Genomic DNA, 72,089 nt, shown 5'->3' with positions numbered 1-72,089 from the left:
AAGTCTGCCAGACTGCCTGGTGTCCCTTGGAGCTGTGAAAGGTTGAGGCGCTCCGGCGCAACAACGTAGGGCGGTCTGCATCGCATGCCACGCACCATTACTACACTGAGGTGCACGGAGGGGATTACCAATGGTGGGCCGTGCCTCTCTGCATCACAAGCCAGAGGATGTTGCGCTGGCTGGACTCTGTGGAGGGTGAGGCCCCTGAGCTGTGTGTAACTTGTGTGGCGGGAGCACTGCAACTTCACGCATAAGGGGGCCCTGTTGCATCACCTGCATCAGGAGGTTCCCCAGCCGACTTGACGGCGACTGCTGTACCCAGGCATGTGAAATCCCAACTGGCTGAGGCTCCTTCTGGCTGAGTCACAGATTTGGAGAGAGTGCAGCAGTTTGCGCCAAGGTATCAATGTCCAGGTGAGGAGAAGGTGGGACGCGTAGCGGAGGAGGCCCGAGGGTTGTGAAATCCCAACTGGCTGAGGCTCCTTCTGGCTGAGTCACAGATTTGGAGAGAGTGCAGCAGATTGCGCCGAGGTATCAATGTCCAAGTGAGGAGAAGGTGGGACGCGTAGCAGAGGAGGCCCGAGGGTCGAGTCGGGCCCAGGTCTAGCGCCTGTGGGTGATTCACCCCTAGTGGCGGCTCCTCCGCTATGGCTTTTAAACAGTGCAAGAGGAAACATAACATTAGGATAACTTTCTGATATTCTCATGTTATATTTCCTTTGGGGGTGGGAGGGTGGGTGGTGTTGATCGACTCAAGGTGCAGGGCAGGGGCGGAGTGGTATGCCCACTCAAGTGCGAAATGACTGTTTGGTCGGGCCTCTCAGGCCGCTCAAAGCATTCATGCGCACTTCCCTGTTCGCAGTGCAGGCTGCATTACAGTCTGCTTGGAGAACATGCCCACCCCTTCAGCCTCTGGCTGAATGCCTTGTCACGGCACTCAAGATCAATCACAATGCCATATTGCAGCCTTGTCATTGGTTAGGGAAGGGAGCCTGGCTGCCTGCTTCCTGTTCCTGGAAGCAGACTCAGGAGAGCAGTAGCACAGAAGATGCATGATCCGACTTCGAGGAAAGATGTTTTAAAAAAAAATATTTACATTCCCCAACCCCCCACGTCCCCACCTCCTCCAGTGTCCTTTCCCACATTTCCCGCCTCCCAGCTGTCAGTCCCCCCACAGCACTACTTAATGGTGGCCGCTGTGCGGCCATGCACAGCGGGTATACCACTGGTGCGCCAAAGGCAAGCCAGTCTGCATCTGTCCGACCCTAGACTGCGCTCAGTACCAAGGACCCTTCCTCTCGGACACTTCACCCCTATAACGTCTGCACCCTCCTCGCCATGAACCCTGAACATCACACCGCCTTCCATCTAGCATCACTGTAGTATTCCCTTGCACCCTGCGCCTGCCGAAATTGCAAACACACCTTCTGCCACATCAGCACACCAGCACCTCCTGCCACCCAGCCGACCAACTGCGCAGTTGACCGCCTCAACTGAATCCTCCTCAACGTGCGGTATCTCCACAAACACGCAACAGAAACCTGGGCCCTCCTCGATCCCACCTCTTCACACATTGCCTTGTTCATGGAAACCTGGAACAACCTCTGCTCCAGACTGGCCAACGCCATCACCATCCACAACAGCTACAAATTCACCCACACGGACCACCCCGAGCGCCCAGGAGGAGGCATTGCCATTGTCTAAAAAAGCACACTCTGACTGACCACGCACTCTAATAATCCGACGGCTACCATGGAACACCTCCACTTCCAGATCCGTCCCAACCCCAACCCCACCTTCCATGGTACCCTTGTCTACAGGCCCTCCGGCCCATGAACCCCCATTCACTGATGCCATTGTAAACCTCAATGCACCCCAGGCTCTCCCATCCAGTGCCTACATCCTACTCGCAGACCTCAACTTCCAACTAGACAACCCCAGTGACCAGAACACCACCACCCTCCTAGCGAACCTTGCCAACAATGGACTCAAGCGGCTAGTCACCACACCAATGTACATAGCCGGGGACATGCTCGACCCCATCTGCTCTGCCAGTGGGAACTTCAACTACAGCCACACCACCGAACTCTCCTGGACCGGCCATCATAGTATACATCACGGCTTCACCTCGCCAACCGTACACCACAGCCATCATCGCCCCCCAAATTGCAGCTTGACCAAGGCCATCAAAGAACTTCTCTGCAACTCCCTCAGCACCACCACTCCGCTAACGCTTTGAGAAGCGCGCAAACTTCACCGACGGAGCTCCAACTGCGCTGACACCCTGGCAGCTCCTCTGTGTCAGTTGACCGAGCATCTGGGGATCGCTGGCCGCCGGGGAAGGTGACCACAGACACCCTTAACACCAAACCAGACTCTATACAAAGTGCCGCATCTAGGCATATGCGTGACCTTGTGAAACACTATGCCACATTATACCTGCATCAGGTACGATGTAAGCAGGGTGGGCGTTCCCACGCAAAAAAGCCTGGTAGGAGTGGCGCAGTGAAATCTATTAGACAATTTTAGGACTCCACTGCGTCTAAATCTTACGCCTACCTCAGGGCGGGCGTAAGGTTGACGCTGTGCCATAAAGTTAGGCCTGCCCCACGCATTGTTGGAGTTGTGTCATGCTTGCGCCAAAATTGCAGCAATGCATGACTTTAGTGCTGAGAGATACTTCAGGAATACTGACATATCTCTAACTCCTTGTGACATGGAGCGCCGTAGAGCAAACACGGCGCATCCATGGGGTCGCAAGGAGGGTGCAGGGAAAATGTGTGCCAATGCTGTTTTGCTGCAGCAATGCAACACTTTTCATGAATGAGGCCCAGGACTGCGCCCTATCTTATTGTGGGGCACATTCCTGAGCTTTTGTTTTTGCGCAGGGCAGCGCAGCAATAATCTTTGCTGGACTGTCCAGTACCAAAACCTCTGAAATGAGACCCCAAGTGTTTGCACCAATTTTAAGACCAGCTATTTTCTGGTCTTAAAAACTGCCTCTAATTGAACTTAGAGCCAGTTTTGGGGGTTTTGCACCATACAAGGAATTCCTTGTAAATATCGTGAAGTGGGGTTAGCGGCAGGTTTTTCAGGGGAACGCCTACCTTGCTTCTCATTTTTGTTAACTCTCGCTAACAGAAGTGGCGATCTTTAAAATCTACGTTTTCACTGGAAAAGTGCCGCTAACTCCAGTTAGCGGCGACTTGTAAATAAGGCGATAAAAAAAAGCCGCTGTAACATCAATAAATGTATGCTACGGCAGCGTTAAGTCCTTGTAAATATGCCCAAACTCTCTCCATGAAATGGAGACAAACAAGGCTGCCCTACTGAGGCAAACAGCCAAACCACAGAAGAGAGAGAGCTGGCTGAAACTTATACTTGGGTTCTGCAAGAAATGTAATAGCTGGATTAAGTTCAATGGTGATGGGGTTCAGCCCAACATGTAATTTATTTAAGTGGCTCATTAAAGCACTTACAACCACTTACAGTCAGTTTGACTGTCCATTGACAATTAGGCATAATTCTTAAATAATTTTGAGAAGGCTCAACTTTTTTAAGGGCCACTTGAAATAGCACATTTTATAAAGAGGAAACGGACCTCATTAAATGCTTTAGAATAAGGAGAAAGAGGCACACGCACAATAGCAGCTCTGAAATGCGATGGGGAATAGCTTAGTAAAGATTTTTTAACCTTCTCTAGCCTACTCTGTAAATACTCTGTGATACTGTGTCATAGATTCTTAGGGCAAAACCCGCAGCAACATGGAAGTATCCCAAAGAATGCTGGTGCCACCAAACAAAGAGATGTGGAGGAGTCAACAAAGCCTAGCAAAGATCAGAGGCTTCAGGTCAAGATAGTGTTGAGGACACATAATCACAATCCCCGCTTACCAAAAGAAGAGTTTTAGACATGCATATCAGATCTATGTGAGGAGATCACTGAAACTTTCAGCTCACAGATGCAAAGCCAAAATGGAAAATTGTCTGTCACAGTGGCAGACGTAACTGAAGATATCCTGATGATGGGGGACAGAGTGGCCACAAACAAAAAAAAAATTACCACCCTGAGCCAGGAAACGGAAATGTCCCAATCAATGTGGTCCGAATTGGAAGAAGATTTAAAAGAAATGAAGGGTAATATGTTGATTTAGAAGTTAGATGGCATAGGGACAATATCAGGGTATGCAACGTGAAAGAAGCTGAAGAAGATTTGGATATTGGAGGGCTCTGTGTGGACGTTTTCAGGGCTATAATCAAAAAGTCCAGGACTACACAATTCCGATTGTGCTAACCCAGTTAGTCTGAACCCCAAGAGAACCCCAATGGCCCTACCTAGGGATATCCTGGTAAAATGTGGGTCCTCCCATCAGAAGGACACAATCATCAGGGAAGCAAGGAAAGCAGCAGAATTTGCCTTTAAGGGCAGCTGTATAACTCTTTACCAAGACCTCTCTCAAAGCACTTTAAACATAGGAGAGCCTTGATGAATGGAGCTTTGAAAGAGGCAAATGTGATATAGGTGGACATATCTGTTTGCACTCTGGCTTCAAATAAACTCAACATCCTTCACCATAGTCACTATAAAGGAATGGCAAGAGGTGGTAGAGATGTTGGAAGAAATACAAGAAGCTATAGGTCAAGAAACAAGCAAGATGGAAGCCAAAGGAAAGCAGAGAGAAAATGGGTCCATCGAGGAAACCACGGGAAAATGCTGATAATAGAAAGCAACTGGACTTGTGAGGCTAGATTGAGGATCGCTTGAGGAGGAGTACTCAATTTCTTCTTTTGACAGATTTCCTATTATTCATTTTATGAATGTAACCAGTAACAAGAGAAATAGAGGTCAAAGCTCTAGAGTGGAGACCGGGGGTGAGAGTGGTTGTCCATAGAATGCTTTTTTTGACCTGCCAGGGATGTATCTGATCCCTTTCAATAAGAAAGTGACTAAATTTAGACACCAGACGGTATTTATGGGATGACTGAAGAATGTTTGCTCATGGAGGCTTGATAAACTTCTAACCAAAGGAAACCTTAAACTTATGAATCCACAATTATATATTGTTAGAGCTAATAATAATGATGCTTTCTCTTATACCAACAATGTTGAAACTAATACCTTAAAATGTTAAGGGGTTGAATTCCCCTATTAAGAGACCTAAGACTTTGGAAGCAGTAACATTGGAGTACCCGGATCCACTTTGTATGCAAGAAACCTATCTTATTTAAAATATATAATCTTTACGAAGTATATTCTATACCCATTGTGTAATATTCTGCAACAGCTGACTCAAATAGAATAAGGATTATGATAGCATTGCATACAGACTTTCCTTTTACTGTTAGCAAGGTAACAAGTTGGGGCAGAAGTATTTATATATAATATGATATACCAACTAATGGGTAATGAAGGCAGTGATTTGGCTAGGTTATTTTAATTTAGTCTCCGAAGAAACTTTGGGTAGGCACGCTCAACACAGGTACTTATAAGGGGCAATGTCTAAAAAAGTGACACTCGAACTGTTGGAGCAAGGCCTTTTGCTTGAGGGCGTACTACCTGAAGAACTGGAAAAATACATATTTTTCACTTTACATAGATCCTATCCAAGGATAGACTTGGCATTGGGGTCACAGTCCCTATTACAAACCACCATCAAAATAGACTCTGAAACGATAGCACTGTCAGATCCATGGATGCTGACATAGAAGATAGTCCTAATAACAGGGAAACCTGGAAATTTGACGAATCCCTACTGAAGGATATAATTATGACCCACATTTTAAAAGAAGCAATTGGGGAATATTTTGAGACCCGTGAAAATAAAAAGTATCACCTAGCATCCTCTGGGATGCATTTAGAGCTGTTCTCAGGGACCAATGCTATGCGGCACGAACAGAACAAAGGTGCAAATGGAACCTGATGTAAGGAAAACTTTAATCCAACTTAAAAGGCCAGCTTAACTTATTAGCTACAGAAAAACCAGGAAAAGTGCAATTGTGCTTAAAACAAAAGTTCTATAAAAAAGTGAATAAAGCAGATATGCTCCTAGCGAGTTGGCTAAAGGTTCATCCACTAAAACAGAATGCCAAGCACTCAAGGGAGACCTATTGCATGGGGACTTAGTCAAAAGCAGGAACGTTAGGTAATTTTATGATGTTCTTATATTTTTGTTGTTCACATTTTGACTTTACATACAAACACTCCATCTGGGAAAAGGGTTGGCTCAGCTAGGTTAGAGGTGTTCTTATTCTTGCTCAGGCAGCCCAGACTAAAGGGGCAAATAGGGAGGCAATGTAGACCCCCCACCTCCCTGGAAGAGGTCACAGAGGTGATAAAAAAAAATCTACGCCAGAAAAAACAAAAACAGGAGCCGATGGCTCAACAAACATTTTTCATATGCAATTTCAAGTGGAGTCGGTTGCAAGATTAGTTACAACCTATGATTCCTTCCTTCAAACTAAAACCATCTCTCTTCAATAGTAGAGGCCAATATCCCACTAATTCATAAATCTATCCAGCTTCTGGATCTAAGCTACTCTGAAGATTTTCCCCAAACTGTTTGGTAAATAGACTTTCTTCTCATATGCTGTTTTTGATCTGGATCAACCAGAATTCCTACTCTAAGTACAAACATTTGATAATGTAAGATGAACCCTCCACCTGACTGAGAAAGCAAACAGAAGAAAAATACTTATGGCTATACTTTCATTGGTTGTGGAAAACACATCCACCAGAATGAACTGGACTTTTGTCAGTTGAATGCTTGACACAATATGTCTAGGCCAATTATGAAAAGCCCTGAAAATTCCCTCTGCTAGAGGTGTAATTAAAAGAGTGAGATGGGAAAGTTTTGAGCTTACCACGGGAAAGAGAGATGGCTGTTTTCTCTCTTCACTTTTGTTCGTCCTGATGGGTGGAACCCCTAGGTGCTAAGATAAGACGAAAGAACAAGATAAAATGATGCCCTTTTGGGGGAGAATAACCTAATTTTGCTAATGACATTCAGCTGGCAGTGATGGACACGGAAACCTCAATTTGAGCACCTTTGACGGTAATACATATATATAGAAAGGTCTCTGGATTTAGAGTGAATTTGGAGAACTCAGAACTACTAGGGGTAGGTTTAGAACGAGCAGTGAAAAACGAATCAACAAGACCTTGCATTTCATATTGGAGAAATACAAGATTGAATATCTGGCCACCTTCATTACACCTACACTGACACAATTATACAGTGTGAACTTTCCATGTCTTTTTTCAGCTATAAAAAAGACCTATGTACTAATCTAGCAAACCTTATTTATATCATTGTGAGGTAGGGATGTCTTTCTGAAAATGGAGGTGTTGCCTCGACTATTCTACCTGTTTCAGGTGCTGCTAGAGATAATCCCATTGAAAGCCGAACTCCAAACTGTGATGAATTCCATTGATAAGGCAGGTAGGAAGCCGAGAATAGCCAATCCTGTTCTAATGGATGGAACAAAACAGATGGTTTGGTTGTCCCAGATATAAATCAATATCATGTTCCACAGCTCCATGTAATCTTTAAATGGTCCCTCTAAGAAATGGAGAAACATTCAATTCCTATGGAAGCTGCTGTCATGGGGTGGCCACCATGGGAGGCAGCTTGACTCCCCAAGAGAGCTAAACCCGCAGCAGGATTCATATCAGATGTGCTTACCTCACATCTGTGGTCTGGGGCAAAGTACTGAAAGAATAGAAGATCAAGACATGCTCATCTCCCTTTACGCCTCTTTTCTTAAACCCAAATGCCATTCTGGGTTGCAAGTGAAAACTATTTCATAATTGGAGGCAGGTGGGGGGGGCGAAAGTGCAGGATGTTGAGAAAGCTAGTTCATAGTGGTGAGATAAAAACCCTTCAAGATGTGTAAAAAAGAATTTCACCTAGACAAATTAGAAATAAAATACTATTTATGATACTACAATACTGGGCACTGGGCCCTGGAATCTAGTGGAAATGAGAGACCGAAATTCTTTTAGAAAAGGTTCTCAGTACCTACTATACAATGAAAGGCCTCATTTCCAGTATTACACAGAAACCTCGAACTCTGGGCCAGATGTGGTCTGGCCATATATGAAGAGTGGAACTATATCCTAGGGAATGGAATTCAAGTGAGAAGGTGGCAGAAAATTTGGGATGACATTTTGAAACTGTGTCGTAGTGTGTGTCTACAACAGAGAAACAATGTACAGGCACACGTTTCATTGTATTTGACCCCAAATAAAACAAATCTGATGCATAAAGAACTAGATGGAAAATGTTGGGGAGTGTGTGGTTGGGATGGGAATTAGATGCACTTCTGGTGGTCCCGTCCTGCAATACAAATCTTTTGGAAGGAAGTGTTGAGTCATATAAAGGAGGTGATGGGCTTTCACTTGTCTTGAGGCTCAAAAGTAATGATCCTGGGTCTGCAACCGTTTGATATGCAGGTGATATAAAAAAATGACTGGGTCATGACAATAAATATTACACTGATGGCAAAGCAGCATAAAGCCCTAAAAAGGAAGAGTAAAGCGCCACCTAATATTCAGGACTGGGTGGGGGAGCTTCAAGATAATGGAGGAATATCCAAGAAATTGCATAAGCCAATGGTGCATTACTTATGTGACGAACTCACAGAGAGCTACTTTAAAAAAGGGATATTATACTAGTATTCGTAATGTGAGTTTGTAGATCTCGGTTGGTACAATTTTGAACCTTTGTGGCGTGGCAAGATTAATGAATTCATGCTGGGTTTCCCATGCACATTGAGGATTGTCCACTAGAGTGGTAGAACCTGTGCACGGTGAGGAATTTCTGTCATACAAATAGTTGTACCTATTAATGTTATGTAAAATATACTCAATGGTCGGAGCCATTGCTCTCCCGCCGCGCAGCTCCACCGTTGAGGCTCTGCCCTTAGCGCCAGCTTGAGCCCTCCAGGTAGGTGTTCGAGGTCCTCCTCCACCTGCAGGCTCCTGCCTGCGCCTCATCCTTGGTGGTCTAGTGGAAGAGCACCCTGCTATTCCGCCCGGCTCTGTGCCTTTTTGTCTCTTTGTCTGTTCTGTGCCTTTTTGTCTCTTTGCCTGTTCTGTGCCTCTTGTCTATTTGCCTGTTCTGTGTCTTTTGTCTCTTGCCTCTTATTTTCCTTTATTTCGATATGCCTCCTTCATATTCCTTTTCTTTCTATTGCCTCTTTTCCATTTCTGTCCCTTTTTCCTCTCTTTCCCTCCCCGCTTCTCACGCTCCCTGCCGTAGCTGCCCTCGTGGCCCCTTATCCCAGTGTGTCGTTCCCGCTCCCGCCTCCCAGCTGACTACCCTCCCCCGACCCCTACTTAATGGCGGCAGCTTCCTGGCAAGGAGAGCAAGACCTCTGACCCCTGGTCGGAGTCACTGCTCTTAACGCCAGCTTCAGCCCTCCAGGTAGGGGGTTCAAGTCCCTCTTCCACCCGCAGGCTCCTGTCTGCACCTCATCCCTGGTGGTCTAGTGGAAGAGCACTATTCTGCTATTCCGCTTGGTACTGTACTTTATTGTCTCTTTGCCTGTTCTGTGTCTGTTTGTCTCTATGCCTGTTCGGGGCCTTTTGTTTCTTTGCCTGTTGTGTGTCTTTTGTCTCTTGCCACTTTTTTCATTTCTTTTGCTATGCCTCTTTCATATTTCTCTTCTTTATATTGCCTCTTTTCCATTTCTGTCCCTTTTGCCTCTCTTTCCCTCTCCGCTGCCACTTTCCACGCTACCCGCCGCTGCTGCTCCCGCAGCCCCCCCAGCGTGTCATTCCCGCCTCGCAGCTGACCTCCCTCCCCCTGTCCCCTGGGTTGCTGCTGGTGCACCAAAGGTAAGCCCATCTGCGCCTGCCCGTGACCCGATTGCGACTAGTGCCAGGGACCCTGCCCCCTGACCTCCTCCCGCTACGACCCCGGCACTCTCCACGCACTCAACCCCGGATGCAACAACTGCCAGCTCTCGACGCTGAGCAACACCCAAGGCAGATCTCCTGCCGACACTGCCGATGAACCTTCAACCACCTTCGGACCCCAGCAGTAGCCTCCAGTCCACCGGATGCCAGGGCACACAAACCACTGGACTCTATCCTCCTCAACGTACGCTCCCTACATAGACACGCCGTAGAAATCTGGGACTTCCTCAACACCCACACGCCCAACGTCACCTTCCTCATAGAGACCTGGACCAGCGCCAGCTGGGCACCGAAATCGCAACCGCCATCCCCGAAGGATACAAGATCTGGAGGAAAGACCGCTCCAACCGCCCAGGAGGAGGCCTCACCATTGTACACAAAAGCTCCCTCTGACTGACAATCCCAACTTAGACGACACCCTGCCCTCCATTGAACACATCCACTTTCCAGATCCAGCCCAACCCCAGAATGACGCTCCGTAGAACACTCGCCTATATAAACCGCCTGGACCCCGCACCGCCTTCACCATCGTCATCGCTGACCACATCGCACCCCACACTCTCGCCTCTACTGACCATATACTACTCAGAGACCTGAACTTCCACCTGGAGAACCACAGCGACCCCAACACCACTGTCATCCTAGAGAGTCGCACCAACATAGGGCTGAAGCAACTTGTCTCCACCCCCACTCACACAGCAGGACAAACACTCGACCCCATCTTCGCCAGAGGAAACAACTTTTGCTTCAGCCACACCATGGAACTGCTCTTGACCGACCATCACTGCATCCATTTCTCCTTTACGAAACCCACCGCACGCAAGCCCACGAACCACCTCCCATGCAGAATCTGGAACAAAGTCTCTGAAAAACTCCTCACCTCCACCCTCACCTGCGCTCCACCGCTACCAAGACAGAAGCCAACACAGCGGCAAACAACCTCCACCAATGGATTACCAACTGTGCCAACACTCTCATACTCTCCAGAACACCACAAGACGACACAACAAGAAAGCCAACTCTGTCACCACAGAACTCCAAGAATTCAAGTGCTCCTGCTGATAACTGGAGAAGACGTGGAGAAACAGTGGAACCCCGGAAAAACGCGCCGCCTACAAAACAGCCATCACAGCTCACCACCAACTCATCAAATTAACAACTTCATCCAAGACAGAATCCTCACCAACGCCCACAACTCCAAGGTACTCTTTGCCATCATACAGGAATTCACCAAACCCAACAGTAAAACAACTGACGTCCCTCCCTCCCAAGACATCTGCAACAAACTCAGCTCCTTTATCCATCTCAAAATCAAGACGTTCTACGACAACTTCAATGACCAAGACCACGGCACAGCCTCAACTCCCACCCTCAACGATGCCAACCTGCAGACCCTTCTCACCTGGACCCTCTAACCACAGAAAACACCTTAAAGACAATGAAGAACTTCCACTCCAGAGCACCTTCTGACCCCTTCCTGCCGCACATCTTCCACAGGGCCACCACTGTCATCGCACCCGAGCTACGTCGAACTATCAACTGCTCCCTTGACACAGCCACATTCCCCGACAACTGGAAGTGTGCCGAATTCAACTCCCTCCTAAAGAAGCTCTCCACAGACCCGCCACTAAAGTCATCGAAAGGCCGTCAACACCCAGCTAGCACGCTTCATAGAAACCCACAGCATCCTAGACACATCTCAGTCCGGATTCCGCAGCAACCACAGCACCGAAACCGCCCTCCCTGCTGCCACCGACGGCATATGTGCCCTCCTCGACAAACGCCACACAGCATCCTCCTGGACCTATCGGCAGCCTTTGACACCATCTCCCACCGCACACTAGTCACCAGACTCCACGACACAGGCATCCAAGGAAAGGCCTTAGACTAGATACGTTCTTTCCTCTCAGGCAGAACACAGAGAATAAGACTACAGCCCTTCCTCTCAGAACCGACAGAGATCAGATGCGGAGTACCCCAAGGATCCTCCCTCAGCCCCACACTCTTCAACATCTCCATGGCCCCCCTCACAACCATTGTCAGAAACCACTGTCTCATCATTGTTTCCTATGCAGATGACATTTAGCTCATCTTCTCCCTCACCAAGGAGCCTGACATCACCAGCCACAACTTCCAAGAAGGGATGAAAGCCGTCACGACCTGGATGAGCAACAGCTACGTGAAGCTCAACTCTGAGAAAACAGAAGTACTCATCCTCTGCTCCACCCCCCCTCATGGGACGAAACCTGGTGGCCCCCGCCCTCAGACACCCACCCACCCCAACGGACCATGCACGCAACCTCAGCATCATACTCGACTCTTCACTCCCCTCTGACGGAGCGCGACACTGTCCCAATTCTGAAGAGACCTCAAGACCTGGCTCTTCGAGTTATCCTAACAGAGCTAACAGAATTATCCTAACAGAGCTGGCCCTCGCAGGTGAGTAGTGACCTCTACAAAACCCCTGATTGAGTGATTGAATACTTGTAGAATATAAAACAAAAAGAAAGCCTCTAACCAACCTCAGGGGTGGAAGACAAATCCAAGAAGTAGAAACTAAAAGGATGGTGCTTGAATTAGCTTTGAATGAACATGTTATGTTAAATTATTTTATAAAGCATGCGTATACCCATAGGTGTCTTGGCGCTGGCTGAACTTAAGCATGTCGAATTGGGACCATCTTAGTTGCTAAAGAGCCGCAGCACAGCACTTAACAGAAGTAGCAGTGAAGCAATGTGAAAAGTGGCCTCCTTTAGACGCTGTCTGCAGGGCTCAACAAGAGCCCAGCAGAGCAGACCCAGGGGGCCGTGTCTGACGTGGGAACCCCAGAACATCTGCTCCTCGGGGGTCCCGTTGCCAGTTGGAAGAGCTTCTGTTTACAAGCCTGCAATGGTTGTAACAGCTCAGCATCTCAGGAGAGGCTGAGAACCGCGGCGGAGGCGGCACCTGCCCACGTTCCTCCACATCTGGGGAAGGAATTCTTCCGTGCTTGGCTCCGGTTTCGGAAACTGTTAACTGTCCGCAGCGAATCCGGTCAAAAGAATGGCAAGTATGGCCATCATGTTGCGCAACGCGAGACTTCCTCTGCTCGTTCCAGCCCTGGGAGCAGATGTTCTACTCTAAACAAGGGGTGGGCGGAGGGGATTGCGTCATTAAAGAAGGGCTGGGAGAAGGGGGGGGGGGGGGCTTGATTGATTCCAACATATTGTAAATTTCACAGAAGGCAAGGGCAGATACAGGGAGGGTTGCTGCCAAGTACTGCGTGAGCCGGCATCCACCACTTCCAACCTCTCTTTCTTCCTTCCTCGATCGCATTCTCTCTTCATTCTCTCTCTTTTCCTTTTCTCTCACTCTCTCTCTCTCGCTATCTCTCTCCCTCCGATATTCTCTTACTTCTGCCTGCCTATCTTAATTCTGTCTCTTTCTCATTTCTCTCTTTCAATCGTCTCTCTCTTCCGCTCCCACTTCATCTTTTTCTATTTTTCTCCCACTTGTTCTATTCTTTCTCTCTGCCTTTCTTTTCCGTCTGTCTTGTGCTCCTTTTTGACTCTTTCTTACTCTCTTGCTCTGTCTCGCCTCCTCTGCCTCTTCCCTTTTCTCTCTCTTTCTGTCTTCTTTCTCCTCTCTCACTTCCCCTCTCTCCGGCTGTCTCCCTTTCTGTCACCCAATCTCCCTCCCTGTAATGTGTTCTCTCTTTCTCGTTTCTTGTCTTCCTTCTTTCTCTTCCTTCTCTCTTCCTATTTCTCTCTCTCTTTCTTTCCTTTTTTCTACTTCTTCCTCTTATCTCTTCTTTGTACTCACTTCTGTCTTTCAACCTTTTCTCAATATCTTTCTTTTCCACCTCTCTCCCGTGCTTCTATTTCTATCTTCCGGGAAACCTAAAAAGACTGATCTCATATCACCATTTCTAAATCTCTGAACTAATTTCAGAATTCGATAAAGAAAGCTTAAGGGTTTGAAAAACATCATAAGGCTCGCCCAGAAACAGCAGAGTAGTCTTTTTAGGTTTCAGCCTGTTGTCAAAAGACCTATTGTGTACAGTACCAATACCTATAATGGGCTTTGTATCAGATTGCTGTTCACCATTGGTTGACTTTCCTGTCAAACTCATTTGCTTGCTCCTTATTTGCAGACTTTCCTTCATCTTCTTGTGTTGTCCCTCCCCTGGAGCATAGCTTCTTAATCATCATTTTCATTTGGTGACTTGTATCTTTCCATGGCTCACATTAGGGAGCCACTCTGTTTCTTTTTGCACGGGACTGCATGTGTTTTATTGTTCTCACTCTCATGTACTGCTTGCTTCTCACATTCCCGCCCCTACGTTCTCTATTTTATGCCCCAACCCTGCTCAGCTGTTTGTAGCAAAAAACAACGTCTCAACTGGAAGTCATTTAAAACATAGCAAATTCAGAGTTAGTGATATAAATCATGATCACTATGCCACCACCTTTATCTGCGGGTTTGATAACTATGTGTGGGTTAATGCTAAGGTTATCAAGGGGCTGCCTCTCACAGATAGGTATATTGTATGGGACAAATTCTGATTTGGACAGTATCTCCTTCCCTTCACGCAAGACAAGCCGCTCAAAAGCTAGAATTTCCGGTGGCATGGTTGAGGCAGGGGGGAGAAAGGTGGAGGCCGGGTGAAATTGTCTTTCGTGAGTTTGTTGGAGTCAACTCTATCCCAGAAAAAGTGTTTGAGGCGAATGCGCCTGAAGAACAAGAGTAAGTCTTCTGGTAGTTTGAAGAAATTGCTGCGATCTGCTGGGACAAAGGAGAGGCCCTTACTGAGGATAGAAATTTCTTCTGGGGACAAGGTATGTTTAGATAAATTAAAGATGAGGATGGGGGAAACAGGGGAAGGGTAAGGTTGTTGTACAGTGGTATGTTCTGGTGCAGCAGTTAGCCTGGTTATAGTGGAAGAGCAAGACTGTTGTCCAGTGGTATGTTCTGGTGTGACGGTTGACTCGGTTATAGTGATGTCACTTTCTGTGACATCACTATAACCAGAGTAGGTATCCTGGAAGGCTCCACTGAATCCGTTGTAGACATAGGTTCTGTCCGGGTTGGAACTTGGGGTTCTGGATACAGTGTCAAGGGATGTGCTTCAGTATTGTCTTCAGTACAGGAATGTGGCATCATTGTGGGCCCCATTGATAGAATTTTCGGCGTGTTTGTCTTTCGCCTGCGTACTGGTATTGGTAGTTTGTTCTCGTTTGTCCTCGGCCGCGTCCGCGGTGTCCTCCTAAAAAAAACGATGGTAGTAGAGGTGGAGGGTGGGGTTGAGGTCTGCTCTGTGGGCGTTCACTGCTGGTACCTTCACCAGGGTCCGAATCTTCAATGGAAGTGTTGGAAGAGTCCGAGAAAGTGATGGTTGACTGTTTCTGTATCTACTCCAGTTCCTATTTCTTGGGGGTTGGTAAGGTGTGTTGAAGAATGTATCCAGGAGATAGGGATAGGTATTATCCTTGTTATAGTTCTTTATATCCTTTTGTATTTTGTTTATCTTTTCAATCAGGCTGAAATGCCGTTGACCCCCCTAGCAAAGAACTTTGGCATTGCTGTGGTCAATTTATTAATTGTTAAAAAACTACACTGTATATAAGGTTTGGTCTCTTTGACCACATTGTTACCTTATCATTTTTGCCGTTCACACTGTTCTTCACCCTTGTGTCACTGACGCCGTTCACCACCACTAGCACGCCCAGTGCTCACTTGAGTGTTATGGTCACTTGTACCTTGACTTGTACTGTAGTGCTGTAATAACTACTTACAACTACAATTCTTCTCCAAATTCCCCTGTGGTCTCCCTTTCTTCTTCCCCCTCCCTACGTGATTTATATCACTAACTCTGAATTTGCTATGTTTTAAATGACTGCCAGTTGAGAAGTTGTTTTTTGCTACAAACTATTGCCCGGTCTCTCCTGGGAAAACGGGCTTACTCCTGTTTATTGTGTCTCTGCTCAGCTGTTTGGCACGAGGAACAAGTATTAGCAAACCCAACAGGGTGGGAAATACCTATAAAAGCCAATGCTTGTTTATGTTGTATGTGTATGGAGGTGTGGGGGCCCTCTGCACTCCAATTATGTCTATATTCTCCTACCTTAAATAGCCAGGGGGTCAATTTTCAGTTCTGGCATTATGGCCCATTACATAAGTGCTACATCACTGTCGGTTATTGACTTCTTCTGCTCTGAATCATCAGCCATTGTCAATCATTTCTTGGCTCTGTACACACAAGTTTATCAGTCTGACCTTTTTCTATTGGCTGTTTGGTGTGTCCTTCCACCTCTTCGGGAATGCATGGGGGACTCTCTTCTGTAAAGCATGAGGGACTATTTTGCAGTCAGCAAGCAATCCAGTAACACTTGGGAGTAAGTGCTGGAAAAAGCATTTTAAAAATGAATACTACAGGCAAAAAGGTTGCTTTATTTTCTGTAGAAGTCATTATGCAGATGCTATGCCTGCACTAGCTCCCCTGCACACAAACACACATTGACAAAGCCAATAACATGCCATTCCAATGTCAAACATATTGGCTTTGCTATTGCCTTTTGTATCAGAAATGAGCATTGCTGCTACTTTCAAGCCTGCTTGTAGAGGTGGAAATGCTTGTGACAAGTGGAAGTAAGTATTATAATTTAAAGGTCCTGAGTTGAGACCGATTACTTTAGGTTGCTTAATGTATATAGTTGCTATTGCCATTGACATTCCCATTGTGCATCATTGGCTTTCTAGCTTATGTGACCATGATAACAGAATTTTCTAATTAAGAAAACTGGAGAGCTCTAGCTTAGTCTACAATCACCAGATTCTTATCAAGGAGGTTTCATTTCATGAGCAGGCTAGGAGTAAGGGTGCTCTTTTAATGAGGTATGAGGAGTAGGCAGTCTGTTTTGTCTGTTTAGTTCTAGGAAGTGGTTGGAGAGCTAAGACTTTGTTTCAGTTTTTCCTTGTCTTCTTCACAGTTTATTTGTCATCAGCGTATTAATGCACATTTAGGTAAAATTCTGTTTTTTTTCATTTAGAGGATTTACATAAAGGTTAAAGAGCGTACAGACCGGAATTGAACCTTATGGGACCACGTATGGTGAAGCTCATGGAGAGGATGAATGGTTCCTAACTGTACATGTATTAGGCCTAAACCTGTTCAGGACAATGCGTCCAATCCCATCCTTTTTTGTAGGGTATTAGAAGGGTGTTGTGGTCTAGTATATCATAGGCTGCTGTGAGGACAACCAGGACTAGGATGAGAGGCTACTTCTTTGCCCACGATCTCAAGAGTAGAATCATTCGCCATTACTGTCGCTGTTTCAATGCCGTAACGTTATATGAAATGAGAGTGGTGAGTCCAGGAGATAGTTTGTGATTAGTTGTGTGTTGATAATGTTTTCTATGAAGGGGAGTACAGTCACTGGTCTGAAGTTATTTAGCGGTGTGATGTTCACTGAGGATTTCTTCAACTTCAAGTACCCTCTTTACAAACAGTGGGAAAACATTCCTGTTTCAGGGGAACAGGTATTGCCCTGCAGCCATTGTGTTTCTATATGCATTGCTATGGATTTGATTTGAAAGGACGATACATGACTTACTCCATGAGCTTGACCTATTCTATGTTTTCCCTTAAGCTAAATAAACCATTATTTTTTTTATATTTCCCTCTATATAATAAAGAGTTTGTTTGTTTATCTTCCTATAAGGCCAGAAAGGGATCTGTAACCATGGCATGAAGGAAAGGTGAAAAAAAGTCAGTGATTTAGCATTTAAACCAGAGCAGCAATAGTAAAACAGAAAAAATTCTGAATAAAATGTAGGTCTCTGAATACCAATTTGTGTATATATTTTGGACATGCAATGAATTGCTGGCCTCTCTCTTTCCGCTCATAATGCTGTGGAGTGCGTGGATACACCGTAGTGAATAGTGACCGACGGTCAGCGAGAATATGCAGGTTTTGTTTCCATTCAAAGATCCCTGACCAGCAATAGTATATGAGTCATTGACATTCTCGGTAATGAGGAAACTCCCTTCACCAAAGGTTGCTAGACTAACGGCACTGCCCTGAAGAGACATTCCGCTTCAATCCATAAGGGTCAAAACGTTCACATATTCTTGCTGGACTTTTCCATCAACATATGTCAAACCACGATTCAAATAATGTGTATTGATCCAGTATGGTGTATATCATAATGGCATCCCGAGACTTTTGTAAATATGCAGATACTAATCACTCCCAAAGCACTTTTTTCACACTGTGCCATCTATACTATACCATATAATATATTATACTATGCTGTTCGAAAAATATATTTGTTGGAATTTGAACGGTGCATTAATTGTTATACTTTTCACCTAAAAGTGACTAAGTGCCCTTGGTGGATAGATCAGGGGATACATTTGACCCACAGAACCATTGGCTATGTTTATACTCTCTTGGCAAAACAAAATGTTTTTTCACTATTATGTTTTCAACATTCAGCGGACATATCTGAAGAAAGACTCTGGGTGCTGCTCAACTGTTGATACACTCCTGCAACCAGGTAGGAAGTGCAAAAGGTACTTTCAGCTCACTCAAGGCAGTTTGACGAGGCATCTTGGAGTCTAAAATCTTGAGTACAGCATGTCAGCAGAGTGAATGCACTGTCCTAGGCACTACATACACACAGATCTCAGGTAACACCCTACACAAAATGAATCTCACCAAGTGACCCCCTTACAAGCTGTAGAGATAGATTTGTCACTTTGAGGACAATAATACAATTTTTTGTAACAAACAAAATCTTGAATAAGAGTCTTTTTTAGATGAATGTGAAATAAATAAAGTTGAGCATCCATTTTTTTCCCTAGCAAGACCACATCGTACCATGCCTACAAATGCCTTCACAACAGCGGACCCAAATACCTCAACAACAGAATAAACTTCCACGTACCCAAATGAAACCTCCGATCTGCCAACCTCGCACTAGCCGAAACTCCGCGCATCCACAGAGCCAGAGCAGGCGGAAGATCGTTCTCCCACATTGCGGCCAAAACCTGGAACAAGCTACCAACAGACATCATGAGACGCACCCCCTCCCTGAACATCTTCAGAAGGACACTCAAGACCTGGCTCTTCAGCTGAATCGGATCTGTGTATCCCCCCCCATCAGAGCCTTGAGACCCTCACGGGTGAGTGGCTCGCTTACAATTCCCTGATTGATTGACCATTAATAAGTGCAGTAAATGAAGGAAGAAAATGGTTGGTAATGACTTGAATATACTGCGACTTGCTTTGTCTCATGAAAAAATGTAATAAAAGCATTTTTGAATATAGGCCTGTAACAATCTGGTTACATAGAGGTGAGTTACTTTTACATGTTCAGTTCAAGCAAAGCAGTTACATAGTCTCTGCAGTTACACTATCTAATTTTTCTGCATTTTTATAGCACATTTCTGCCATTTGGTGTTTAGTGATGGTTGCTATTGATTTGAAGGGACAATGGCTGTGTGTTCATATAGTGTTTTAGTTTGTGTCAGATCTTTGCAGTGTGTACATTTGTTTCTATGGAAGTGAGCCATAGGACTTAGATCTATATCTTGTACCAAAAGGGTCAACATGTGTCACTGTTTTGCCTGTTGTTGTTAGGAGGTATGCTATTGCCAACTCTCTGGCTTCACTGTGTTTGGTGTGTGAATGTTCTGGGTTGTCTGAATAATATGTTCTTTTCACTCTGTGAGGGATTGTTTTGTGAGGAGTGTGATGGTGTATCCTCACCATATTGCATGAACTATATCATATGACAAAAATATCACAACCATTACATGATCAAGGTAAGTAGATGTGGAGTTAAAAATAGTAAACTTGGTAACCACTGTGGCCTCATGTATTTATCCCTATGGGTGCAACTACTATGGGTGCAACTACTATGGGTGCCACGCTTGCCCTCAAGTATGCAAATCTTCTAATAAGGTACTTAGAAAGAAAGTGGACTTTGGATGACAACACAGTAGACTATTTGTCCCAAATCATTTTTTGGGAATGCTATCTTGATGATATTCTTGTCATCTGGTTAAGCAATTATAAACTTCTGGAGTATAAATCTAGACTTAACAGCACTTGCTACAACATAAAACTAACCAGCCGTTATCAGGTCTTACCATATTGCCTAGCTAGACATTGATCTTTATGTCATATATGGTACATTTGAATCCAAAAGATTAATAAAAGAGCCAGCAGCCAATGCCATCCTCAGTGTCTCAAGTGGGTGTCCTTAACCCAAATCCAAAGCACCCATAAAAGGGAGTTACTGTTATCCAAGGGACACTGTACTGAGGAACATATCTACTGATCGAAAGCAACAGAAATAATACAAAGACTCAAACTCAGAGTGTCATAATGTTAGGGAATTTCCTATTTGGCAAAAGGTCGTGTATGTTCTTACCAGGTGCGAGGCATTGTACTCACCTTCCATATTTATTGTCTTGCCTTGCGGCCAAATTGGCGTTTCATGGGCTCAGCCGAATTTCATTGCTACATGTCTGCTTGGCTCTTTTCTTTTTAAATCTTCCCATTGCACTCTGGAAGGTTCTTTCTTATGATGAAGTGCTGTTGGGAAGAAAGCTAAGTTGATCTTTCTAATATTATAGGAAGTTGATCCAGGTCCTGTTTGTAGTTTCAGTGTTCTAAGCCAGGTTTTTTTTTTTGGCACCATTTTTAGTGTATATTATTTGTTATACCCTTTCCAAACTATATCATGGAAGCTTTTTACTTCTTGTGTCTCATTTCATGTTCCTGGTTCATTAATGCAAAACAATCTATATAGGGAGACTGGAATTCCTATCTGGTGCATTGCTTTCCATTTGTTGGTTGCTCCTGAAGGTGGCGGGCCATACATACGAATCAAGACACATTCTTGTTGGAAGGGTGTTCTCCGGGCGGCTTCGGAATACGTTCCTGACCACCCTTTGACCCACCTTTCCTAAGTTAGGCCGAGCGTTGGTGAAGAGGCCCTTCCTAGAAGGGTCTCGTTCCTAGGATCGTACCCGCTGAGCTCACACTATTCGACAGAGGGACACCACACAGTAGTTCTCAGGGAGATATTATTCTTTATTGATAAGTAGCGGGGATCTTTATGATTCGTAATACAGCCGTTGAATCAATGCCACCAGCAGTGGTGGTGTCGTGATGGGGGTAGTGGGGTAGCGGGACAGTCTGTGGGTCAGTGTCTCTTGTGGAGTATCCGTCGCGCAGCTCTCAATCCTCGAGCTGGGGGATTCGGGTGCACTCGGCAATCTCTGCCGTTCCTTCTGGATAGAAATACCGCGAATCTCTCAGCAGGCACAGGTGGTATTCGAATCTCAGGAGCCGCGACGGCGTCAGCAGGGCTCCGATGGTTTCAGGGTTCGAGGAGCCGCGACAGCGTCAGCAGGGCTCAGGTGGTTTCAGAGTTCGAGGAGCCGCGACAGCGTCAGCAGGGCTCAGATGGTTTCAGAGTTCGAGGAGCCGCGACAGCGTCAGCAGGGCTCAGATGGTTTCAGAGTTCGAGGAGCCGCGACAGCGTCAGCAGGGCTCCGGTAGCGTCCGTGGGTTCAGATGTCGGTCGAGCCGCGACCAGGTCAGCAGGGCTCTCGGAGGTCCAGGTCTTCTCTGCCGCCTGTCCCTCCAGCACCCCTTGTTATACTCCCCCTCCTCTTTGAAGTCCGGAGTTCTCGCAGAGAGGGGTCTGGGTGCCCGGGGGCGGTGTGTTGGGATTTCCTGCCGCTCGGCCCTTTGATCTGTTCAGGTTGGTCTGGGAGGGACTCCAGACGCCCAGCATGCGAGGCGCCCGCTCACCGGGAGCCTGGTGGTCGATCGAAACCCTCCTTGGGAAGGAGATCAGAGGTGTGACAGAGACGGCGCCTCCCAGTCTTGTTTGGGGGGTTTCTCTCTCCCTTGGCCAGCATGCGTGGTCGTGTCTTGGGTTTTGCTGGGGCCCGGGCCGGTCATCGGGTTTATTGGGCCATGGTGGCCGGAAGTCTGTGGTACCGGGGTGGATCAGGGGTGGTTGCAGGGTTGCTTACTGGGCGGGAGGGTCCACGCCACGAGGCCGGTCTCACAATTCTTATATGTCCCCAGTGAAATCAGTCATTGACACATAACACCTCTGATAATGTTGTCTTCATAACAAGTAAAGAACCCTGTATAGCTGTAAAAAACAAACTTCAGATGGATAATTTAATAATTGGGATTCCAATTATTAATCACCTAGCTTACATCCTCTATGTGGAAATGTCACCCCTCCCCTCAGAATTCCTGATATATAATGAACTTATGTTACTTTTCTAATATGTTGTGTTTATATTGTATATTTTTACCAAGTACTTTAAAACTACAACTACTCAATAATACAGAATACATATAAACTCATTGTATGAAGGAGCATGGCTGACCCCTGATCAAGATGGGCACTAGTGTTGGCACTCTATTCTAGAGGCCCGACAGACGTTTATTATTTGGCATCCCCATAGTCATTCTGGGTGAGCTTTGTGCCAAGGTACACGGTGAGACAATGTCTACTGTGGAACTGATGGGGAGAAGACTTGCACGGTGAGTGCTGCATTATTGATTACTGCAGTGTGAGTGGATGCCTGGTTTTGTGTGGCCATGGGTCCATCAGTGAGCCTGAGGCCACACCTACACCCATATCCCCAAGTCAGTTAGGACTTGGTCCCTGCCCCTGATTAGTTTTCGAGCTGAGGAAAATTGTAAATGGGTGGGAGACTTTCAGACATCATACTTGAAGAGCGAACAGATGTTGGAGGTGGATAATGATGGTAAAACAATCCTGATGGAAATAAAAGGTGGTCAATGACAAAACTGATAGTATAAAAATGTACATAGGTATGATAAAAGAGAGATTGGATAAACAGGGCAACAGTCTAATTAAACTGAAATCCTATAAATCTGACTTGGAAGACAATTTCTAGTACTTCTTTTTTTTGGGATCACTGTCGAAAACCAGAAAGTTTTATTGGGAAAATGCTTGAAGAAATCTTCGGTTTGCTCCACTTCTCCAAGAAGTTATTAATCGAACGTGCTTATTGCTCAGTCACTCCTCTGCCACTCATAGACCCATCAAAGCCTGATTCCTAAACTATCAGAGTACTGCACTGTGACTTCAGAGAGAGGAGCAAGCTATAAAGGCAAGGTTTCACCAAACTTGTTATTCCTTGCCTTTACAGATGCTGTGCAGCAGGATAGACTTGGCTTCCTAGACGTTGAACACTACTTTGTGCACTCATCATTATGTCTGCACTGCTTTACCAAACTGTGACTGCACCATCAGTGGAAGATATACCAAATCAATGTCTCTAAGGAAACCACCAAGTTCATCAGATTCCACATTATGGGGAAGAATGGTAGGCATAGGTCTTAACTGCAGGCCACTGGAAGAGCTAGTGCTGGTCTTTTGGAAATTCCCAATGACTGACTGAATTATGGTTCGTGGATTATTGTTGGTCTAAGTCATGTCTAATATATGCATATGACTGTTGCAAGTAGTTTGTTCATTGTTTTCTACTGGCTACTAATAAGAACAGGGTATCTCTCAATGTTGGGAATATCCATGTGGAAGGCAGTGAGATGAGTGTATGTGAATGTTTGGTCTGCAAATAAAGGCATGGCCTCTTGGTGCGGGATCACACATTTTATGCAGATCACTGAAAGGAGAATCTTAGGGCCAAAATATAAATCCCATAGGATATAATGGGATTTATATTTCGGCAGACGGGATATCCATCCCTGTTGTGACAGAGTAACCCGTCCGCCAAGATCTAAATCAGGCCCCAAGTGTTTTCCACATGTACTTCAGAAAATCATGGATGGATATGTCTGCTATAAAATATTAAACTTTGGTGCTGGAATATGTGGGGACTGAATATTTAAAAAAACACTTCTTTCAGTTGGATTACGTACATCACTAGACAGGCACTGCACCGACTCAATTCATCTTTGCTACAGCAGGAAACCTATCTGCACTCAGCACCCCTGCCACACTCCAACATGTAACAGAGCTGATGCAGGTTCTTTGTCTCAAACAGTTCATATTCTAGAGCGATGGGGCACTTATCAGGCACTGTGTACTAAAACAGACACATATAAATGTCAATTTCAGGATACTAATGGCACAGGGCACGATCTATGATGCCCTAAACACATTTTGAATGTTTATGACCCAAACTTTAATTCCCCAGCTGTTTTGATGGCACATTTACACTATGACGCAAACATAATATGAGGCAGGGATTTTAATTGAGCTTTAAGTTTAAAACGTTTTTTATTGAGACAAAACAAACCATGGGGGAGGGGGATAGGAGGCAGGATACATGGAATACAGTCAAAGAAGAAGGGATGCATCTCCAGAGGGTTGGCAATAGGTGGCGCGGTGGCTCAGGGAAGAACACAGTAACTGAACGCTAGAATTACAAGCTGTGGAGTCCCACGCGCGTATCCGACACCCCAAAGCTGAGCAAGAGCATCCCCCCCCATCAACACCTTAACAGAACACAATCCCCCCCCTCCCATCCCCCCTCCTCCCAGTAACAAAACAACAACACTCCCCCCTCCCCCCCGTCCTATGGTCCCGCATCAAAGTAGCCCTAACCAGGAATCCCCGCTCCCCCCCCCTCCCCGGGGGTCCCCATCTCACATGTAAGCTAGTCCGCCGGGGTCACCGGCGGCCTCAGCCTGAGAAGCCTAAGGTACCTCGGGCAGGTGAGCTCCCGGAATTCAGTGGACAGCAGCGCTAGAAAGGGTTGCCATAGCTCTTCAAATTGGTCTATCTCCCCCGCAACCGCAAGCGACAGCTTCTCCATCCCCAGCACATGCCAGAGCCTATGCAGCCAACCGGTGATGGAGGGGACGGTGGATGTGCGCCAGTGGATCAGAATGTTCTGAACCGCAGACCCCAGCGCTATTGCAATCTGCCTACCCCTGCGGGACTTCAGTGGGTACATTAGGTCATTGGGGAGGCCCAGCAGGACATACGCCGGGAGTCGCGGCAGCTCTATCCCAAAGTGCTCATCCACCTCGTCCAAGACTTCTTTCCAGTAGGCGGTCAGCACTGGGCAATCCCATAGAATGTGTGTAAGGGTACCTTCCTGCCCGCAGCTCCGCCAGCACCCCTTGTCAGTGTGTTTATGCATTTCATACAGTCTCTCCGGGGTGTAGTACCAGTATGTGGACACCTTAGTGAATGTCTCCGTAAGGCCCGTGTGATATGCAGAGTGCCGAGCCCGATACGCAATTTTGTCCCATTCCCTGTGGCTGAGTGTCCTACCCAATTCCCTGTGCCAGCGCTCCCTCCCCGGGTTGTAGTAGTGAAACGGCGGGGGTTGTAGGTGTTTGTACAGATCAGTGATCAGTTTAGCGTCGGAGGTCCGAGTAGCCAACCACCGCTCGTACGGTGTAATTGGACGGGCAGCGGTGGCACGCACCTGAGGCTGGAGGGCCCAATGCCGAACTTGCATGTAGCGCAATCTGTCCAGCTCCGTCAGGCCGAACTCCTGGCGGAGTTGCTGAAAAGGAACCACGCCTTCCGGGCCATAGATCTGGAAGAGTGCCCTGCAGCCCGCCCGTACCCAGTGGGAGAAAACCCCCGGCTCCATCCCTGGGGAGAAGTCCGGGTTGCCCGTAATGGGCGTAAGCGGCGAAGGGAAGGTGGTGAGGCCCCGGGTCTCGCAGACCGCGTCCCACACACGCAGGGGGACCCGCGTAACAAAGGAAGCGTAAAGATTAGGGGGGCGATGCGTGCGGCGCAAGAATGGAACCTCTTGTAAGGTGCGGCCCGCCACTGCCTGGTCTTGGAAGAGCCAATGTTTGTCGGACTCCCACCTGCTCCACTCCACCAGATAGCGAAGCTGTGCCGCCTGAAAGTACTTACGGAGGTCCGGAATGCCGAGACCCCCCGCTTCCGGAGCAAGCGTGGAGAGGACCCTCTTCATGCGTGGCCTGCGGCCCTGCCAGACAAAGCGGGAGATGTCAGCCTGCATTTGTCGGATCCAGCCCACCGGGGGTTGGAGCGGAAGGGCTCGGAAAAGATATAGTATCTGGGGCAGCACCGTCATTTTGACCGCCGCGATTCGCCCCAGCCAGGACAGCAAGCCTTTGTTCCATCGGCCAAGCTCGTCCTTGATCTTCCTGCTGAGGGAGGCATAATTGGCCGTAACCATCTCCGATAATGTAGGCGCCAGCAGAATCCCCAGATACGGCACCGTGGACGAGGACCACTGCATGGGGAAGAGCCGTTGAAGATCCCTCCTGGTTTCCGCAGCCAGGGATACGTCTAATGCCATCGACTTGCTCATATTCATTTTGAAGCCGGCCACGCCCGCAAAGGCGTCCAACTCTCGGAGGCAAGCAGGCAGCGACCTCCTAGGGTCGTCCAAAGTCAGCAGGACGTCATCCGCGTAGAGACTGACGGTGTGGACGTACTGGCCCATCCGGACCCCGACAGCATCCGGATTATTACGGATCCTCTGAGCAAACGGCTCCATGTAGAGGGCAAACAGGAGCGGCGAGAGAGGGCAACCCTGCCGCGTGCCGCGCTCGATGGCGAAGCCACCAGAGCTACACCCGTTTACCCGCACCGACGCTGAAGGATGCTTATAGCAATTAAATACCATGGTGCGGAACTTATCGCCGATTCCCAGTTTTTTGAGGACCCGCTCAAGATACGGCCAGTGAACTCTGTCGAAGGCCTTCTCCGCATCAACGGACAACAACATCCGCTCCCCCGAGATCCTTGAGGCCTTCTCCAGAACATGCGTCACCCTCTTGGTGTTGTCAACCGTCTGTCTACCGGGCACAAAACCAGCCTGGTCCGCCTCCACCAGGTCGGGGAGGTGTGGACCCAGCCTGGATGCGAGAATCCCCGTGTACAACTTGAGGTCGACATTTAGGAGCGAGATGGGCCGGTACGAGCCGCAGAGGGCCCGGTCCTTCCCAGGCTTCGGGATTACCGCGACCGTCGCCTTCAGGAGATCCGGAGGGATGGCTCCCGGTTCGGAGAAAGAGTTAAACAGCCGCGTAAGAACAGGGGCCACGGTCGTGCAAAAAGTCTTGTAGAATAGCGACGTGTACCCGTCCGGGCCCGGGGCCTTGCCATGTTTCAGCCGCGCGATAGCCGAAACCACTTCCTCCACATGGATGTCCCGCTCCAGGTGGTCAGCCTGAGCCGGGTCCAGCACCGGGAGGGTCACCGACTCCAAATAGCTATCGGCATCCCGTGGCGAGGAGGGCTCCTCAGCATACAGCGCCTCGTAGAAGCCGCGGAAAGTCTCCGCTACCTCCGCGTCCCCGGAGACAACCCCCCCATCCGCACCCACCAGTTCTTTCACCACGCTGCGCTGTTGCGCGACCCGGAGCCGGTGTGCTAGGAGCTTGCCACATCTGTCCCCCCCAGTGTAGTAGGCATGTTTCAAGCGTAAGGCGGCGTACTCCGCCCTATCAAGATCCAGAGCGGAGAGGAGCTTCCTCGCTGCCTTCAACTGCCTCCATACTCTCGGCGCTCCCGTACGGCGGTGGACCTGCTCAAGCTCCCGGACTTGAGCTGTCAACTCATCCCTCTTCAGTTGCCGCTCCTTATTCTCGGCTGCAGAGATAGAGATGAATTCCCCCCGTAGGACGGCCTTCAGTGCCGCCCACTGTGTCGCCTGCGAAGTGTCAGTGTTGCTGTTGTGAGTGAGATAGTCCTGTATGACCTCCCCGACGCGTTGTACCACCGATTTTTTGTGTAGAAGTGTGTCCCGGAGGCGCCACGCCCCCCGAGAGGGGGAGGCCGCCGGCCACCGGAAAACGCCGGTGACTGGAGAGTGGTCAGACAGGGTCAGGACCCCGATGTCCACCGCCGTGGCAGCGGCACGCATCGGTCCACTCACCAGGAGGTAGTCCAGCCGTGAGTAGGTGCGGTGTGCGTGCGAGAAGAAAGAGTAGTCCCTATCCGTGGGGTGCAGGGAGCGCCAGAGATCGTGCAAGTCCATTTCCGCAATCCGGGCCTTCCCAGCCTGGGACAGTTCCCCCGTCTGCGGAAAGCGTTGCGCCGATCTGTCCATCCCAGAGTCAAAGACAATGTTGAGGTCTCCGCCCAAGATAACGTGTCGGTCTGGGGAAGCAGTGACATCCACCAGCGCGGAATCCAGGAAGCGCTCTTGATGCTCGTTTGGGCTATAAACGGAGCCAACCGTAAATGCTATGCCTCCCAGGCGCATGCGATACGCAAGGAGCCTCCCCTTCTGTTCAGCACACTTATGCAACACCTCCCCCCGAAAGGAGCTCGCTAGGAGAATGGCCACCCCCGCCGTCTTGTTCGCTGCCGAGGAAAAGAACTGGGTGGGGAACTTAGCAGAGCGCATCCTATGGCAGTCTCGGGGCAATAAGTGTGTCTCCTGCAAAAGGCAAATGTCCGCCTGCGTCCCCTCCAGCAACGACAGGATCGCTCTGCGCTTCACCGGGTTATTCAGACCCTGAACATTAAGGGTCACTACCTTTAGGCCCGGCATTCCTCGCAGGGATCGGGAGCGCCATGCAATGGGTAGGGAATCAGCGGGTGGGGCGCGCGGGGCCGCAGCGCGGGACAAGCCAAAACAAAGCGGGCGTAGACAACATCGGACGGGACCTTCCCAACCCCAAAACAACCCCCTCCCCCACCCAAAACCCAACCTCGGCAACTAGCCATCCCCAAACTCAAACACCCCATAGTCTCAGTCAAGCCCCAAAACGGGCAAGTCCGTAGAAAAGAGCAAAGTGGACGTCCAGCCACTCACCTCCCCCCGCTCCCCCCAACCCCCCCGCCCCGTGCCAAGCATGTTAAGGAGCTAAAGACATCTCCCCCCGGAGTGTGTGTTAGGCCGTCAAGGCCACGCTAGAGGAGCCGGTCGAGTCCCCGGCCGCCGCCCTCAGGGCGTCAGCCCTGTCCGCCCTAATGGTAGGGGAGTCCGGGTGCCCTGCGCTGGTCGCTGAGCGCCGCCTCGTTGACCTCCGCCGATTCCGTCCCTCCGAGGACCTCCACGACGGCGTAGCTCCCTCCTCCTCCGCTGCCGTGAGCCCCAGGACACCACAAATGTCTTGCAAGGAGCGTAGCTGGTGTAATACTCCGTTCCACCGAAAAATCAGGCGGAAGGGGTGACCCCAAGAGTACGGCGTCTCATGCTCGCGCAAAAAGTCAGTGGCAATCCTAAAGGACCTGCGTTTCTGCAGAGTGATGGGGGAGAGGTCCTGGTAAAGCGCCACCGGCCGATCCCGAAAGGTCAGGGGCTGTTTCCTGCGGGCTTCAGCCATGATACGCTCCTTTAATGGAAAGTCGGGCAGGAAGGCCAGAATGTCCGGTGGGGGTGCCGATGGCTGGCGCTGACGGCCAACCCTATGCGCCCTGTCGATGCTGATGGGAAAGTCCGCGGCCTCCCCCAGGATCTCTCGGAACAGGGCCCGCAGGTAGTCCCCCAGATCGGACCCCTCATCCGCAGTCGGCACGCCACGCACTCGGATGTTGTTCCTCCGAGATCTGTTCTCAAGGTCCTCAGAGTGGGCCTGGAGCTCCACACACTGTTCCCGGAGGCGAAGAACGTCCTGCTGGAGATGGACTATCTCCTCCGCTCGCTGGTGGCCCTCCGTCTCCGCCGCTTCCACACGCTCACCTAGGCCCTCCACTTCTCTGCGCACTTCTCGGACCTCGCTGGCCACCTCCCGCTTCAGTGTCTGGAAGTCCTCCCTGAGGGAGCTAAACAGTTCCTCCATAAAGGCCCTCGTGACAGGTGGCTCCCCTCCAGTCACATCTGCCGGAGCCCGGGAGGGCCCCGGTGAGGGCTGTGTCCTGTCCCGCAGGTGTTGGGCCCTGCCAAGCATGTCCGGCAGAGTACGGTCCCCTTTCTTCGGGCCTCCTTTTCCAGACATCGCCAGCGCCGCAGTCGGGAACCGATCCAGGCGCCCCAGGGATGCTCAGCCGCCGGCAAGCACTCGGCCCGGGTATCCCCCACAAGTGAGGTCGCTGCGTCACAGGTGACAAAATGGCGGCCTAGTCCGGTCACCGTCAGCCGCAAGAGCTAGCGTGAGACAACCAAGGGGGCCGCAGCGGAGGGGTCCCAACAGCTCATCCCTCCGGTAGTCAATCCAGCAATAGCGGGAGGTCGCCCGCAGCCAGCAGCCAGGACTCCAGCGGAGGCCGCCACCACTGCTCCTTCGGGGACAAAATGGCGGCCGGGCGGAGCAAGCCAAAACGACTAGGCCCGGCGACACCTCCGGGGCCTCCGAGGCACCCCGCAGTAAAATAAGTGCCACCACCGGCCCCCGATTGTCACGCACAGGGGGCCAGATGATCCGACCCCATCAGAGAGTCCGCCGTACCTCGGCTAGGGGTCAGGGCTTCCGCAATGCAAGGTGTCGCCATCACCAGTCCGAGTGCCGGGGCACCCGTCCCAAGCCTTCCACACCGTCGGGCCCCTTCCCGCCAGGCTCCTTCAGTCACCGTCGAGCGGCGGGCAGATCCCCTCCAGACCGCAACTTTCAGCACCAGGCCCAACCGAGGCGTCCGGACAGCTCTCCGATACGCTCCGCCCCTCGGGCTCGCCGCCGTCGTCCTGTGATCTCGGGCGAACTTTTGGGGGGGTTCCCCCGGGGCGATCCGAACCAAAACAGCACCGGTGTATGCCCCTGATGTTCCGCCACGCTCCTCTCCCGCGCTGAGCGTCAGCGGGGGGAGAGAAGCATAAGAAAAGGGCTTTAGCTTGGCCGGAGGAGCTACGGGAGGAAGCGTCCGCTCACCCCGCCATCTTGGCCACGCCCCCCTTAATTGAGCTTTGAAGCCATTGCTGCACAGACCATCAGCACATGCTGCCCATTCCCTCGGTGCTGCAAAGCCGCTACTCCACAAGATGGAGGTGCTAGACACAGTTGATGTACTGCACACACAGAGGCTGAGAGAGGACCTACTCCTGCTATTCACCATTGCATGACTCTTTTTCATATAGATATCACTGGTTACCATTTGCATGTGTATCCCCTTTAGCCAAAAATGTGACATATTTATCATATGCTCTTTCACATCATTTCCAAAGGGGGCTGGAGATATAAATTCACACTCATGAGATTCCACTCAGAGGCATCCCTTGATGCAGTTCCAACACTGAAATATGAAGAGTGATTGCTCTGAATGCAGGTTCAATGGAACACTACGGTGCCTTTAAAGCCTATATATCCGGGAAAACAATTTCGAAACACACTGGCATTTTCACTTTTATTACGAAGCAGCTGTTTAAATTTGTGCCCTCATTGAACAAACTTAAAATAAATATATTCTGAAAAAGCCGATGATGAATTACTATCTGAGGTTAATGGTTTGATACTAGCATTCAGGGAGGCAGCTGGGTAGAACTCCTGGACAAGCACGCTAGAGTGCACAAGTATGGAGAGGGGAAAAGACCAGGAAAGACATTACAATGGCCCCTCAGACAAATAAACAGGACAATCATGTTTGTTCACACACACAAGAAAAAGGGTCAAGGCACAAAAATCCTGCACCAGTCAATGAAGTGTAATGGTTATAGAGAAAAGGTCCATGCGTGGTGCAATGAGCCAGAGACGTGACCCTCCTACGTCTCCATTTATGGAGAAAGAGAACCCCAAAGCAAAATTTAGACACAAGTGGCTCTGCACTCAACTCCGTAAGTGTGTTAAGAGTCAATGGATATTAGTGTCCATAGTCCATCAAGAATCGAGAAATTGTATCTTCCAAATAAATCACGTAGCTAGTCATATTCTTTATTCTTTTATTAAGGATTACTTCTCAAAATCACAGCACACAATTGACAGCCGATGCGTTTCATCCCATCCGGGACTTTTTCAGGGCTTGAAATATATACAAAACTAAATTTATTTACAATCTATACATATTTAAAAACATATATAACAAATAACAATGCAAAGAAGATCCAAACATTACATACAGTGCTTTCTGCAAAGTTGTATGCGAGAATTTATATTATATTATAACCAACGCACACTATACATTTTAGCTCTAGGGAGATAGCCTCAAAACAAATTTGCAGTAAGAATATTACGACCTATGTTATAAACATATTTCCATCCTTTTTGGGAGGTGAACACAAGAGAAACCTATTTACAACTCTTATCAGCCTTTTCAATGATACAAAGAACTGTCAATATATAAGCATATCATACTGTCAATACTAAGTTAAAGAATGAGAGGCAGCCATAAGGCAAGGCTTGAAAGGAAACTGCATGTAAGTACAGCAAAGAATCTAGGTATTGTTGAAACATTAAAAAACCCTGCGTACCTTAATATATCAAAAGTGCATTCCACAAGTTCTTCATATCGGTCTTTAACGTGTTGTGAAAATGGTGCGAAAGGTAAATCTGTGAAAATGTTCAGAATAAGACAGATTTAAGTGTGACTACAGTAATGCTTTACCAACTCGAGACAAGATGTATGTTCTTTTACACATGTGGCTTGTTAAGCAGTTGGAGAAATAGGTACTCGTGTTAGCGACCCCCACTACTGGGGCTCCCATCCACATTATAGTCTGGGTCAATATGAACTAGTAGGGCTTACATTAATGGTCCTCACTATTGGGACCCTCACCCATATCATAATCTGGGGCACTATTCACTAAGAGCGGCTTATTGTCATCAAATATAATGATCGGTTGTCTTCACATACCCAATATGTACAATTATCATATCATGCTACTGGAGAGCAGATCAAATTAATAAAAGTCATTAGAAATTACTGCAAAAGATAGACGTTATTAAACTGCTAATACATCTATAGGAGATATAATTGTGCAGTATGAACTAAGTTATAAAAATGAAAATAAACCCAACATATTGATGCTTCAATTCAACAGACAAATACCATTGTGAAGCAAACACATAGTTATAATGATATGCGTTGCTGATAAAATAGCATAACGCAAGTCCACATTCGCAACACATAGGATTTAAAATGCATATTACTCTGGAATAAATAATAGTTCATCATACAATAACCTCAATGTATACATGTAATGTCAAACAGAAAAGCCCGTCTTTGTAAACCAGTAGGTGTGCCTCTGCATTTAAAAAGGGGACGTTGTGTCTAAGCTCAAATTCTATGTGTAATTGCTATTTTTGTATTTTGAAACTTTTTTAAATACATGACCATCATGCCATTCCCAATAGGTGTATTTGCAATATACACAGTGTTCTAAAGTACAAGCAAGGGGAATATGTTCCAAATAGAAGTACATATGCCAACTTGGAACAAGCACCACATTACTGGAATGGACCCGCAGTTATTGTGACAGACTAATTTGTCAGACTTGTATCATGGCATAATGATGTATTTTATTGTAATTGCATTTATATAGCGCTTACTACCCCTGATGAGGCATCAAAGCACTTTTTTGGCGAGTAGCATGCTACTCCGGGACCCATAGAGGATTAGTGTTGAATTAGTTTAGTGAAACATGCAAGTACATTTTAAGTGGTGGATAGGTTAGTCAGTTATAGGTTAGTCAGTTATTTGGATTTGGAAAGATAGCAGAATCTTGAAGCACGCTACTCCGGAAACCCATAAAAGATTAGTGCTGCATTAGTATGGTGAAATATGAAAGTAATTTGAGTGGTGGAAATTAGTCAGTTATTTGGAGTGAGAAGGGTAGCGGAGGGATAAAAGGGAAGAAAGGTTTGCATTCATGTAGTACCTGTTACCCCTGATGGGTGTTGAAGCGCTTTTTTGGCGAGTAGGACGCTACTCTGGAACCCATAAAGGATTAGTGTTGAAAAAATTAGTATAGTGAAGTATGAAGTAATTTGAGTGGTGGATATGTTATTCAGTTATTTGGATAGAGAACGGTAAGTTGCGGAATAGATGAGGGAAAGAGGTTTGTATATTTATAAAGCACTTGCTACCCCTTGATGTGGTTTTGAGGCGCTTCATTGGCGAGTAGCACGCTACTCTGGAACCCATAAAGGATCAGTGGTGAATTAGTATAGTGGACTATGGAAATTGAGAAGTGAACGTGTTAATTTGTTATTTTGATTAAAAAGGATAGTGGAGGGACAGAAGAGTGAGATTTCTTTTTTTTTTTAGGTCATAGCAGTAGGAGGAGGCTTTGGATAAGTAAAAGGGGTTTTTGAGGGGAAGAGTCAGAGGGAAGAGTTTATAAAGGTTTGTTTTGGGGGATCGGTATAGTAAAAAGAGGTGTCAGATGATGCAAGGAGGGGTAGAGTAGGAGAGAGTCTAGAAAGGGTTATTTTGGGGGTCATAGTAGTGGTATGGGGTTTGGGATAAATGAGAGAGTGGATTTAGAGGATATATTTATATATGTATAGGGTGAGAGATAGGGTAGTGCTTTGGAAATAGTAGTAGAAAGAAGTTTGAGATGAGTCAGAAGGTTGGGCCAGAGGATATATTGAGAGAAGTATAGTCTGAGAAATAGGGTAGTGCATTTGAAATGCTAAATTCGAAGAAAGGGATAAATATATAGATCTATAAGTAGATTGAACGTATGTAGATGCATAGAGGAGGTAAGTATATATAGATTAAAGATATTGATAGAGGTACAGGATGAGAAATAGGGTAGTGCATTGGATATGTTTTTTCAGGAGAAAAGTAACAAACACACAAATCCAAGTACATAGAAGGTACATAGATGCACAATGGAAGTAAGAGCATGTAGACCAAAGATGATTTAAAACAAATTTATTTTACATTTATTTATTTATTTACAACAACATAATTATTCTACATGTTTATACAAAGCAATACACAAAGATAGGTACATATCTATAGTGAAAATAAATGCTTATATACAGAGGAATAATGCTGTAAATTTCTGTTTGTTTATGGTGCTTAAGTGGAGAAGAACCAATTCTTGAGTAGTTTTCTGAAGATAAGGGGGTTGTCGGTGGATCTTATGTTGGGGGGTAAAGAGTTCCATAGTTTGGCTGCTTGAACAGAGAAGGATGTGCCACCCATGTTTTTTTTCTTGTATCTTGGGATTTTGAGGCTAGATTCCCCTTTAGAGCGTAGGTTCCTTTGTTGAATGTATTTGGTGATTTTATTCCTGATGAAGAGTGGTCCCATTATATGTATTGCTTTGTGGGTGATACAAAGTAGCTTGAACGTGGATCTTCTGGCAACCGGTAACCAATGCAGGGCTTTCAAGGCAGGTGAGATGTGGTCTCGCGGTTTGTATGCAAGAGTACTCTGGCAGCCGAGTTCTGAATCCATTGTAGTCTTTTTATGGTCGTTAAAGGTGATCCGTGGTAGAGGCTATTGGCGTAATCGAGTTCGGACAGAACAAGGGAGATGGTAGCTTGGACCTTGTGTGGAAATCCCAAATGAGGGAAAATTCATCGCAGCGTTTTTATAGTGACAAAGCTTGATCTTGCTAGTTTGTCATCTTGGGCATTCATCGACAGCTTGGAGTTCATGGTCATTCTGAGGTTTCTTACTTCCTTCGATACTTTAGGTGGTGATCCCAGTTCATCAGGCCAGGTGGCAAGTGGGTCGTAATGTTTACAATCACCACACGTGAGTATTTCCATTTTTGAAGCATTCAATTTGAGATGGCTCCAAGTCATCCACTGATCCACGGCTCTGAGACAACTGAAAATTGGGGATTTTTCATTGTCTTTGGGGCATTTCAGTTGAAGGAGTATTTGCGTGTCATCTGCATAGTTATAGCACGTGAGGTGACATTGATTGATCAGTACTGGTTATGACTTCATGTAGATGTTGAAAAGCATGGGGGAGATGATAGAACCTTGAGGGACCCCTGCTTTTGTGTAGTATGATTTGGACGAGAAAGGTGGGGTATGGATGACATTAGTTCTGTTTTGAAGGTAGGACGCGATCCAGTCTAGAGCAGCTCCCTCTATGCCGGCTTCATAGAGTCTTTGTTTCAGAATGTCATGGTCAACTGTGTCAAGCGTAGCCGAGAGGTCCAAGAGGAGTAGCGCAGCAACCTCGCTGCGGTCAACTATATTCTTCAGGTCATCCCAGATGGCAAGGAGGGCAGATTCGGTGCCTCTTCCTGGACGGAATCCTGTTTGGAAGTCTGAGAGTATGTCATTCTCTTCAATGAATTGGGACATCTAGGCAAACGCTGCTCTTTCTATCAGTTTGCCCAGGAAATGTCCATTTGTAATGGGTCTGTAGTTGTCAGGGTTCAGCGGGTCCAAGTTTGTTTTCTTCAGTAAAGGGTGTATGTGTGATTTTTTGAGTTCTTCTGGTAATATTCCTGTGGTTAAGGAATCGTTGATGATTCTTCTTACTGGAGTGGCAGCAGAGGTTGATGTCAGAGACTTAGTGGTCTATGTACCGTACAAATAATTCGTCATCCCATATCTTACTGAAGTAGTCCCATTAAACAGTCTTACAAACATACTGTTTGCATTTAAACTCTGTGCGTAGGTACCATATTGATAGCGAAAGCATGGTTATAATACGGGAATAGATTATTGACAATATTATCAGACCATCTTAATCTAAAGCTACTGGCTGCGCAAGTCAAACATTAAGGTGCCGATTACGATCCGGTAAAAACCGGGTACGAACCGTCGGTCGGAGCGTATTCTCCGTCCGACTCGTACCCGGTCGTAAAACATTACAAACATGGAATTACGATTCGCACGGAAACACCATTTCCGTACGAATCGTAAAAAACACCGACCGACGAAAATATGCATATGAATGTGATCCGGGAATGCTGCGACGTGACGTCGGGACGCTTCCAGGCAGCGTTTCACGACCCAGGAATTACGATTCGAACCGACAGCAGTCCGGACGGCAATATTTTTACAGCACCCAAAAAGTGTCGGAAAGGCGAAGTACGGCGCGAAACGACCAGAGTAGGTGGCCCGGTAAGCGCCGTACCCCCCCCCAGCCCCCGCATGTACGCGCCGTACCCCCCCCAGCCCCCGCATGTACGCGCCGCACCCCCCCCAGCTCCCGCATGTAGGCGCCGCACCCCCCCCAGCCCCCGCATGTACGCGCCGTACCCCCTGTGTACGTACACCCGAGTACATGTCGAACCCCCCGTGTATGTACACCCGAGTACGTGTCGAACCCCCCGTGTATGTACACCCGAGTACGTGTCGAACCCCCCCGTGTATGTACACCCGAGTACGTGTCGAACCCCCCCGTGTATGTACACCCGTGTACGTTCGAGTCGTACCCCCACCCGTGTATGTACGGTGCGTACCCCCAGCGTGACGCGCTGGGGGTACGCACTGTACATACACGGGTGGGGGTACGACTCGAACGTACACGGGTGTACATACACGGGGGGGTTCGACACGTACTCGGGTGTACATACATGGGGGGTACGGCGCATACATGCCGGGGCTGGGGGGGGGTACGGCGCGTACATGCGGGGGCTGGGGGGGGGTACGGCGCGTACATGCGGGGGCTGGGGGGGGGTACGGCGCGTACCGGGCACCTGTTTGGACGTCTCCATGGTTGCTATTGGAGTTCGGTGCGGACGGTCTTTTCACCATACGGTTGTGCTATCGGACGCCCGGGACGGATCGTGGTTCCCCGGTCGGACTTCGCTTTTCACGTTTGTACGGTAACTCGTCCGAGGACGTGTCGGACACTTTTTCCGACCCGAGGACGTGTGGGGAATTATTCCCAATGCGACTCGTATGGGCTTTTTACCGTGCGAATCGTGATTGCCAGTTTGTACGGCACTTGTACGATTCGTACGGTAAAAAGACCGGATACGAGTCGTACGGGAATTTTTTTTACCGGATCGTAATTGCCACCAATATATATCGGTTTTATAAAACTGATGTGATAAAATGATTGATATGCTCAAAACCGTCATAACTGGGGAGCTCAATCAGTAGTTCAAAAGGACTGAAACTTAGTAGTACCTGGCAAAGAATACAACTGCCACATAACGTATAAACATAATTTACACTGCTTATGGGGTAAATATCTCCCAAATGTGTAGTGTGACGTCCGCTTCAGAATAGAAAGAACTGATTGTCACGAACAAACTTGTATATATACTAACAAAAACCCAATCACACCTGCATTTGATTATGTTTAACTTGCGAGTAACAATGTCCCATACATTTCAGAGGAAACTGATGTCAAAACGTGCGCCATCTTAAAATATCAAAAGATGCATAGTAATGGTTGCATAAAAGTTTGAAACAACCTACTTTGGTTGCTATGCCCACTGATAATGAGCATGAAAAGACTCATAAAATGACTTCAAGAAAAGTGAGTTAACAGATATGTGGCTCTTAAGCAAATAAGACCATTCAAATACATCTAACATCAACAATGTGTCAGAATATGACATCGGGCGTCATGTTGGAAAGGAAAAACTCATAGCTCCGACGCAGTTTCGGAGCTGGAGTAAATCCCGAAATTCAGTATTCCACACATATTAAAAGAAACCGATGTCAAGACCTGCACCATCTTGGAATATCAAAGTGTGCTTTCTGTTGGTACATAAAATAACGAAACAACCTTCCTTAGCTGATGTGCCCACAAATAGTGAGCAGAAAGAGACTCATCAAATCACTACTAGAAAAATGAGTCACTCAATATGTGACTCTAAAACAAATAAGAACATTAAAGTGCATCTATACCCAACAAGAGGTCATAGTGTGACAACGGGCGTCATGTTGGAAAAAGAAACTTTCAACTCCGGCGCTATTCCCGAGCTAGATTAAATCCACATTGGCAAACTATAAGGGAAACACACTGAAACCCTAAAAGCATATGATCATCAAAGGAACAGGGAGTGTTATCAAAATTTGGAAACCCTTAAACAGGGCAAAGTAGCAAGGACATTGAAACGTCACTAAACCCACCCTTTCACTGTGTGAGCTATGAAAAAGAAGATTCCATACATTTCCACACCAGTTTATTGTGTATGTGTTTAGGAACAAAAATGCACACTGAGTCTAATAGATGTTATTATTGACCATGTGTCATTGACTCGCAATTCTCAAAACCCTATTGGACAACCCCATATTACACAACACATAAATAAGTCGAAGCCAAGATATCTATAGAAAGTGGTGAAATTCATTATTGATATTAAGACCAAAAGGTACAGTTCGGAGGCGGCATATCCATCTTGCCTCAATTTGTCTTAGATAAGTAACCTTATGACCACCTCTGTCACTGCCTCTCACATGATCTATGGCATGAAACGTAATTCTGGTATCATCAGGATGGGTAGTATGTATGTGTGATGCCACAGGGTAATCAATAAATCAATAAATCAGGTATTTTTTAAGCGTGACTACTCACCCGTACGGGTCTCAAGGTGCTGGGGGGTGGGGGTGGGGTGTCGCAGGTTCCAGTCCATCCAGGAGGGGGTCTGTCGAAGAGCCAGGTTTTGAGGTTTATTGCAAAGATGGGGAGCGATATTATCTGTCTGAGGTGGAGCGGAAGGTCGTTCCAGGCTCTGGCCTGGCGGAAGGAGAAGGAGCGGTCTCCCGATCTGGTCTTTCTGGTGCGGGGACCATGGCGTAGGAGAGCTGGGCTGATCGTAGGGTCCTTTGGGGTGCGTAGAATTTGAGTCGGCTGTTCAGGTATGCTGGTGTTGTGGAGGACCTTCTGAGCGTGGGTTAGCATCTTGAAGGTGACTCTAGCTTCCATTGGGAGCCAGTGGAGTGTGCGCAGGTGCTGGAAGATGTGACAGTGTCTTGGCAGGTTGAGGACCAGTCTTGCAGCGGCGTTTTGGATGTTCTGTAGCTTGCGGGTGAGGTTTTTTTTTTATTCCGGCGTAGAGTGCGTTGCCGTAGTCGAGCCTGCTGGTGACCAGGGCGTGAGTGACGGTCTTTCTGTGTTCGAGGGGGATCCATTTGAAGGTCTTACGTAGGAGGCGGAGGGTGTGGAAGCAGGAGGACGAGACGGAGTTGATCTGGCGGTCTATTTTGAGCTCTGAGTCCAGGATGATTCCCAGGTTGCGTGCATGGTCCATGGGGGTAGGTGGGCTTCCAAGGGTGGGGGGCCACCAGGTGTCGTTCCAGGCGTCGGGGTTTGGGCTCATGATGAGTACTTCCATTTTGTTGATGTTTAGTTGTAGGCAGCTGTTTTTCACCCATTTGGCGACGGCTTCCATGCCTTCTCGAAAGTTGTGTCTGGCGGTGTTGGGTTTGTTGGATAGGGAGAGGATGATTTGGGTGTCGTCTCCGTATGACACAATGTTGAGTCCGTAGGTTCTGACGATGGGGGCGAGCGGAGCCATGTAGACGTTGAAGAGCGTAGGGCTGAGGGAGGACCCCTGGGGGACTCCGCAGGTGGTAGGTGTAGGGTCCGAGAGGAAAGGGGGGTATCTCTCATCCCTATTCTTAATGCCTCTTACGTGTTCTTGTATACGGACTTTCAAGCTTCATATGTTGCTACCAATATATATTTTGTTGCATGCACATTTAATAATGTATACTGTATATGTTGTGTTGCAATTTATAAAGGGATCTCTGACATATTATCGAAAGACACATTATCGAACTACACAAATATTGCTTCAAAAATATCGACATCAAAATTATCGACATTGTATACTTAATTAAAAAACTACACTAATATCGACACTACAATATCGTAATACAATTATATCGATCACACAAAAATCGCACACATCAATATCGCAATACTAAATATCGACATAAATAAATAAATATAACACATGTAACAAATATTGATAACCAAAATATAGACATCAATAATATCGTTTTTTTTAAATATATTGACAATTCTAATACTAATAAAACCAATACTTTAAACAACATAAATACAATATTTTCCTAAAACATACATTTTCCAATTATATTCTACTTAAACATAAACATAACATTTATAACGATATAAATATTTAACAACATAATAAAAAACCACTGAAATAATTATCACATAGGCATTTCGAACACATTCAAAAAAATTAAAACACATTATAAACAATCTTTTTCTATATAATTATTTAAAACTCTCCTCCTTTAAAACTAAATATACTCTTACTTAGCATTTTCCATAAAAGGAAACCAATTAAATAAAAAAAATTCAAAACATCCAATAGAAAGGCCACATACAGAAAACAACCAATAACATTCAAGAAACAATTTAAAACCACTATATAAACCAATTAAAACAAGTCTTCTACTGTGCCTTAAACCAAAGCATTGAACGAAGAAGAAACTCTGCTAAACAGAAGAAACCTACATCCTACTACTATTCTAAAAACGTAACTAAATTATCTTTTCTAACTAAACTGCCAAATTAAACTAAAACACTAATTTATCTTTACTCAAATAAATAACTAACTTATATATTCCATCTCTTTATGTTTCCACTACAGATATTACTCAAAACAGCTAAAGAAAAGATTGAACATTGCCAGAAAGGACTCACTAAAAAAGTAAGTATACTATCAAAATACTTTCTAAAATATTAATTAAATCCTACTCAAACCCCAAAACATCCTAAACCCCTAAACAAATCCATGTTCTCTTTTTTAAGTTTTAAAAAACCTGTATAAATTAACACCTATAGTCTATACCACTCGGCATGAGGGAAGGCTTCGTTTGCTTAGGGAGAGGTTGGGCTCCTGTATCTTATTTATTAGGGAGGAGGGGCACATCGGAAGAGGGGTAGGGGACGGTGGTACACTGACATGGGGTGGGGGAGGGGGGGGGGTAGGGGACTGGGTGGGAAGGTTGTTCCTTCTCCTGAATAATTGGTCTTGATGATAAATGTGTGGTACTTCCTGGACGGGTGGAGGCGGGGGGATGTTTGTTGAGTTGTTGATTTGGAAAACAATAAAAAACGTTTCAACAAAAAAAATATAGTCTATACCAAACAGCAATACGACCCCACTTAAAAAAACTAAAACAACCAAAACAATATATGTTCTTTAACTTTCAGAGACTACATCAACTAAACAGCATTTTGTCTACAAAGAACATCTTCATTCAAATAGAACCAAAAACACTTGGTAAGTATATATAAAAAAGTTTTTTTTTCCTATTTTCATAGAAATATATAAAGTACTATTGCATATATTTTCATATACATTTTTTCCAGATTTCTAACACATCACGATGACAGAAGAAGCCCAATTTATAACATCGCAGAAAGGAAAATTCCTATTGTGTTACATGGGTTACACATACACCCAAGAAAAGCAGACGGAACGAAAAGTGAACTGGAAGTGTTCTAAATATTATTCTAACAAATGCTACGGACGAGCAACAACAAGAGAAACAACTGTACTATATACAAGAGAGCATAGCCATCCACCCAATCTCTCTGAAATAGAAGTCAGATCAACCCTTGAAAATATAAAAGAATTAAGCACTGGTTCACAAACTGCTACAAGTGTAATCCTAAAATAACTATTACCTAGAGTGCCCAAAGAAGCAAGAGGCCAATTACCATCAATTGCTTCTATAAAAAGAACAATTGCTAGGACCAAAAAATCAACCACGACAACAATACCATCCCCTAAAATTTTTCAAGATATCATCATTCCACCAGAATTAACTATCACCCACAATAATGCTACTGCAAACAATATAACTAAACTCCAACAATGCCAAACAGGGATGATGGATGGCACCTTTACAATATGCCCAAAACCATTCTACCAGCTTTACACAATACACGGTCAATATCACAACACTTCCATACCTTTAATCTATGCACTATTACCTAACAAACAAAACACAACATATAATGAAATGCTAGGAAAACTAAAACAAGAATCAAATGATTTTTCCCCTGAAAGAATTATCATAGACTTTGAGAAAGCCATGATAAATTGCATTCTAAAACTGTACCCCCATACAGCTATCCAAGGATGTTACTTCCATCTAAACCAATGTATATGGAGACATTTACAAAAATCTTCACTAAGTGTAGAATATGCCACAAACATAACTTTTGCACATCAAATAAAACTTCTAACAGCCCTAGCTTATGTACCAACCACAGATGTTGCAGAACATTACAATCTTTTATTAGAAAGTCCATTCTACAAACAAAATGAAGTAAAGTTATCTCCCCTCTTAGATTATTTTGAGGATACCTGGGTGGGGAGACTACACAGATCAGGCCATAGACGTCAGCCCACGTTCCAAATACCTTGGTGGAATGTATATGTAAGTACACTCAACCAACAAGCCAAAACTAACAACGCCGTCGAGGGCTGGCATAATGCATTCCTAACTTCTACTGGGAGAACAACTCCAACACTACAAAAACTACTAATTGCCATACAAAAGGAACAAAGTTTCCAAGAATTAAGAATGCAACAATCTGTCCTACAATTAAAACCAAAACAATCTAGACAAACTACTCAAATGTATAATTAAGGAAGTTTAGAGAATAAAGCAGCAGGGTTTTAAGTGAATGCTCAGCCTGGACTTGTCACTTTATCAGTAATGATAGTATTGCCCACCTCAAATGGTCAGCTGCTCAAATGACCACAAATACAACAGTTATCCACAAGTATGAGAGGCAACATATAGGAAAAAATATAAACTGATTTCAAAACAAACAACTAAATGTCGAATCCACACAGTAGTTGAGTATTTGCTTGAATTCCTTTATTCCAAGATTTAGTAAGACCAGATCCGCAGCCAACGCGTTTCGCCCAAACATGGGCTTTTTCAAGGCTGTTAAGAGATCATACACATACAAACATTATAAAAGATCATAAGTATATATCGAACAGTTGTACAACCACCAACCATGTGATGGAGGAACGAATAGTAGTGTGCAGAAAAACCCAACGAGACTGTGAGGAACAGAGGAAAAGCATGAAGCGGCACAACATATGAGTGACAGCCCGATTTATTGGGAAATTACCATTGTGTCTGGGAAACATGACTCAAAAAACAGGGATGAGTGTGTAGTCCCTAGTCAGAAGAATTAAAGCACCAAGTGCAAAGGTGATGTGTTAACGACCAAACATTATAAACATAAAAGATAGGCCAAAAGCAAAGAGAAGTCGCTTACCGAGTTTCAACAATAGGAAATTTATACACGTCAAATGAGGGTAATATGACGAAAGCGGCAGGACCCAGAGTTCAATCTAAGCAGTAAAATCAGCATATTAATTAGTGCGTCAATATTAGACGGAAACTCAAGAGGACCATGAATTGAAACCATTGTAGTCACAACTCACCTACCTAGGTAACAAGTCGATAGCTTTAGAACGTCCGTAAGGTATATATCAGACAGTAAACTGTGTAATCACTTTCTCCTAACTGGTCAGTGCTGGTCAGAAAAAGAGAAAAAATGAGGTTCAAACGAAGAATAACATAAAGGTCGACGACTATCACAGTTTCAAGCAACTAATGGAAAATGCTGCCACATTCCTCCATTGTGAAAACAATTTGTTCAAGGCTAGACCCTCCATTAGGAAAGCCGTCATCATGTCCTAAATGAATGCTGTCAACTAGACTAGCTACCATGCCATGTGGGCATTACAGTTAAAAATCGACCATAACGTACAGCGGAAACAGGCAAATATTCATGGCGTGAGATTCTATGCAGCTGGACTCTATAAAACACTTTAGTCCCCCACAAATATTCAAAGTTCACCTAATGGTTGTCAGCCGTTATGACGGAACCCTTAGGCAAGACGGGACAGCCTAAATAAACTGGCTACCGACCAAGTATTAACACGGAAAGACGTAGCTTCCCTTCGTAACGGCATTAAAAATACAGTAATACAAGTCTCTCGTCTATTACTTACTAAGCACAGCGAGTGAAAAGGAAACAGTCGAGGTCCGAGGTCCGAGACACGATGGAAACCGTCGTGTTGAAACGGGTATCACCGTGATGGTAAACTCCTGAGTTTATATACTGTTGAAATCAACAAGTATGCTCCGGTGTGTAGTAGACACGGTTCCGAAAGACAACTAGAGCGCAGTGCTAAAAGAGAGACTCCATATTTGAGTAGTTCCGGTAGAACATAGGCGTGACCAGATTCCATGGTAATACGTCTAGTGCGCCTGATAGGTTTATCACGGTGTAAGTTCTTATCAGGTACTTAACATAATAATTCACGATTTGTGAAGTCGTATTTTACTTTTCTGACTTCACAAATCGTGAATTATTCTGTTAAGTACCTGATAAGAACTTACACCTTGATAAACCTATCAGGCGCACTAGACGTATTACCATGGACGTCGCCGTCACATCGGTAACCTTAGTTACGCGTCGAATAGAAAATCTGGTCACGCCTATGTTCTACCGGAACTACTCAAATATGGAGTCTCTCTTTTAGCACTGCGCTCTAGTTGTCTTTCGGAACCGTGTCTACTACACACCGGAGCATACTTGTTGATTTCAACAGTATATAAACTAGGGGTGGGCGGAATTTGCGGAATTAACCTTCGCAAATTATCGCGAGAATGTTTAAAATTATCGCAAACAAGCCGAAATATCGCAAAGATGCGGAAGTTTTTTTCCGGCATGTTCGCGAGATTTTCTGCATGGTTGCGGGTCGCCAACTTACCCATGTGGTTGCTTGCGGGCGCGGCCATCTTGTTTTGAGTTGTTCTCGCTGTGAGAAGTTGGCCTGGTATATGCTGTTCACTAGTTCTAGTGACCACCTTGTACCATGCCAAGCAACCCTTATGGTGTGGTTGTAAGTCAACCTTTTTGGACTAGCTGCCCTAGTGGTAGCGTAGGCTAAGCAGTCTTTGAGGCTAAACTCGTGAAGCGTGTTAAGCCAGCTGTTTTACCAAATGCAACCCCCTTTTATACCAATGAAAGGACACCACACAGATATATATTCAAAATATATATGTATTTATTTCTCAAAGTAACCCCTAGTCTCTTTATGAGCACAGGAGCACAAATCGTCAAACAAGATTATCACAGAATACACAGAAGTTGCACGTTATATGGATAGGCCCTGGTGGCCACTCAAACCATATACTAAAATAGTGGTATAAGTACCACGAACAGAAAAGGGAAAAGGCCTAGGGCCTCTAGAATCGCTGGGCCTACAAGGAGCTAACGTCAGTTAGTGACCAGGAGGTCCACGGGTGGCGTGTGCAGAGCAAATAGTCACACGCGTGCTCCCATAGGTTTCAATGGGTGCGTAAAAAGTACAAAGTTACTGCAAAGAAGATCTTCCGGGTTGACTAGGAACTTAAGATTTGGAACACAGGCACTAGAGATGTAATACTACACTTGGGCACAGGTGTGCCAGCTTTACCTCACCCACAGGAAGCGGGTGCATAGGCCTCGAAGTGCGTCGGGTTTCTTCTATCTGTTCCGTGGAGCTTGAAGACAAAGATGCTGCAGGCGGTCGGTCCGGGAGAGATGCAGTGGATCCAAGAGTGGATCGGAGATGTTGAAGACCTGTAAGCAGAGGGGACAGTGTTCACAGTCACTAGCCAGTGACCAGCGTGGCACCAGGTGGGTACCAGGCGATGTCGGGTGCAAACAGGTGATGAGGGGTAGCTTGTCTCCGCAGCCACGTGGTCCCTGAAGGTCGACGACATCCAGGAGTCGGCTCACGAGCTGTCCCACGCAGGCTCTCGCTGTCGGCGGTGTCGGCGACTTGATCGAAGCAAACAAGCCTTGGCAAAAGCAATTGCAGGAGGATTCGGAAATCAGCTGTTGGTTCTGACCAGCAAGGTCAGAGGGATTGCTCCTTTGGAGGGGAGCAAGGGCCAGTCTGGAGCAACCAGACCAGCGGTGTTTGTCGTAGATTTCGTCGCCAAGATGGCCACTAGCCAGCGGGCCAGCAACCGGTTAGGCGCGTCGAGTGGCAAAATGCAGAAGGGCCCCACGCAGATCGTGGAGATGCTGGAGGGCTCACCTTTGGTGCAGATGCTGCTCGAGGGTTGGGCTTCTCAGGACCCAAAGCACAACTTGGAGGGAGCCTCGGTTGTTGCACTGGTCAGCTTGTCGTAGTCGTTCCAAGATGGCTGGCTCCACGTGTCTCGGTGCCTCCACGGGTCTCCTCTTTTCAGGGACTGTGGATCGGGCGGTGAGAGGTCTGGAGGTCCAGGTCTTGTCAGTCTCTGGGCTCGGGCTCCGGCGGGAGGCGGCGGCAAAGCAGATGGTGATTCGCTGGATGGTGCTTGCGTTAGCAAGGTGGTCACTCCCTGACCACAGGGGAGATTTTCTTCAGTCTTCTGTGCAGCAGAATGTCGAAGTTCCCGTCTTCTTCTTAGTTTCAAGTTGATTCCAGGATGTCTGAAGTCTTAGGACACAGCTCCTACCTTTAAGCGGATTCTAGGGGCCGGACTACCTGCTAGGTCCCTCCCTATGGGTGGGACCAGGAAGGGGGGTGGTTACACCCCCAATCCTTTGTCCAGCTCACCCCAGGCCCGGGACTGGTGTGCCCCAGGACCGGTTTGAACTGGCATATGCACCGAGGCTCCTTGTGAGCCACAGGCATGTCTGGTTTCTTTCAAGCCCTACCTGACCAATACACAAAATCCTGTCTGGGGTGGTGCATGCACCTCCCCTGGCAGGAAACCCTTTGTCCACACCTCCCAAGCTGGAAGGACTCCCAGCAGCAGGAGGGCAGACTTGTGTCTGTGGTGGCAGCATCCATTTTGTGGAGCTGAGGCTATGTCTGATTTTACCCGGGTTTCAGGTACTGTACATGTCGTGTCCCTCTAGAAGGGTGGAATGCTAACCCCGTCGCCAGAATTGGCGAGGGGTTAGTAATCCAATTCGTATGACACCTTACTCGACATGTTTTGATAAAGCCAAACCAAAGTTAGCATTTAACCGCGAGGTTCATAATGCACTTAAGAGTATATGGTATGACGATATCTGGAAACAGTAGAAGGAAGTTGTTCCGACCACTGCAGACAGGCTCAGCTCATGCCAGAGCACCATCTCACATGGAACCAAGCACTCTGCCTTCAGGATTGTTAAGGCCTGCCATAGGAGTGACTTATAGGTTACCAGGTGTCCCATTTAAGGTTAGGTATAGGTATACTACACCTAAGTAAGAGGTGATTACACCAACTTACCCCAGCTGAGTGATCAGCCAGTTGTGTCAGATTGTTAGGCCAAGCCTGGGGTGGCATAATACATGCTGCAGCCCCTGGCAGGCCTTGGGTACACCAATGCCCTGGGTACCTAGTATACACTGGTACAGGGGCTGACAGGGTGATCCAACCAATTGGGTATGTACCTAGGGTACATGGAGTCCATTTTAAAGAGAGAACAGCCAGGCTGAGATCCTGAATGGCAGGATCTCAGGCCAACTAAGTCGAAAAACCAGCTAGACACTAGGCAAAAATTTGGGGGTAACCATAGTCAGATATCCACCTTCCTACACAACCCCCCCCCAAACGAAGGGAGATAAGGCTGACCTTGACCAGGTAAGCCTATATTGCCCAAGTGGCCATATAAGGAGGAACCAGCACTGGCATGGTTACCCCCTGTCTCATGGTCCACTAAGCAATCCCTCACCCTAAGGGTATCAGAGGGTCTCCACCATAGGGAATCTCTACCTTTGGTGTGTCTTGGCAAAGTAAAAGGCTGGTGTTGAGATGGAGTACTGAAGTGAGTGTCCTCAAAGTGAGGCCTCAGCTTCCTCCAATCATCCTCCACCATGGATGCCTTTCTTTCCTTAACTGAGTTGCACTGTGCTCTCAGGGTCAGCCTCTGGCTACCTAAAGCTGGAGTCTGGGTCCCTTTTGTGGGCTTACTGGAGGGACAGGTCAGGTCTGGGGCCCTAAGGTCCCATGTTTGCCTGTACCCAACAGAATCCCTCTGGGGGAGGTCCCTAACTACCTGTAAAGGAGATCCCTCAGGAATGTTTTTACCCATCACCTGACTAGGGCTACTAGCCAGGCAATCCTCATTCTTTTGATGGGGGGGTTCTTGTGGACAGGGGCCCTCTTGGGGTCCACTGGCCTCCCTGACCTCTGCAGCCCTGGGCTGACTGAGGCAGGGTAGAGAGAGGCAGGCTACCTGCACCAGACTGGGTCCCACCTTGGAAGGGGCCACTGACATCAGAGGCTCTGCCAGGCCAGGCCTGGCTACCTCTGGGGCAGTTCCTTCACAAGGGGTGAGGTCAGCTCCCTGAGGAGGCTGGCGTTTTCCTAATGTCTGGGGAGAGGGAGACTTTTCTTCCTCCCCACTACTCTCTGTTTGTGTGGAGTGATCCATAGTTTCAGGCTTCACTACACCTATGTCAGTCTGAGTATAGGCTGAGACCATTACAGCCTTGCCAACCTTTTCAGGGAGGCACTCAGTTTGTGTTTGAGCTGTGACTGTCACAGCTCTGCCAGTCTCTACAGGGAAGTCTGTCTGTGCCTGGGCTGTGGCTACCACTGCCCTTCCAACCTTTCCAGGGAGGAAATCTATTTGGACAGGGGTTGTGAATGGCACAACCCCACTACCCTTTTGTGAAAGGCCTACCATTTTAGAATGGGTGTCTTGTTCAACTCCAGCCCAAGCTGAGAGTTCTAAGTCATTCCCCAGTAAGCAGTCTACAGGCAAGGTTGGGGACACTGCCACCCTTTTAGGGCCAGTGACACCTCCCCAGCTGAGACATACCTCTGCCATGGGATGACTGTTCTGTTTGCCATCAATGTTGGTCACCTGGTAGGAGAAACCAGGCAAAAGCTGCTCAGAGGGAACTAGCCAATGGGCCACCATTGTGATGCTAGCTCCAGTGTCTCTGTAGGCCTCAGCTTTTGTACCATTGATGTAGGGCTCTTGTCTGTACCTACCCAAAGTGTTGGGACAGGCAGTGAAGTTGGCAAACCCCATGCCACCATCACAGACAAGAGTATCTGCTGCAGGGGAATTGGCTAAGCCAGGGTCCCCCTGTGTTCCCCAAGTAAACCCACCCAAATTTTTGGGGGCACTCCCACCACCTGGGGGATTACTGCTGACAGTAATAGGTGGTGTGACAGGAGTAATTGGAGGAACAGTTTTGTTTGTAGCCCTTGGGCAACTGCTGTCAGTTTTCCAATGCCCAGGAGTTTTACACTCATGGCAGTAAGGCTTTTTACCTGTGGTAGAGGAGGGAGCTTGGGACCCACCACCCTGTGTGGAGTTTTGGGGCCCTGAGGAAGATTTCTCTTTTGCCTTATCCCCTCCCTTCTCTTGAGGTTTGGTGGTATCTTTCTTTTGGTCACCACCCTGATTCTTAGGCCTGATCCTGGTCCTGACCCATTTATCTGCCCTCTTTCCCAATTCTTGGGGAGAGGTCAAATCTGAGTCTACCAGGTGTTGATGGAGGAGCTGGTTTTGACAGTTACTTAAAATCTGTTCTCTCATCATCAAATTGTACAATCCTGTATAATCAGATACCTTACTTCCCAGCAACCAACCCTCCAAAGCCTTAGTGGCACATTCAACATATTCAGACCAGTCCTGAGTCTGTGTCTTTTGGGTATCTCTGAACATTAACCTGTACTGTTCAGTGGTTAAGCCTAACCCATCAACCAGAACACTCTTCAGGACTCTGTAGTTTCTGACATCCTCTTCTCTAACAGTGAGGAGTCTGTCTCTGCCTCTTCCTTCAAAGGAGAGCCAGAGGATTGCTGCCCACTGGTCTTCAGGAACCTGCTGTACTTTGCAGTCTCTCTCAAGAGCAGTTATCCATTTGTGGATGTCATCCCCACTTTTGTAGGGGGGCACAACCTTAGACAGGTTCCTATTATCAAAGACCCTATCTTTGTCCTTAGGGACAATGCTGCCACCAGTGGGTATAGACCCACTCTCTCTAGGTTGCCTAGCCTTCCTCAGTTTTTCTTCCATCAGGGCTACCTCTAGCTCCTGCTTCCTGATCCTCAGCTGGGCTTCCTGCATTCTGGCCTCATGTTCCCTCCTCTGAGGGGTGGTCAGTCTCCTTCTGGAGTGACCTTGAGAGCCTCTAGAGCCATGGGAAGCATTGGAGTCACCTGAGCGATTCCTTTGCCTTCCAAGCCCTGTGTTAAGTCCACTGGGGAGATCCAATGGGGTGAACCCACTGTCAGTCCACAATAGCCTTAGTTTAGCTGGGCCAAGTATAACACTTGGCACTGGGCTAGTTCTCCCTTCATCCCCACTCACATCTGTATCCCCATCACTTTCTTCCTCTGTGGTAGGCATCCCATCTAAGGGGTGACTATTGGAAGGGGGTACCTCAGTGGCATCTTTAGAAGGGGGGCCTCCTGTTCCTGTCCCTAAGGGGGCTAACTGGGAAGCTTTCTTGAGTGCTCTCTGATTCTCATCATTCTGTAAGAGCTCTCTGAGCTCAGCAGAGTTTGGGTTCTTGGGCTGTTTAAGGCCTCTAAGAGTTGCCAAATGCCTGAGCTCATTCTGATTAAGGGTAGCAAAGCTGGATGGTGCCCTCTGGGGGTCACTCTCAACAGAGATGGGTACAGTGGACCCCTCTGCCCCGGCCATTGCTCTTAAGCGTGGGTGGATGTGTTGCAATCTACCTACACTTGGGTTTACCTACTAAACCTATCTAGTAGTTGTAGTCAGGGTGTGCTACTCCCTTTGCTCTACAACAACTAAGTTCAGTAGAACTTATGTATATCTAATCTTGTTTTATATGTACCTACAGGTACCTATGTGATCTTTCAATTGGTAACCAAGAGATTACAATGGTAAAACACAGCAAGCTCAAATCCAACCGCTGCTCACCAATGTGAGAAGTTGGCCTGGTATATGCTGTTCACTAGTTCTAGTGACCACCTTGTACCATGCCAAGCAACCCTTATGGTGTGGTTGTAAGTCAACCTTTTTGGACTAGCTGCCCTAGTGGTAGCGTAGGCTAAGCAGTCTTTGAGGCTAAACTCGTGAAGCGTGTTAAGCCAGCTGTTTTACCAAATGCAACCCCCTTTTATACCAATGAAAGGACACCACACAGATATATATTCAAAATATATATGTATTTATTTCTCAAAGTAACCCCTAGTCTCTTTATGAGCACAGGAGCACAAATCGTCAAACAAGATTATCACAGAATACACAGAAGTTGCACGTTATATGGATAGGCCCTGGTGGCCACTCAAACCATATACTAAAATAGTGGTATAAGTACCACGAACAGAAAAGGGAAAAGGCCTAGGGCCTCTAGAATCGCTGGGCCTACAAGGAGCTAACGTCAGTTAGTGACCAGGAGGTCCACGGGTGGCGTGTGCAGAGCAAATAGTCACACGCGTGCTCCCATAGGTTTCAATGGGTGCGTAAAAAGTACAAAGTTACTGCAAAGAAGATCTTCCGGGTTGACTAGGAACTTAAGATTTGGAACACAGGCACTAGAGATGTAATACTACACTTGGGCACAGGTGTGCCAGCTTTACCTCACCCACAGGAAGCGGGTGCATAGGCCTCGAAGTGCGTCGGGTTTCTTCTATCTGTTCCGTGGAGCTTGAAGACAAAGATGCTGCAGGCGGTCGGTCCGGGAGAGATGCAGTGGATCCAAGAGTGGATCGGAGATGTTGAAGACCTGTAAGCAGAGGGGACAGTGTTCACAGTCACTAGCCAGTGACCAGCGTGGCACCAGGTGGGTACCAGGCGATGTCGGGTGCAAACAGGTGATGAGGGGTAGCTTGTCTCCGCAGCCACGTGGTCCCTGAAGGTCGACGACGTCCAGGAGTCGGCTCACGAGCTGTCCCACGCAGGCTCTCGCTGTCGGCGGTGTCGGCGACTTGATCGAAGCAAACAAGCCTTGGCAAAAGCAATTGCAGGAGGATTCGGAAATCAGCTGTTGGTTCTGACCAGCAAGGTCAGAGGGATTGCTCCTTTGGAGGGGAGCAAGGGCCAGTCTGGAGCAACCAGACCAGCGGTGTTTGTTGTAGATTTCGTCGCCAAGATGGCCACTAGCCAGCGGGCCAGCAACCGGTTAGGCGCGTCGAGTGGCAAAATGCAGAAGGGCCCCACGCAGATCGTGGAGATGCTGGAGGGCTCACCTTTGGTGCAGATGCTGCTCGAGGGTTGGGCTTCTCAGGACCCAAAGCACAACTTGGAGGGAGCCTCGGTTGTTGCACTGGTCAGCTTGTCGTAGTCGTTCCAAGATGGCTGGCTCCACGTGTCTCGGTGCCTCCACGGGTCTCCTCTTTTCAGGGACTGTGGATCGGGCGGTGAGAGGTCTGGAGGTCCAGGTCTTGTCAGTCTCTGGGCTCGGGCTCCGGCGGGAGGCGGCGGCAAAGCAGATGGTGATTCGCTGGATGGTGCTTGCGTTAGCAAGGTGGTCACTCCCTGACCACAGGGGAGATTTTCTTCAGTCTTCTGTGCAGCAGAATGTCGAAGTTCCCGTCTTCTTCTTAGTTTCAAGTTGATTCCAGGATGTCTGAAGTCTTAGGACACAGCTCCTACCTTTAAGCGGATTCTAGGGGCCGGACTACCTGCTAGGTCCCTCCCTATGGGTGGGACCAGGAAGGGGGGTGGTTACACCCCCAATCCTTTGTCCAGCTCGCCCCAGGCCCGGGACTGGTGTGCCCCAGGACCGGTTTGAACTGGCATATGCACCGAGGCTCCTTGTGAGCCACAGGCATGTCTGGTTTCTTTCAAGCCCTACCTGACCAATACACAAAATCCTGTCTGGGGTGGTGCATGCACCTCCCCTGGCAGGAAACCCTTTGTCCACACCTCCCAAGCTGGAAGGACTCCCAGCAGCAGGAGGGCAGACTTGTGTCTGTGGTGGCAGCATCCATTTTGTGGAGCTGAGGCTATGTCTGATTTTACCCGGGTTTCAGGTACTGTACATGTCGTGTCCCTCTAGAAGGGTGGAATGCTAACCCCGTCGCCAGAATTGGCGAGGGGTTAGTAATCCAATTCGTATGACACCTTACTCGACATGTTTTGATAAAGCCAAACCAAAGTTAGCATTTAACCGCGAGGTTCATAATGCACTTAAGAGTATATGGTATGACGATATCTGGAAACAGTAGAAGGAAGTTGTTCCGACCACTGCAGACAGGCTCAGCTCATGCCAGAGCACCATCTCACATGGAACCAAGCACTCTGCCTTCAGGATTGTTAAGGCCTGCCATAGGAGTGACTTATAGGTTACCAGGTGTCCCATTTAAGGTTAGGTATAGGTATACTACACCTAAGTAAGAGGTGATTACACCAACTTACCCCAGCTGAGTGATCAGCCAGTTGTGTCAGATTGTTAGGCCAAGCCTGGGGTGGCATAATACATGCTGCAGCCCCTGGCAGGCCTTGGGTACACCAATGCCCTGGGTACCTAGTATACACTGGTACAGGGGCTGACAGGGTGATCCAACCAATTGGGTATGTACCTAGGGTACATGGAGTCCATTTTAAAGAGAGAACAGCCAGGCTGAGATCCTGAATGGCAGGATCTCAGGCCAACTAAGTCGAAAAACCAGCTAGACACTAGGCAAAAATTTGGGGGTAACCATAGTCAGATATCCACCTTCCTACACTCGCGGTGCATGATCGCGAGAAGAAAGACGTGATCGCGCGACGCATGACGTCACTGCGGGCGCGAACTGTCGCGAGACAGCGCAAATGGCTAAAAACAATACAACATCTCATGGAGAACGCGACCGGATCAAGAAAACTTGTCGGCGAACGCAGGGATTCAGGTAAGGCGATCGCGCGCGCGCGAGAATGTATCATTTTACAGCGCGAGCAAGAAACAAATTATCGCCAAGCTGCGGAAACCGGAATTTTTGACATTTTCGCGCTCTCCGCGGAACGCAAAAATGTCAAATTATCGCAATTTCCGCGAACGGAACGAAATTTTTGCCCAGGCCTAATATAAACTCAGGAGTTTACCATCACGGTGATACCCGTTTCAACACGACGGTTTCCATCGTGTCTCGGACCTCGGACCTCGACTGTTTCCTTTTCACTCGCTGTGCTTAGTAAGTAATAGACGAGAGACTTGTATTACTGTATTTTTAATGCCGTTACGAAGGGAAGCTACGTCTTTCCGTGTTAATACTTGGTCGGTAGCCAGTTTATTTAGGCTGTCCCGTCTTGCCTAAGGGTTCCGTCATAACGGCTGACAACCATTAGGTGAACTTTGAATATTTGTGGGGGACTAAAGTGTTTTATAGAGTCCAGCTGCATAGAATCTCACACCATGAATATTTGCCTGTTTCCGCTGTACGTTATGGTCGTTTTTTAACTGTAATGCCCACATGGCATGGTAGCTAGTCTAGTTGACAGCGTTCATTTAGGACATGACGACGGCTTTCCTAATGGAGGGTCTAGCCTTGAACAAATTGTTTTCACAATGGAGGAATGTGGCAGCATTTTCCATTAGTTGCTTGAAACTGTGATAGTCGTCGACCTTTATGTTATTCTTCGTTTGAACCTCATTTTTTCTCTTTTTCTGACCAGCACTGACCAGTTAGGAGAAAGTGATTACACAGTTTACTGTCTGATATATACCTTACGGACGCTCTAAAGCTATCGACTTGTTACCTAGGTAGGTGAGTTGTGACTACAATGGTTTCAATTCATGGTCCTCTTGAGTTTCCGTCTAATATTGACGCACTAATTAATATGCTGATTTTACTGCTTAGATTGAACTCTGGGTCCTGCCGCTTTCGTCATATTACCCTCATTTGACGTGTATAAATTTCCTATTGTTGAAACTCGGTAAGCGACTTCTCTTTGCTTTTGGCCTATCTTTTATGTTTATAATGTTTGGTCGTTAACACATCACCTTTGCACTTGGTGCTTTAATTCTTCTGACTAGGGACTACACACTCATCCCTGTTTTTTGAGTCATGTTTCCCAGACACAATGGTAATTTCCCAATAAATCGGGCAGTCACTCATATGTTGTGCCGCTTCATGCTTTTCCTCTGTTCCTCACAGTCTCGTTGGGTTTTTCTGCACACTACTATTCGTTCCTCCATCACATGGTTGGTGGTTGTACAACTGTTCGATATATACTTATGATCTTTTATAATGTTTGTATGTGTATGATCTCTTAACAGCCTTGAAAAAGCCCATGTTTGGGCGAAACGCGTTGGCTGCGGATCTGGTCTTACTAAATCTTGGAATAAAGGAATTCAAGCAAATACTCAACTACTGTGTGGATTCGACATTTAGTTGTTTGTTTTGAAATCAGTTTATATTTTTTCCTATATGTTGCCTCTCATACTTGTGGATAAAAATCAAATGTATAATTACCTACAACAACAGGTACAGCTATACTCATCCACAAGAGGACTTGAGTACTTAAATATAATAGCTCAAACTCTATTCTAAACCCTTTCAAAAATATTAACCCACAATTCTACTAAAACAACTATCACAACATAAAGAAACCACTTTATTATATCACTTATTTAATTATGTGGTCTAAAATATATAAATAATTTATATCTACATATATTTAGACAACATAATTAAACAAACCAAGTACACAACAACAATATTAAATATATAAGATTTGCCCACCCACAATTAAAATATTTAAATGAACTTACCTGTCTGGTTGCTCCAATGGGATGATAACATTCCTTTCAAATAAATCCAGGTAGTTCAAAATCCATAGGTATCAAAAATGAATCCAAATAAAATGGAAAAATACAACTGTTTTTCGAAAAAAACGTCTACGCCAAAAAACGACAATCCATTAACCATAAAAATCCCGAAAAATATTAAAAAGGTAAATAATCGCTCCTGGAAACCCGAACAATAAAGGAAGTGTAAAATAAATATTAGTAAACACAACTAATACACACTTTCTTAAAAAACAAAAACGGTGTTTGAAAGAGACGAAAATATCTTCTCCGTAAAACCTACAAAAGAGAAACAAACATTCCCACCCACACACAAACACACATAATGCACCTAAAAACATCACTACAAACATTATTCAAAGACTATAAAACTTTAACACACCTAAATAACAAAACACTAACAAAGCCGCAAACACGGAACACAACGTAAATTATAAAACCGTATACAAACTATTACTAACACCCTAACTTCTAAAACATCAATCCATACACACTTATTACAACATTACTACTTCCACAAAACACTTAAAACTATTTAATAATAAAGAAAATAACTCTTACCTTCTCAAACGCAAAACAGCTCCCGACCGCGACCTGGATTCTACCAAAATAACCCAAAACAACAGCGAGCGGTTACAAAATAAAAGACCCAAACAAACATAACAACTAAAAAAATACCAATAAATGCCCTAACTATTTATTTAACATTACACATTACTTTAAAAATTAGTAAAACATTAGAATAAAATACTCAAAAATAATACCTATTTTTTTTATATATGTGAAAATTATTTAACTTATAATAATAAATATAATAAAAAAAATATATTTACTAATATAATAATAAAACTGTATATATTACCAAAAAAAATGTATGAACATGATATAATTAATATATTGTATCTACAACATACCAAAACTAAAAACAAAAAGAAATATTCTAAAATGTAAACATTGTCAATATTATTTATCTAAAAGTAATATTAATACTTAAAATATATTTATCATATTTTTCAAAACATACAGGTGCCGATCACGATCCGGTAAAAAAATTCCCCGTACGACTCGTATCCGGTCTTTTTACCGTACGAATCGTACAAGTGCCGTACAAACTGCCAATTACGATTCGCATGGGAAAAAGACCATACGAATCGCATTGGGAAGAATTCCCCACACGTCCTCGGGTCGGAAAATGTGTCCGACACGTCCACGGACGATTTACCGTACAAACGTGAAAAGTGAAGTCCGACCGAGGAATCACGATCCATCCCGTGCGTCCGATGTTACAACCGTATGGAAAAAACACTGTCCGCACCGAACATGGAGACATGTGCCCGCATACGCGCCGAACACCCCCCCAGCCTGCGTACGTTCGAGTCGTACCCCCACCCGTGTATGTACACCCCTGTACATGTCGTACTCCCCGTGTATGTACACCCCTGTACGTGTCGTACTCCCCGTGTATGTACACCCCTGTACGTTCGAGTCGTACCCCCACCCGTGTATGTACACCCCTGTACGTGTCGTACTCCCCCGTGTATGTACACCACTGTACGTGTCGTACTCCCCGTGTATGTACACCCCTGTACGTGTCGTACTCCCCGTGTATGTACACCCCTGTACGTTCGAGTCGTACCCCCACCCGTGTATGTACACCCCTGTACGTGTCGTACTCCCCGTGTATGTACACCCCTGTACGTGTCGTACTCCCCGTGTATGTACACCCCTGTACGTTCGAGTCGTACCCCCACCCGTGTATGTACGGTGCGTACCCCCAGTGCTATGCGCTGTGGGTACGCACCGTACATACACGGGTGGGGGTACGACTCGAATATACAGGGGTGTACATACACGGGGAGTACGACACGTACAGGGGTGTACATACACGGGTGGGGGTACGACTCGAACGTACAGGGGTGTACATTCACGGGGAGTACGACACGTACAGGGGTGTACATACACGGGTGGGGGTACGACTCGAACGTACAGGGGTGTACATACACGGGGAGTACGACACGTACAGGGGTGTACATACACGGGTGGGGGTACGACTCAAACGTACGGGGGCTGGCGGGGGGTCGGCGCGTACATACGGGGGCTGGGGGGGGTCGGCGCGTACATACGGGGGCTGGGGGGGGTACGGCGCGTACGGGGCCACCTACTCTGGTCGTTTCGCGCCGTACTTCGCTTTTCCGGCACTTTTTGGGTGCCGTGAAAATATTGCCGTCCGGACTGCTGTCGGTTCGAATCGTACTTCCTGGGTCGTGAAACGCTGCCTGAAAGCGTCCCGACGTCACGTCGCAGCATTCCCGGATCACATTCGTATGTATATTTTCGTCGGTCGGTGTTTTTTACGATTCGTACGGAAATGGTGTTTCCGTGCGAATCGTAATTCCATGTTTGTAAAGTTTTACGACCGGGTACGAGTCGGACGGAGAAAACGCTCCGACCGACGGTTCGTACCCGGTTTTTACAGGATCGTAATCGGCACCACAATTTCTTATAAATTCAAATAAAGTCTAAAAATATTGAGAGTACACAATCTAAATTTAAAAATATTAAACAGCTACAAAAATCAGATTTTTTAAAATTATTTTGGTGCCAATTCCGATCCGGTAAAAACCGGGTACGAACCGTCGGACGGAGCCTTTTCTCCGTCCGACTCGTACCCGGTGCGAAATCCATCCGAAAATGCAAGTACGATTCCTACGGAAACACCATTCCCGTACGAATCGAACAAAACACCGACCGAACAGAATCGAAACACAATTCCGATCCTGAAAAGCGCCGACCTGACGTCGGTACGCATCCAGCCTACGTTTCACGAACCAGGAAGTACGATTCGAACCGACGTCATCCCGCACGGAAAATATTTACCGGCTGCCAAAAACTGCCGGGAAATAAGGACGACACACGCAAGGAGCAGCTGGACGCGACAAACAGACATGGACCCGAACCTACGTGCCATCCCTGCCCTCCTAGCAGTCCACCTGGCGTACAGGAACCGACGCAGACGCCGCAGAAGGTCAGCACAACAACCAGGGGCAAAGGGGGGGGCAGGGGCCGGACACACAACACCAACACATGGTACCAAATCACACATGGCCTGGACATACCTGACCATCAGGGCCTGGTCACTTCCAGGGGGTGGGGGCGAGGCCAGCAACGCAAGCGTCCGCCACAACGGAAGTGGATGGTCACGCGAACCGGTACGTACCCTACCCAGGCCGCAAGAGCGTGGGTACGGAACGTACCACGCGTCCCCCTACGTCACTCCATCAATGGCGGTACGGCCCGTACCCACGTCAGAAAGGCCTTGGTACGGCTCGTACCAGCATTGCTGGGGTCATGTAGGGGTACGCGTGGTACGACCCGTAGCCACGCCCCCAAGGCCTGTGTACGGTGCGGACCCCACGGCACCGCAACAATGGGGGGACACACCGTACCCACCCACCAAAGGCATGGGTACGGGCCGTACCCAGGCACGCAGAGCGTGGGTAGGGGTATGTACGGACCATACCCCCACCCGTGGAAGTACGGCCCGTACCCCCACCCGTGTATGTACGCCCCGATCCCCCACCCCAGCAGTGTATGTACGCCCCGACCCCCCACCCGTGTATGTACGCACCGAACCCCCACTCGTGTAAGTACGCCCCGAACCCCCACCCGTGTATGTACGCACCGAATCCCCACCCCAGCAGTGTATGTACGCCCCGAACCCCCACCCGTGTATGTACGCACCGAACCCCCACCCCAGCAGTGTATGTACGCCCCGACCCCCCACCCGTGTATGTACGCACCGAACCCCCACTCGTGTAAGTACGCCCCGAACCCCCACCCGTGTATGTACACACCGAACCCCCACCCCAGCAGTGTATGTACGCCCCGAACCCCCACCCGTGTATGTACGCACCGAACCCCCACCCCAGCAGTGTATGTACGCCCCGAACCCCCACCCGTGTATGTACGCACCGAACCCCCACCCCAGCAGTGTATGTACACCCCGAACCCCCACCCGTGTATGTACGCACCGAACCCCCACCCCAGCAGTGTATGTACGCCCCGACCCCCCACCCGTGTATGTACGCACCGAATCCCCACTCGTGTAAGTACGCCCCGAACCCCCACCCGTGTATGTACGCACCGAACCCCCACCCCAGCAGTGTATGTACGCCCCGAACCCCCACCCGTGTATGTACGCTCCGAACCCCCACCCCAGCAGTGTATGTACGCCCCGAACCCCCACCCGTGTATGTACGCACCGAACCCCCACCCCAGCAGTGTATGTACGCTCCGAACCCCCACCCGTGTATGTACGCACTGAACCACCACCCCAGCAGTGTATGTACGCCCCGAACCCCCACCCGTGTATGTACGCACCGAACCCCCACCCCAGCAGTGTATGTACGCCCCGAACCCCCACCCTTGTATGTACGCACCGAACCACCACCCGTGTATGTACGCCCCGAACCCCCACCCCAGCAGTGTATGTACGCCCCGAACCCCCACCCGTGTATGTACGCACCTAACCTGCAATAAGAATGGTGTGTGCCTAACACTCCCAGCAGTGCCCTGAGACAGGAGGGGTGGGTGCAGAGCCCTCCCAGCAGTGCCCAGACACAGGAGGGGTGGGTGCAGAGTCCTCCCAGCAGTGCCCAGAGACAGGAGGGGTGGGTGCCTATCACTCCCAGCAGTGCCCTGAGACAGGAGGGGTGGGTGCAGAGTCCTCCCAGCAGTGCCCAGAGACAGGAGGGGTGGGTGCCTAACACTCCCAGCAGTGCCCTGAGACAGGAGGGGTGGGTGCAGAGTCCTCCCAGCAGTGCCCAGAGACAGGAGGGGTGGGTGCCTATCACTCCCAGCAGTGCCCTGAGACAGGAGGGGTGGGTGCAGAGTCCTCCCAGCAGTGCCCAGAGACAGGAGGGGTGGGTGCCTAACACTCCCAGCAGTGCCCTGAGACAGGAAGGGTGGGTGCAGAGTCCTCCCAGCAGTGCCCAGAGACAGGAGGGGTGTGTGCAGAGTCCTCCGAGCAGTGCCCAGACACAGGAGGGGTGTGTGTAGAGTCCTCCCAGCAGTGGCCAGACGCAGGAGGGGTGGGTGCAGAGTCCTCCCAGCAGTGCCCAGAGACAGGAGGGGTGGGTGCCTAACACTCCCAGCAGTGCCCAGAGACAGGAGGGGTGGGTGCCTAACACTCCCAGCAGTGCCCTGAGACAGGAGGGGTGGGTGCAGAGTCCTCCCAGCAGTGCCCAGAGACAGGAGGGGTGGGTGCCTATCACTCCCAGCAGTGCCCTGAGACAGGAGGGGTGGGTGCAGAGTCCTCCCAGCAGTGCCCAGAGACAGGAGGGGTGGGTGCAGAGTCCTCCCAGCAGTGCCCAGAGACAGGAGGGGTGGGTGCAGAGTCCTCCCAGCAGTGCCCAGACACAGGAGGGGTGGGTGCAGAGTCCTCCCAGCAGTGCCCAGACACAGGAGGGGTGGGTGCAGAGTCCTCCCAGCAGTGCCCAGACACAGGAGGGGTGGGTGCAGAGTCCTCCCAGCAGTGCCCAGACATAGGACAATATACCCCATCAACAAGTTCAGTGACCAACAAGGGTGATACCCCAGATGCAGGTGGAGCCATCGCTGAGCCAGCATGGCTATATTGAAAGGCAACCCTCACACATCCAGGAAATGTAGACACAGCACAGCACAGCATTTGGGAGAAACCCTGCAGGGAAAATGGCCTGCTCCACAGAGGATGGAACACACCTTGGGACAATGTCACCATACAGTGAGAGCAAACATGACCAAATACCATTGGCAGAGACCTTTGTGATGGCACGCAGATGGCAGGGTACACCCCATGAGCAGCACACTCCAACATTTCACAGACCCCTAACACATTATCACCACCCCAACTCAGGGAGCACCAGCACCAACAGCAAGTCCAGGAAAGCATCAGTGTGCAAAACCAAAAGAAAATGCTTTATTCAGCAGGAAAATATCTCTGAGAAAATGTCCACTATGTACAAGGGCCATGGGCCAGGCCAGCAGCAAAGTCCGGGGGGGGGTACACATCGGGACGTGTGTCCCCTAGCTTGCCTGCACAGTTCACATGTCCATTTCATCCACAGAAGAGGGGGCATCAGGGGGGAGGGTGGAAACAGGCACCGCAGGGACAGAAGGGGCAAGGGTAGGTGTTGTGGGTGCAGGGAGGGATGATTCTGCCACAGGGGGGGTGCCAGCGCCAAAGGTGGAGGACAGAATGGCGCTGCACACGTCGGCAAGTTCCCCCAGCGACTCCCCCGCACCCAATCGAACCACAGGCCCCAAGGAGGGGGGGGGGCAGAGGGATGGGTCGCAGCACCACTGGGGGAGGGTGTGGACAGGGTGGGGGACTCAACTCTCCTGGCCGGGTCCCGCCTCCACCGCTTGCGGGGTGGTGTCATCCTGGGGCTGGGGGGCACACTTGCAGTGGATGATGCTGTCACCGACTGTTGGCCAGGAGAGCTAAGGGGAGTAGATTTGGAGGGAGTGGGTTGTGTGGACTGCGGACTCCCACTGTGGCTGCGTGTTGTACGTTTCCCCCCCGACCCAGTGGGTGTGCCTTCCTCACCCTGTGTGTGCGTGACAGGAGGTGTGCGCTTCGACTTCCCTGGCGGTGTGGTGCCTGTGTCTGTTGGGGTGCGTGCACGCTGACGTCTGGATGTGCGTGGGACAGGCACGGGAGTGGGAATTGGGGATGGTGCAGGGGTAGGGGGGGGTAGGCAGCGCTGCAGGAGATCCAGTGCTGCAGTCAGTGTGGAGTCTATGAACCTCAGCAACTGCCGTTGGTCAGACTGCGCAGCCGACATGCCCTCCATGTATGCCTCCATCTGGGTCAGCACCTGGGTGTGGGCATGGAGGACATTTAGCATCGCAGTCTGACCAACCTGCAACTGCCTCAGGATGTCCACAGACTCCGCACTCACCGCAGCAGTGGTGACAGGGGCAGGGGGTGCGGTGCCTGGCAGGAAGGAGACATGTGGGGACCGAGCACGGAGGGAAGGGCCACGAGCACGTGGGAGGCCGGTGATGGAAACTGAGGTGGCGGGGGGATGTGGAGGGCTGCCTTCAGCTGGGTGGGCAGACTCCGCCACCTCTGGGAGCTCAGCCTCGGACCCGTCTGCGTCATAGTCTGTGTTGGCAGTCAACAGGTCCTCTGCCTCACTCCCCTCGGCCTCCGTGCCACTCCATGTGCCAGACAGGACAGCACTGCTGGCACTGGTGCTCAATCCCTCCTCCCGGTCCGTGCTAGTGTCTCCTTCCGTGTCCCCCGGCGATGCTGTGGGCAAGGTGAAGAGACAGGAGATAATCAGACACCTGTACACATATGTCACATGAGTCAAATATACATAGGTCACATTGCATAGCCTGAAAAGCAACAGGAGTTACACCTACAAAACTATGTACACATGTAGGCCATGGAACACACAGTTTGTCGACCCACCATGCCACTGAGAAACAATGGAGAGCATGACACAACAGCAAATCACTTCACTTCAAATTTTACAGAGGAGCCAGCCTCTGGGGACAAATGTGCACAGCATCTGCACCACACTGCGTCGTCAAAAAGGGATGAGCAGGAATCATATCCATTTACTCTTGGCACATGCTGCAAAGGCAATACATGAAACCATGCCAAACATGACAGGGTCACTGCACCTTGAGCGTATGTCCAGTCAAACATCACACACAGGCCAAACCCAGCAAGGAGGATGGAGCTTTTGACATGTAGGCCTTGTACGCACAAACCACCCACACCTGAGACAATCTAATTGAGACGGAGAAAGTATGTACACCTCTTACACTGGGATGAAAACACATGGCCTCCACTAATTCATGACTGTACACACACTGCCCCTGGTGCGCCTGTACACACATCATTGACAAGCAAACATCATCAGATTGTCTTAACAACACACACAGGTAATGCCCACTGTGAGTATGCACAAGCAAAATGGGTCCCCCTGTACAGTGGACACATGTAGCAACCTGTAGGTCATAACAGTTGAGCCCAGGGTACAATGCCACCCTACCCAACCCCTGGCGAAGACACAGTGAATGTCCATATTGTTGGATGACGCACATGATACCTAGGAAGAGGTGCCCCAGGGCACAGTAGTGCCCACACTCCTCCATGGTCCAGGATGGACATGACTGCAAATTAAGCAACCGTCCCTGCACTTAGCAGGCCTCCCACTCAGGCACATCATGTCAGAGGGCACACAATTGGACATGCATGCTGGAAGGCTGTACACTTTGGAGACACACCCCTATGTCGTGATTCACAAACATTGCCAAGTGACATGGACCCCACAATGACTGAAATTGGCCATGGCACACGCAAGGTCCCCAGACCTGTGACACATCACCCCCACACATGATGCTGCTAGCATTGGGCACCAGCATAAACTGCCTGCCTAAATAACCTTGTGCAAGAGTGGCTACACACAGACCAGGGAACACATGGCAAGGAGGGGAAGGGAGGGAGTGAGAACAGCACCGGGCTACTTTGGGGACAAGTTGACGCACTGCACAATCAAACCCTGGCAGTGTATCCATGCAACTGCGCACTTACATTGGCTGGGGACACACAACTGACACACATGTACCTACCCCCTTCCTGCTGCTGCTTCTCCTGTAGGCACCTGTCCATATCGGGGAAGACCACCGCCAGCACACGCTTCTGGATGTGGGTCAGACGACGGCGCCCACGGTTCTTACGGCTCTCAGGTGAGTCCCCCAGCAGGAGCCGTGCAATCCTCCTCGTCCAGCACCGGATGTCCTGCCAGCGTTTCCTCACCTGAGACAGGCTCCGCCTCCGACCCTCTGTACCCCTCACGGCACTGACGGCTTCCCTCCAGATCTCCCCCTTGGCAATGGCGCCTACCTGTGAGGATGCAAAAGTGAGAATACATTAATCCACATGAGCAAAGACACAGAGACACACATATAGAACAATCCTCTTTATGAACAGGCCATGGTATGCATGCAACTCATTGCACCTTTGTCATAGGGACATTATCCACTGTGGAAGGCCAAATGCACTACGTGCCATTGAAAGTACACGGGTGGCATGAGGGGTACCACACACTCACTGACCAGGGATCACACTGTGCCTCACAGGCTACACCAGGATTATGTACAGCACCTCACAGCAGTCACCTGCCCCAGCACACTGATGCTACCTCAGCAGAGTACACAGACACACACAGGTACAGGACAATCACATGGCATTGCCAACTGCGGGTACACACCTCACTCTGCCCATGTGCCAGTAGACGGGGGGTGTCACAGGTGTGGGGCTGGCTCAGCACGGCATGCACACAGCACTGCTCCCTGCTCACATCGGATGGCCAGGCTATATCCATCCCTCATGCTGCTTGTGTGCAACACTCCCCATATGCACTCACCCACATGACAGGGGACTTACACACACACCAATGTGCAGGGGACGAACACGGCCTTTGGACACTCACAGCACAGGTACACTGAACAAACACACATCCATGGGTACTGTCACCTGTCACACTGGGGGGAACACAGGATCACATCAGGACTGTGGAAACAACATCCCCAGGAGGAGTATGCAGGCAGAATGTGGCATGCACCATGCATTCATTGTCACAGTAGGCACTATGCAAGTGAGGAGTGCACACAGGAAACACAGCATGCTCTGCATGGGTGACATGAGGCCTTCCACACCCTGGGACCCACTCTAAACAACAGTGCATGTCTGTCACACATGGACACAATGCCAGAAGTCACTGTCACACAAAAGGGGCACAGTCTAAGCTAGTGGAGTCTGCACTCACCTGAACCCCTGGTCGACCATACAGGCTCTGGAACTGTGGGAGGATCACATCTATCAGGGCAAGGTTCTCCTCCTGGGTGAATGGCTGTGACCTCTCCACAGTCCTGGACATGGTGCCAGAGGAATCACTATCAGCAGCAGTGGTCATGGATGAATGGATGTGCAGGCAAGTGCTCTCTCATGGGACCTGGCTGCCTTATATATGCCTGGCTGGCCTGTTCATGTACAGGAGTACAGATTGATTGGTCAGTCACATTTGCATCCTACGTTTCATCCAATCCCTTCAAACCTACCCCAGTGTGTGGCTTTGCATGGTTTCAGTTTTGATGATGATGTCAAGTCAACATCCACTTTGCAACAATGTAGATTCTTTCAAACTGACTTCTGCTGGGCACCTGGTGCTCAAATTCAAAAATCTAACTCAGACTCCATGGCAACCATCATGCATTTAGGCCCTTATACTTGTCCCTCATGTGTCCCCTATGTGTTTTCATACATTTACACACAGGTACGGTGCGTTCCACGCCCTAGGGCACCCCACAAGCAGTGATACGGACCGTACACGCGCTTGTACGGTCCGGATCACAATATGGGCGCTGGCGTATGCGTACGCCACAGTAGTACGGACTGTACACGCGCTTGTACGGTCCGGATCACAATATGTGCGCTGGCGTATGCGTACGCCACAGTAGTACGGACTGTACACGCGCTTGTACGCTCCGGATCACAACATGGGCGCTGGCGTATGCGTACGCCACAGTAGTACGGACCGTACAAGCGCTTGTACGGTCCGTACTACTGTGGCGTACGCATACGCCAGCGCCCATATTGGCCCAGGGACCCTATACACGCACTCAGAGCGTATGTACGGTGCGTTTCACACCTGTCAGTGGTGACAGGCGGCACACAGACAGGAATGGAGCGGTCAGATTTTGCCAAGGGTGGACAACAATGCATTGTCTGTGCAATACCACATGTGTGTGACACAGGTGTGTCAGGATGTGATGTGGCACTTTACCCCTGAGGTGTGGGCAAAGCATATGTACGATGAGCTGTGTACACATGTCGTGTGTGATGGTGCGCATTGTACCACACATCCCCTGCACTCCTTTGACATGTGTGCATGTCGTACACACTAGTGGAGCCATGAGTCACTTGCATGTCCCAGTCACGGACACCCGCACCTGTCCCCTGATGCCAGGTACACGGAATATTACACATGACATGTGTATGGCTGCGTTGCACGCTGCAACCATGTCATGTGTGTGGCATGTGTTTCCATGATTTTGCTGTAGGTGTGTGGTCCAATGTTGCTGCTGCCAACATGTGTCTGTGTGTAGATGGCCATGGCACACTGTTACGCACACCAGCCCACATATGTGATCTGCCATGAGGTGTGTATGTATGCAACTACACGGAGTATCAAAACAAGTACATATCCACATGCTCTCTATGTATGTTCTGTCTCGACATGTACTCCTCCAAGGCAATGTGTGTGGCCTGTCCTTTTCCTATGACATGTGACCAGTGCATATCGCATCCACCAACCTGTCTGTACCATACGCATACTACTTCTGCACATGTGTGTATGTCTGTGAATCCTGTGATGCGTGTGCATGTTCACTTACACTGGCCCACAGCTAGTCTCATGCCATGTCATCGTGAGCTTGCCCCACTCCGTTAGTGGCTGTCCCTTGGTAGGAGTGTCACCTGACTGGCGTACGTGTCCAGGAAATGTGGCACAGACCTGACTCAGAATGTGGCATTTGTGTATTGGCTTTGTAACATGTGCTCAGTGCATTGACAATGTCGTTGTACAGTGCTCACTCTTCGGTGTTCCTTCCATTTCACTGCAGGGCTCCGCCTCTCCCTCGACGTATGCCAGACATGGCTGCCCTGCATGAACGGGACTGTATACGCCGCTACAGATTCAGCCAACGGTTGATTGATGAGTTGACTGGCCGGCTGGAAGCACAACTCCTCCCGCGCCACAGGTATCCCAGTGCACTGACACCCAAGTTGAAGGTGATGGCAGCCCTACATTTCCTTGCCACGGGTACGTTCCAACATACCATTGCTGACGTCGGGGGCATGTCCCAGACGATGTTCAGCCGTGTTCTGCATGATTTCTTAGAGGCCATGTTGGTTCACCTGGATGAGTACATTAAATTCCCACTTCGTGAGCAGTTGACAGATGTCAAGCGTGAGTTCTATGCCCTGGGAGGGATGCCCCATGTCATTGGGTCCATAGATGGGACACATGTTGCGTCGGTACCACCACAGGCACAGGAGGTGGTGTATAGGAATCGCAAACATTATCACTCCATTAATGCCCTTGTGGTGTGTCTGTCCAACATGGTGATTTCACATGTCTGTGTTCGCTTTCCAGGATCAGCACACGATGCCTTCATCATGAGGCGTAGCAGGCTGCCTGAAATGATGCAGCAGCTGCGGAACGAGCGAGCATGTATTGTTGGTGGGTAGACTCTGGCAGTTCAGTGTTTGGCGTCATCTTCCAATCTCACTGCCTGTGCTGACACACTTCTGTCCATGATGTTTCCTTGTAGGGGACACTGGCTATCCCAACATGCCATGGCTGATGACGCCTGTCCACAACCCCAGCACGGCTGCCGAGCACCGCTACAACAACGCCCATGGGCGGACCAGGAGAGTCATTGAGAGGACGTTTGGACTTCTGAAGAGCCGATTCCGGTGCCTCCACAAGACCGGCGGAGCACTCCCATATGCCCCGGTGAAGGTGTGCAAGATCATCATCGTCTGCTGCATGCTGCACAACATGGCAGTGGAGGAAGCTGTTCCACTCATACTGGATCAAGATGACCAGGACCATCCACCCGTGGAGGATGAAGGCCTTGGTGACGGGGCAAGTGATGTGGAGGAGGAGGAGGCTGTGGAGGACATGCGGAGTCGGCTCATACGCAACTTCTTTGCTTAGTGGTGAGTTCCAGTGTCTGAGTGTGCACGCATTGGGCCGTGTGTGGCATGTGTTGCAATGTGAGTGTCCATCTGCATGTCTGCCAAGTGAGTCAGTGGTGTGTATTGAAGTGTCACTCGAGTGATGGCGCAATGGAAGGATGTTGTCAGAGAGTCATCATTGTCACCTGTCATGTTGACAACATGATACGTGTTGAGTACATGCTTGCGGATGTGCTCCTTTGGGCTGACTCCTTGTGTGTCTCTCTTCCACAGGTCCATGGGCATGCTGTCTGCTGGTGGCATTGTTGTGCTCCTGCTACTCCTCATGAACACAGCAACATGTGCTGATTCTGCGTCACATGCACGGGCAAGTTTGGAAATCTCCTTAGGGTAAGGGATGCCTCACGGCGTTTTGGGTGTGTAAATTGTTTGTAGTCTGTGTGCACTTCTCCGGTTCATGTGTGGTCAATTTGCATACATGTGGATCCTACATGGGGAACATGACATGGGGCAGGCTTCACCTGGAGCCATGGTCAGACTTGGTGACTGTCATGTGTCAGGGGATTGGGGATTGTGATGAGGCCATCAATGTGTGTAACACTGGCCTCGGAAACATACAGGTTGCACCGGGTTGACATGGTGTGTGATTGCCCCATCAGGGCCTCAGTGGTGTATAGCAGCCTCTCCGTGGCAGCAGGGGGTGTTTAGCTGTTATCCGTCACTTGTGTGCCAGTTCAATGGAATACCAGCATCTGTGTTGCAATGGGGGGTGCCAGTGTTGCTCCCACATGTTCATCCACATGACCTGTGTATGTGTTGACAGAGTATCATTGTCATTCCAACACACATGACTAATAAATTTGTCCCTCTGTCTCCAAGGTGCCTCTTCCCTGTCAATGGTGGCCTGTTGCCACTGTGCGTGCGGCATGTCTGGCATAGTTTTCAGAGGTGGTGCATATGTGTCTATGTGTAGAGTGACAAGATGCTAGCGGTTTGTCAGGGAGTGGAAACTGTCTTATGCACAAGATGCACAGTTCCATCCACCTCAAGGCAAGAGAGACCATCCCCCAGGGCAACTACAACATCCGTGTCGAATCCTACCCTGCAGTCTACGGACATGTGCCTTACGACTCCCATGATACTTGTCCATATCCGGAGTGCATCTGCACAGCTCTGCTACTGCATCGGGCAACCAGGCCACATCAACGTCCAAACGGGATGGGGGGAATGATTCACAGCCAGCTGCAGGATGACCTTCTCGATCCACGCCCACACTCATGATGCAGCACACAACCCCAACACAACCATGTGGCACTGTGATCCAAAACTGCATTCTGGCATCTCCATGCATCCAACCTTGGCCTAGCCACCATTCTCAACATCCGCCTGACGCAAGCATGCAGGACATGGTAGGGACACATGTCTAGACATACCTGGGAGCGGCAAGCCAGGTCACTCCACATGATCCCTGACCTCTGCGCATGACTGTTGCTCCCCTGAATGTGTCTGTAGCCACAGTTGTGCGGGAACCACTCAGCTGGTTGGGCCCAGCACAGGTGAGTATGGTACTCCATGTCTGTATCAGATGATACATTGGGACCCATGTGTGTCCTGGGCAAGACTGAGACCCCACGGTTTGGATGGTTGGAGTTAATTCTGAGATCAGGCATGCTTTGACTTTACGACACACACATGTATTGTAATAATGCAGATTCACGGCATCATCTTGTAAGTGTGATTAATTTATTTGTGGTGGGGTACGGGTTTGTGGGGATGACAAGAGGTGCACAGCGGGAGTGTAGAATCCAAAGTTCACTGGGGGAGTTGGTATCCTTGCCGTAGCAAAATGTCAGAGTCCATGCCACAGTCTTCGTCAACATAGGTCAGACAGTGACCAGCAAGTCCATGTGGCAGAGGATGTCATGTGCTGCTATTGGGCCAGAGGGCCAGGTGCCAGGCCAGGTGACCTGGGAGATGGTGATGTTCTGCTGACTCTCACAGTCTTTTTCGTGGACGACCCACCTTCCTGCGGGGACCCTCGGAAGCAGGCCGTGACGATGTCTGTGACGCTCCGTCGGATGAATCCTCCTCCTCCTGATCCCTCCCTGTGTCTGGTAATGGCCTTCGCCTGGTGCCACAGGGAGGGTTGCCCATGTTGTCGGCAATCCGACGGAGTACACCGGTCATTTGGGTTTGCACCGCCACGAGCTCAGCCTGTCTATCCTCCATCCTTCCTTGGTGTTGCAGTTGACAGGCATGTTGCTGGGCCTGCAGGGTCTTCATCTCCTGGAGGGTCCCCTTGATGTCATTGAGGGTGGACGCAATCTGGTCCATGCCCCTGGTGTCACGCCGGTATGTATCCAGGATGTTGCTGACCTGGGACACTACCGGGTCCTGAGCTCCCTGGTCAGGTTCGCGCCTCCGCCGTCCTCCACTCCCGCCACCCCTGCCCACGTGCACCTGGCCTGCCGTTGTGGGCGCATCGGGTCTCCGGGACCCCTGAGGGATGGCATCTGCGTTGCCGCCTGCCTCCTCCTGGGTGCCCAGAGGACCGTGTCCCTCCTGGGCAGACTGACTGGGTGGTCGTGTGCGGGCAGGGCTCCTGGACGTCTCCTGGGATGTGGCAGGAATGGGGGTGGTGGTTGGCACAGTTGTACCTGACGCAGGTGCTGCAGGTGGTTGGACACCAGAGGGGCCAGGTTGGTCTGGGTCATCCACGGAGTGGTGAGAGTCGTCGCTGGCGGTGGGGTCCTCATCCCGCAGAGCCTGGTCCTGTGAGACTTCCCCCCCAGTGTTGGGGGGTGATCGTCGACGTTGACCTGTGTGTGAGAGAGACAATGTTAACAGTGTTACATGTGGCATCCATGTTTCATGCATTTCTGATTTGGCACTCTTCCTCTGGGTAGTTGGATCTGTCTTGCATTCCTCTCACAGTGCACTTGTGCATGGGTATGTCCCTTGGCCACAGCTGTCAG

This window comes from Triturus cristatus, chromosome 4_2 (genome assembly GCF_964204655.1).
Source record: "Triturus cristatus chromosome 4_2, aTriCri1.1, whole genome shotgun sequence".
Taxonomy (NCBI): domain Eukaryota; kingdom Metazoa; phylum Chordata; class Amphibia; order Caudata; family Salamandridae; genus Triturus; species Triturus cristatus.
The sequence above is the reverse complement of the archived record's forward strand: the minus strand, read 5'-3'. Positions refer to the sequence as shown.